The sequence below is a fragment of the Desarmillaria tabescens genome (assembly GCF_030435595.1).
Source record: "Desarmillaria tabescens strain CCBAS 213 chromosome Unknown EV420scaffold_21, whole genome shotgun sequence".
Lineage (NCBI taxonomy): Eukaryota > Fungi > Basidiomycota > Agaricomycetes > Agaricales > Physalacriaceae > Desarmillaria > Desarmillaria tabescens.
The window spans coordinates 553087-620886 of record NW_026848320.1 but is presented as its reverse complement, the minus strand read 5'-3'; the positions used below and the strand labels follow the sequence as shown (position 1 = coordinate 620886).

General features: G+C 46.0%; 18 protein-coding genes across 18 annotated transcripts; 8 read left to right on the top strand and 10 right to left on the bottom strand.

The window, feature by feature from the left end:
* Nucleotides 1-61: 61 nt before the first annotated feature.
* On the bottom strand, nucleotides 62-1255 carry EV420DRAFT_503257 (uncharacterized protein). The gene is made up of 4 exons (XM_060482401.1): nucleotides 1138-1255; nucleotides 1025-1078; nucleotides 297-974; nucleotides 62-245 (listed from the first exon to the last, which is right to left on the bottom strand). The coding sequence occupies exons 3-4, from the start codon at nucleotides 799-801 to the stop codon at nucleotides 154-156; spliced, it is 597 nt and encodes a 198-aa protein (XP_060329897.1). The 5' UTR covers nucleotides 802-974; nucleotides 1025-1078; nucleotides 1138-1255; the 3' UTR covers nucleotides 62-153.
* Nucleotides 1256-3622: 2367 nt separating this feature from the next.
* Nucleotides 3623-4847, top strand: EV420DRAFT_1748707 (uncharacterized protein; the record flags this gene model as incomplete). Its single annotated transcript, XM_060480258.1, has 5 exons — nucleotides 3623-3897; nucleotides 4125-4324; nucleotides 4408-4503; nucleotides 4555-4708; nucleotides 4747-4847. The coding sequence occupies exons 1-5, from the start codon at nucleotides 3813-3815 to the stop codon at nucleotides 4845-4847; spliced, it is 636 nt and encodes a 211-aa protein (XP_060329896.1). The 5' UTR covers nucleotides 3623-3812.
* Nucleotides 4848-4997: 150 nt separating this feature from the next.
* On the top strand, nucleotides 4998-5298 carry EV420DRAFT_1549123 (uncharacterized protein; the record flags this gene model as incomplete). Its single annotated transcript, XM_060473412.1, is given in 3 exon segments — nucleotides 4998-5087; nucleotides 5142-5236; nucleotides 5256-5298. Coding segments are annotated over 3 exon segments (228 nt in total), but the record flags the coding sequence as incomplete, so codon positions are not given.
* A 1719-nt stretch (nucleotides 5299-7017) lies between these two features.
* Nucleotides 7018-12338, bottom strand: EV420DRAFT_1549118 (P-loop containing nucleoside triphosphate hydrolase protein). The gene is made up of 23 exons (XM_060473411.1): nucleotides 11993-12338; nucleotides 11873-11945; nucleotides 11650-11818; nucleotides 11428-11601; nucleotides 11191-11374; nucleotides 10922-11136; nucleotides 10830-10868; nucleotides 10693-10776; nucleotides 9945-10646; nucleotides 9422-9892; nucleotides 9302-9371; nucleotides 9125-9252; nucleotides 9045-9073; nucleotides 8915-8992; nucleotides 8783-8858; nucleotides 8695-8735; nucleotides 8336-8644; nucleotides 7981-8285; nucleotides 7879-7927; nucleotides 7622-7830; nucleotides 7512-7594; nucleotides 7275-7458; nucleotides 7018-7221 (listed from the first exon to the last, which is right to left on the bottom strand). The coding sequence occupies exons 1-23, from the start codon at nucleotides 12178-12180 to the stop codon at nucleotides 7107-7109; spliced, it is 3975 nt and encodes a 1324-aa protein (XP_060329894.1). The 5' UTR covers nucleotides 12181-12338; the 3' UTR covers nucleotides 7018-7106.
* A 995-nt stretch (nucleotides 12339-13333) lies between these two features.
* On the top strand, nucleotides 13334-14032 carry EV420DRAFT_1549114 (uncharacterized protein). The gene has a single exon (XM_060473410.1). The coding sequence runs from the start codon at nucleotides 13434-13436 to the stop codon at nucleotides 13770-13772; it is 339 nt and encodes a 112-aa protein (XP_060329893.1). The 5' UTR covers nucleotides 13334-13433; the 3' UTR covers nucleotides 13773-14032.
* Nucleotides 14033-16959: 2927 nt separating this feature from the next.
* On the bottom strand, nucleotides 16960-17887 carry EV420DRAFT_1689092 (uncharacterized protein; the record flags this gene model as incomplete). The annotated part of the gene is made up of 2 exons (XM_060479322.1): nucleotides 17166-17887; nucleotides 16960-17112 (listed from the first exon to the last, which is right to left on the bottom strand). Exons 1-2 carry the CDS (start codon nucleotides 17826-17828, stop codon nucleotides 16960-16962), a joined length of 816 nt encoding a protein of 271 aa, XP_060329892.1. The 5' UTR covers nucleotides 17829-17887.
* Nucleotides 17888-18283: 396 nt separating this feature from the next.
* On the bottom strand, nucleotides 18284-20550 carry EV420DRAFT_503167 (uncharacterized protein). Its single transcript, XM_060482400.1, has 3 exons — nucleotides 20154-20550; nucleotides 20003-20098; nucleotides 18284-19948 (listed from the first exon to the last, which is right to left on the bottom strand). Exons 1-3 carry the CDS (start codon nucleotides 20268-20270, stop codon nucleotides 18344-18346), a joined length of 1818 nt encoding a protein of 605 aa, XP_060329891.1. The 5' UTR covers nucleotides 20271-20550; the 3' UTR covers nucleotides 18284-18343.
* Nucleotides 20551-22716: 2166 nt separating this feature from the next.
* Nucleotides 22717-23903, top strand: EV420DRAFT_1549107 (uncharacterized protein; the record flags this gene model as incomplete). Its single annotated transcript, XM_060473409.1, has 4 exons — nucleotides 22717-22899; nucleotides 22956-23220; nucleotides 23271-23763; nucleotides 23821-23903. Coding segments are annotated over exons 1-3 (923 nt in total), but the record flags the coding sequence as incomplete, so codon positions are not given.
* A 297-nt stretch (nucleotides 23904-24200) lies between these two features.
* EV420DRAFT_1621076 (uncharacterized protein) lies at nucleotides 24201-26185 on the top strand (the record flags this gene model as incomplete). Its single annotated transcript, XM_060475652.1, has 7 exons — nucleotides 24201-24374; nucleotides 24411-24557; nucleotides 24585-24722; nucleotides 24744-24983; nucleotides 25034-25186; nucleotides 25244-25413; nucleotides 25459-26185. 7 exons carry the CDS (start codon nucleotides 24201-24203, stop codon nucleotides 26183-26185), a joined length of 1749 nt encoding a protein of 582 aa, XP_060329889.1.
* A 5520-nt stretch (nucleotides 26186-31705) lies between these two features.
* On the top strand, nucleotides 31706-33106 carry EV420DRAFT_1309817 (uncharacterized protein; the record flags this gene model as incomplete). The annotated part of the gene is made up of 2 exons (XM_060468557.1): nucleotides 31706-32247; nucleotides 32329-33106. 2 exons carry the CDS (start codon nucleotides 31706-31708, stop codon nucleotides 33104-33106), a joined length of 1320 nt encoding a protein of 439 aa, XP_060329888.1.
* A 2472-nt stretch (nucleotides 33107-35578) lies between these two features.
* On the bottom strand, nucleotides 35579-38482 carry EV420DRAFT_1643914 (uncharacterized protein; the record flags this gene model as incomplete). Its single annotated transcript, XM_060477571.1, has 10 exons — nucleotides 35579-35907; nucleotides 35956-36253; nucleotides 36331-36700; nucleotides 36756-37044; nucleotides 37099-37278; nucleotides 37330-37627; nucleotides 37691-37724; nucleotides 37774-38091; nucleotides 38143-38351; nucleotides 38405-38482. The coding sequence occupies 10 exons, from the start codon at nucleotides 38480-38482 to the stop codon at nucleotides 35579-35581; spliced, it is 2403 nt and encodes an 800-aa protein (XP_060329887.1).
* Nucleotides 38483-39028: 546 nt separating this feature from the next.
* EV420DRAFT_1643913 (uncharacterized protein) lies at nucleotides 39029-39458 on the bottom strand (the record flags this gene model as incomplete). Its single annotated transcript, XM_060477570.1, has 2 exons — nucleotides 39029-39046; nucleotides 39096-39458. The coding sequence occupies 2 exons, from the start codon at nucleotides 39456-39458 to the stop codon at nucleotides 39029-39031; spliced, it is 381 nt and encodes a 126-aa protein (XP_060329886.1).
* Nucleotides 39459-39619: 161 nt separating this feature from the next.
* Nucleotides 39620-40242, bottom strand: EV420DRAFT_1643912 (uncharacterized protein; the record flags this gene model as incomplete). Its single annotated transcript, XM_060477569.1, has 2 exons — nucleotides 39620-39997; nucleotides 40051-40242. 2 exons carry the CDS (start codon nucleotides 40240-40242, stop codon nucleotides 39620-39622), a joined length of 570 nt encoding a protein of 189 aa, XP_060329885.1.
* Nucleotides 40243-45680: 5438 nt separating this feature from the next.
* EV420DRAFT_1480638 (uncharacterized protein) lies at nucleotides 45681-46514 on the bottom strand (the record flags this gene model as incomplete). Its single annotated transcript, XM_060469688.1, has 4 exons — nucleotides 45681-45804; nucleotides 45863-46133; nucleotides 46189-46386; nucleotides 46433-46514. The coding sequence occupies 4 exons, from the start codon at nucleotides 46512-46514 to the stop codon at nucleotides 45681-45683; spliced, it is 675 nt and encodes a 224-aa protein (XP_060329884.1).
* A 512-nt stretch (nucleotides 46515-47026) lies between these two features.
* Nucleotides 47027-48696, top strand: EV420DRAFT_1480637 (uncharacterized protein; the record flags this gene model as incomplete). Its single annotated transcript, XM_060469687.1, has 6 exons — nucleotides 47027-47089; nucleotides 47283-47473; nucleotides 47524-47638; nucleotides 47752-47815; nucleotides 47866-48363; nucleotides 48650-48696. The coding sequence occupies 6 exons, from the start codon at nucleotides 47027-47029 to the stop codon at nucleotides 48694-48696; spliced, it is 978 nt and encodes a 325-aa protein (XP_060329883.1).
* Nucleotides 48697-59862: 11166 nt separating this feature from the next.
* Nucleotides 59863-61942, top strand: EV420DRAFT_1271376 (uncharacterized protein; the record flags this gene model as incomplete). Its single annotated transcript, XM_060467635.1, has 10 exons — nucleotides 59863-60141; nucleotides 60192-60254; nucleotides 60312-60357; nucleotides 60439-60465; nucleotides 60517-60577; nucleotides 60638-60805; nucleotides 60854-61085; nucleotides 61147-61159; nucleotides 61216-61720; nucleotides 61780-61942. 10 exons carry the CDS (start codon nucleotides 59863-59865, stop codon nucleotides 61940-61942), a joined length of 1557 nt encoding a protein of 518 aa, XP_060329882.1.
* Nucleotides 61943-65566: 3624 nt separating this feature from the next.
* On the bottom strand, nucleotides 65567-66105 carry EV420DRAFT_1643906 (uncharacterized protein; the record flags this gene model as incomplete). The annotated part of the gene is made up of 2 exons (XM_060477568.1): nucleotides 65567-65927; nucleotides 65996-66105. The coding sequence occupies 2 exons, from the start codon at nucleotides 66103-66105 to the stop codon at nucleotides 65567-65569; spliced, it is 471 nt and encodes a 156-aa protein (XP_060329881.1).
* Nucleotides 66106-66115: 10 nt separating this feature from the next.
* On the bottom strand, nucleotides 66116-66379 carry EV420DRAFT_1234047 (uncharacterized protein; the record flags this gene model as incomplete). Its single annotated transcript, XM_060466563.1, has 1 exon — nucleotides 66116-66379. A coding segment is annotated over one exon (264 nt), but the record flags the coding sequence as incomplete, so codon positions are not given.
* Nucleotides 66380-67800: the final 1421 nt, after the last annotated feature.

Genomic DNA, 67800 nt, shown 5'->3' with positions numbered 1-67800 from the left:
TTCCTTTTGGTGATCATCCCGGTGAACCCTATTCCTCCGAGGTGTGGAAAACTCTAACCAGTACCCACCATCAACATCTGGGAATCGGTGTTGCTGATGATCAGATCACCGTACTACACTTTGACGACGAAAGATGGGTCATATGCCCCGGCGTTAAGGAAAACAGCTAGTTCGCGGATCCTGATCAAAGCCCAGCTTTTGATAGATCGACTGTTCGCCAGGACGGAGGCCATAGATTGCCATACCTACAACGAATGGATAAGCAAGTCATCTTATTGTAGAGATTTCAAGCATACCTTGGTAGCTTAGAACCCAAAGGTAAAGGATATCGCAGCACGCGTTAGCATGCAAACTTCCCTGGGCAAGTCCTTTCCTCAGCACGTCGGTACCAGTGGAAGTCATATTACTTTGAATGTGAACGCTTGTTGAGAGGTACAGCACCATGTGGCAATATGTGGAATGCGTTGCATGCGCACATATGCGCCTCGCTTCATTCTTGTATTGATACTCCGGTGTATTCATTCCCAATGCTGGTGAAGGAAGTTCTGTACGAAAGGCGTCACCTGGCGTTCGACAAAGCCCAATGATCATGAAATGGAAGGGAGGAATCGAAGTAGTCAGGAAATGATGAAGATGTCTCATGTTTGATGATAAGGACATCGGGTAAGTGAATGAGTAGAGGGTTCGAATCGCTTCTGTAGCCGTATCTCCAATTTTTGTTGCATAGGCGAGAAGGGGCGATACAAATAGCAACGCGATGCGGCATTCTACCCAGAACTCGCCGACGGCCATGCATTCCATTGGGGAAGAGGAACTGCACTTCTGTGTGTGCGTTTCACTGGACGACGGCTGCCGTGTTAGATGTACTCGCTGAGACGAAGCTGGTAATCCTAATCGAGTCGTAGACCGGCGAGAATATCGAGGTTCTTCACAGACTGAACGTTGATACCACTAGCCATCACCGCGGTCGTCCTCTACATCAAACGTAAGACTTTCAGGGATCCAGTCGTAACCATGGACATACCGACAACACTTGTTCTGCGACTGAAGTAAAATTCTCGCCTATCGGAGAATCGTACTGGGATATACAAGAAACAGATGAGAACAAAAAACAACCTTGAAGGAAGACGGACTGACATTGGGATCAATACGGATGCTAATCAGATTCAACATACGGAAACAGGAGAGCAGAGATCTCAATCTCTCATGAAAATTAACGATTTACCGTAAAGCTAATCGTGGCAATCCATTAACACGACATTGCGCATCTGTCACCGTAACTGCAGAACCCTCCAGATACGGCGAGAAGATGATGGGAAAAAAGTGGATATACCCAGTCATTTTTTACGAAAAATCCGATTAACAGAATACTACCATCGGGTCACAATTTAAAGCAGCGGATTAGGAGAATTCGCCTAATAAAGGCCTGTACAAATTAAGGTCAGCAGTAGTCGATGAGTTCCTCGTTAATTTTATACCTGGACATCCGAGTCGACAGAACGTGGGTCTTCTGAGAAATAGAACCCATTAGCATCCCTATTGCCGAAGAAGGACAATACCACGCACACATCAGATCATAGTTCGGCACGAAGTCCAGAATGATATCTAGACCAGGAATCAGTATGACGAGTATGTGAAGCAAGGAACATGGCGTACATGGTCAGTGGCGACAAATCTATGCAATGACTGCACTTGGACGACGCCCAGTTTAAGCATATATCATGCAGCTAATTCCTAGGAACCTTGTCAAGCCAATGTAGGTAGTCGAAATGTGATTAAAGTGCCTACGGAACTGCGCCAGGACGTAGCAAGTACTAGAACGCCATCCTGTAAATCCAAGATTGCGTTGATGACGGCAGTGCAAGCCGTTCCGGCAAATGCCGAGAGCCGCCGGCAAGCCGTGATTCGGTTGGTCCTTGTTGATTCCAGGCTGATGTCGTCTCTTTCCCCGTTACCCACCATGACCTTCGTATCGTGTTCACCGCTCTGTTCGCTTTCGACTAATTCCGACATTATCAATTTACTTCTGAAAGCATTCGAAACAACTAGTCGTTTTCGCGGTTACCATGAAGAGCTGCATATCACCGGGATTTCTGGCGGTGCGTTGAATTCTTCTACAGCATAGGTGAAACTAACATCCATAAATAGGCGTCGTCCTCTCGTTCAGTGATCACTCGCATGACTTCAACACTCCTGCTCAGTACAAGAATGCGCTTGCCGGACCATCCCCTGCTCGTGCAACCGAAGGATTAAGCTCATCGAGGGTAGGCCTTGATTGCCGTTTCCTGGTGATTTGCACTGAACGCTCTACGAAGATAACGGATGATCATCACTTATCATTATCTTGAAACGACCACGGATTCAGCTCTATGAGCTCTGGGTTTGGTGAGTACGGCCACGAGAAATTCGACACCAGAAGGAGCGCGGCCAAGCGCTATAGGGCCGGTTTCAGGAACAAGTTGCTATGGACTTCGGCAGGCTTTTGAATATCAGAACTTCTATGTGGCGTCAAGGGATGATCGATGAGGCCTTGAGGCCTTTAGGTGCGGAGCTGCGTATTCTCCCCTTCCCTATCAACTATTAATTAACAGACAAAATAGCCGACCTGTAACTGGACTTGCTGATGGTCTCAGGCACAAGGATTCCGCTTGGAGGCGGGAACGACGCAAACTCAGGACGAGCAGCGGCACTCAGACGTTCCACTCATCCTAGTTTCCTAACAACTTTCTTTTTCCCCAGATACGAGTAGATCCTTTGCTATATTTGTCCTAGCTATTGATTCAATTGATCGTGTTGCTACCTTTCACCCGTTTGACGAGACTGATGAAGACTACTGCCCAGGCATTAACCTGTACTCATCCATTCATCGAGCTGCTTTCAATCTCTGCGTGTCGCTCTCCACCTACGCCTTCGTAAGTGCCTGCAAGGTAAATGAGTCGAGAGTCGTTTTTGTCAGTATGCTTATCCTAATCTCTAGCTTATCGGTGACGCATCAAAAGTGGAGGGTGCGAGTATGACATATCTACCAAAAGAGCCGCAAACGTGATCGACTGATAGTGTTTCATGATGGAGAGGCTAAGTCCGACTTGACGCTGCCCACTGTGGCAGAGACGTTATGAGTCTTCGAGTCCTAGGATGACTGTCATTTCCTTCTGGCTTCTTACCCTTGTTTAGCAGGGTTATTCAGAACGATTAGCAAGTGAAGGCGACATTGAGGCAAGGTCATTGCAGGAGTGCATCATCCACATGCATGTACGTCGTCCATTGTTGTATAACGTTCTCTGACTGATCGCTTGTTCAGATCTACTTCTGATGTTCCGAACTATACATCTCTCTCGAGGTTATAGCGGAGACTTGTTCGTACAGCTCTGTTCTCTATTTCTTCACCTGTGCCTATACATATTAGAAGGTGAAGTAACTGCTGGGGCTAAACCAGGACCTTGCGATGAAGTTATGCACGCGTTGTTGCTGTACTGGCACTTATGGTTCACACGCATTCCAGTCTTTTGGTGACCATGCACGAAAATGTACCGATGCTGCTCTTCGTATCTGCTAGGAACAGGTTCTCGCAAACAGTCACCTGAATCGATGGATTTTCTCGTGAATTATATTTGTTGTAGCTCTGAGACTGACTCTTTTCTAAGACGGCTGGTTTTGACGCGCCTTAGAGGCATATAAACGACGTCAAGAAAGCTTTTCTTTCCCGGTTTCCTTTGATTACGCATGGTTTCAGGGCCATCCTTTTGACAAGGTACCGGATGTATGCATTTTCCTCGATTTTCCAGACATCCCGGTAATCATCCTATCTGTCCATGCCATCTGTTCTCCCTCGCCCAGAGTTCCTCCCGCATCCATCGACCCTCTCTTCTTTAGATGCAAATCCAGCAGCTCTGCGAAGTCATTTGTCCTAACGGTACCCCTCGGATTTCCTTCTCTATCAATGTACGAATCATTTCGATAAGAACAGTAACTCCGATGTCGTCGACAGCATGAGATATGATTCGACTCCACGCTGGTCGTTCAATCACAAGCTCTGCAGTACATGAGCAGTAAGCGTCGTTTTCCTTCCGTTAGCATATGTGATTTCAACGTTGGATCACCAGCATACGTTTATCTGCATACAGAAAATAATATCAATCAAAGCCAGAATATCAGAGGTGCGGGACAGTTCACCAGGACGGGCATTTCGGAAGGACAAGACAATATCCAAAAGACGAGAAGGCAATGTCGCGAGAGCTGTCAATATAAGGGCCGAGATTCCTATTTTAATATCAAACTCTCCGAGATTCCTATCAAGGACGATCCAAAAATACGGAAGCAGATGGTACGCCCATCCTTTTTCTCAATCAGACTCGTGGCTTACCATGTTCTGTCGAAGTCGGGAACATTTCATTCATAGGATCACAGGGGGACAGGAAAACAACGATCACAGCAAAAGCTGTTATCCGAGAAAGAGCTCCTGCCGTCACTGTTGATGGGAATCATGCTCGCAATGTAAACAACGTATGTCGTCTGGTCCTATGACTGATCACTTTCTGACCATCTTACGTGTAGAAACACGTTGCCATTGAGTGGAACTTGGTAGAGATAAATTCGAAGTATCAATCCTCCCATTTTGTCAGCACCAAGTGGGTGCCACTGATCTCCTCCTCAGCCATTAACTCTCTAAGAGAGATAACGCTCCCCATCCCTGGGGTATCCCTAAGAGGTATAAGAGTATATCTTATACGTGTATTCTTCTGCGAGGATACTCGGATATGATGGTCAAATACGGAGATCTGGGCACTCGCTGGAAGCGCTGGCATCAAAATAACGTCGAGTACATCTCTCGCGGGTCCTCAGGATGATTCCTCTAGGCTCGATATCAGGAGTTGGAATAGAAAAGAGGACAATAATGATATTTTCCCTGTACAAATAAGTCTGGCTTTGCGCACATTCTGAGCTTCGAGAATTGCGCGCTAACGGGGTGATAGCCTGATAATACGGAATCGGATAGTGCGATGATCCGGGCGAGGAGAATTCTGCGTTCGACCCTTGCGTGCGTGCGTTCAACTGCGTTTGAATGCGTTCAACTCGGATGCGTTTGCGTTCCTTCGATGCGTTCACATGCGTGACCCGATAATAGTTACTCTACCTTCAAGAATACTACTATCATGTGTATTTACATGGCGCACTTACCTACTTTTGATGTATTTCCTGGACATGTATTGGCAGCTTTCTATGACTTAGAAACAGTGTGAGACTATCTTGGAAAGCCATAAAGGCGTTGATTTTGTTGTAATATGTCTTAGAACATAATCCTCCTACTTCAGTATCATTTCGTGTTGAAATAGTTGTGAACCCTTGCATTTTTTGGACTTTTGGTAAACCAAAAAACTTGTGTGCACCTCTCGAATCGACGCAACTCACTTACGCAACTCAAAAATAAGTCACGCATGCGTTAATAAATCGAACGCGAGCGTCATTGTAATAAACGCACGCGTTGCCCAAACTAACGCATGCGTTCGAGACAAAACGCAAACGAGAACGCAAATGTGACGATGGTTGTGACGGCGTGTCACGTTTGCGTTAGGCTGTGTTGAACTCGAGTTGAACTGTGGTGGCTTCTCCCGTTGCACTTCATATGTGCTCGGCTACATTCTCCAAGCTTAAGAGAGATTCTCCAATGGATTCCTGCTGTATATATCTCAATATAATTTGCGGAAACCTACCAAGATTTAGCTGAGACGCCTTGAACTGGTTCTCTTTCCTCCGATCTGTTTATATTGCTCATACTATTTTCATACCTCTAACATAGTCCAATATCCATGGAAACCCTCGAGGCGTGTCTTCTGGAGGGAAATATCCACATGAGTGATCAGGTGGGTTCACACTTAGCCGGGGAGAGTGTCCTTCTACGGGCTGAGACCTTGTTCCCATCAAATTACGGTGCTGAGATCTTTTACGAGTACGTTATACTGTTACATTCCGCATATTTGATAGCTAAAGTACATAAAAGCATTATTACGCACGAACGCATCTTTGTCGAGTTCGCAGACGCAAACGCAAGCGTGACAAACGCATGCGTTTAAACGCAAACGCACGCACGCGAACGCGAACGCAGAATTCACCGTGCCCCGATGATCCCTGGGCACACGTAGGACGCATGGGTAAGGTGGTACGAAACATGCATTAAAAAATCCATCTGACGTCCTCAAGTTCTCAATGCTTGTGCTGCTGTATCTGTGTTATTCGACGTGTGCAGACATATATTATGAGAATTAAGCCTTGCGCTCAATGACTGTATGTGTCCACTTAGGGATATCTTTGGGCGTCTATCTTTTGACAGCACGGCTGATGGCAACACAGGGGCCGAACGTGGTGACTTCTTCGCCTTGCTTCCCACCAAGACAGCTTGACCGAAATTTCTTGGTACACCACGCTTTGTTATCAACGTACGTCAACTATGGGTGTATACCGTCATAGTAGGTCTTCTCATATTGTTTTCGACGCTTTATGTCCTCATTCTATCATGCCGAGCTAGATTTTTGGACGGGAATGTGGAAAAAGATCAGAAACTATGCTTCAGACATCAAAGAACCGCAGGTGAACGCGTAACGGCATGCGCAGAAGGGCGGGAAATAATGCATTATAGAAATACGAGAGTCTCCCCGAGATCACACTCTCTGCCTACGACGAGACCAGCCGAGCAGAAAGTGTTCCAGTACTGAAACAACGGACCTACACTGGTAGGGTATTACCATCGCCGGTGGCGGACACTTCTTGCACCCACCTAGGTGTCGATAGGATGTTGGACAAGGTCGGCGCCCCATCCTGCACTCCGGATAGCCTCCTATATAAAGCGTGCGAAGACTTTGTCACAGAAAATTGCGACTTTGGCACCGCATACGTTCATTTGCGCCCCCGTTACTTACCGTACCCGCAGTTTTCTTTTCTTTACCGTTTACCACCATGTCGACATACTAGGTATAAACGAGTTGCTCATTTTTCGTTCCTTCCCGTGCTCGAACTTCAACATGTACTAAGTATTACTAGATCGAAGCGATTAAGTCGTAATGGGTATCTAAATGTTCCGATATCATCTTACCAATACAGTTGCCATTACTTCAATCTCGCTTGCTCAAAGCCTGTAACTGAACGTATTCATAGTAGTCGCCCTTCCGGTTAATGAGCTGGTCATGCGTTCCAGACTCACTGACACGCCCTTCCTTGATGAAGTATCTATCCAAAAGGTGGTTAGACATGAGCCTCGAGAGCATATCTACTGCACTCACATGCGGTCAGCGTTCTGAATTGTCGATAATCGATGTGCAATAGCGACTGTTGTCCTGCCTTTTGCCGCTTGGTCAAGGGCGGCTTGTACAACCTTTTCTGAATTGGAATCGAGAGCTGATGTAGCTTCGTCCAGGAGGAGGACTTTAGGGTTACGAAGTAAAGCGCGGGCGATAGCGATACGTTCTGAATACAGAAACAATCAGTTAACTGTCTCTTTGTACAGGTAAGGTACTCACGTTTTTGGCCGCCCGAAAGCTGGGATCCTTTTCCACCGACTTCCGTGTCAAATCCACTACGACCACGTGTGAAAAATTTACTCCTACATAAAATAGCAGAATCAACTCACTCGGGAAGTCCTTGAATGAAGTCCAAGATGTTCGCGTCCCTACATGCAGCTTCGATTTCTTCTTGCGTGACTTCGTCCCATGGTTTGATAGCACCGAGAAGGATGTTAAAGCGTATCGTCCCCGCATAAAGGGTTGGCTCTTGAGAAACCAAAGCGATCTGTTTACGGTACTCCTGTACGTTGTACTCTTCGATTGGTATGCCGTCCATCTGGAGAATCAAGTAAGTAGGGTTGAATACAGACATGGGATTACCTACATAGATCTCGCCTGCCAACGGCTCGTAGAATCGTTCAATCAATTGGATGCTAAAGAATATTGATCAATACGATGGATTATCCAGACTAGGCGGAAGACATACACAGTACTCTTTCCACTGCCAGAGGCACCCACAAGTGCAATATATGTGCCTGGCTCCACTTGAAGTGTCAGCTCCCACAAAACACGGATACCAGGCCGAGTAGGATAACGGAAATGAACATTTTCCAAATGAATGTGTCCTTGAGCTTTGGCAGTATCAACCTTCTTGCCTTTGGTCGATTCGGAATCAATCTTTGGGACAGAGTCGAGCAATCGAAGGATATCACTGCCGGCGCCTTTCGCCGAGGAAACATCAGGTACAAAGGCAAAGACGTTTCCTGCTTGAATAGCACCGAACATGGTGGACTAAGTAATACATTAGCAAAATCTGACAGCGACGACATAGAGAAGCGTACCATGAGACCAACGAAGAAATCGAACGTGGAAAATTCCCGTCTTGACACTAGGGCTGCTCCGTACCAGAAGACCAAAGCAATGCAGAAGAAGATCGTGGACTGAGAAAACGCATACAACATATTGCTCCAGATAGCGGTCCTGTTAGATTTGCAAAGTGGCTCTTCCAGGCTCTCGGAGTATTGGTTGCAGCAGTCGTCTTCCCGAGTAAGGGATGCAACGGTTCGAATGGCACCAGCGGCTTCGCAGGCGAGTTGTGCGGAACTTTCATGAGCTTTCTTGTTTTTCTGATCTTTCAAGACAACGACACGCTATGGGGCCAATCAGCAACGGCGGGTGCCTTCTATGTAAACAGACTTACCAAGCGGATATACCCCATGGACACGAGAAGAGGCGTAACCGCTGCGATATGATCAGTATACAATTTCAAGGGTATCCATTGGACGTACCAATACCGACAAGGCCGACTTTCCAGATGAAAATTAAACCGAGAATGGAGCCCACGATCAGGGTCGAGATACTCTGCTGCACGATTCTGAGTGGGGAGTTAGCCAAATGTGCTTAATCTGAGAGATAGTCACTGACGCCGCGAGGGTAGCACCAGCCAAACCAAACACTTTTTGAGGGTTTTCACTAAGGTTCGATACCAAACCACCGGTCTAGAAAGAAGGTCATGATGGAGGTCCAGACACATTCTGCAGGAAGACTTACGCTGTGCTCGTCCCTATCGAAGTACTCAACTGCCCAAATCGTAAGACAACATTATACATCAAGAAAACAATTAAACTTACTGTCTTGTCTCAAGATAGCCTTGAAATTCAGAGACCTCAGTTTCGCCATCAACGCTGCGGCGGAAGACCGAAAGAGATAATTCTGCATGCCAATAGACAACGTAGAAATGATGGCTATGATGAAGAACCTAGACTCGAAGTCAGCGATGTCTATCAGAGTAAAGATGAAGCACTGACCAAAGGGCATTCCTGTCGCCAGAATGTCTGAGCTCTGAGCCAGTGAACGAGAAGCCGTGGATAGCCTTAGCTAGAGCACATGGTCAATGAACCATAAAAATGGGAGGGAAGACCACGAACCATATACGATACCAAAGGCCAGATATGCCATCCCCGTCATAGTAGCAAAGATCGTGCCGAGGAAGTACTTCCTCCATTGTGATCTGTTGATTTTTCCCATACGTTTGAAAAGGTAATACATGCTGTGTTCCGGCTCTTTGGTGTCCTTCTGTTCCTTCTTCTTCTGCTCCAGGATCTGGCTGGCAAGTGACTGACCGGTATTTCGTCTACCAAGAGGAACCTCCTCGTGGGCGGCCTTCTCCATGTCCTTGGGTTCATCATCTCTATCATCTGCATCAGCGGCAACGGCGGCTACTTCATCGCTTTCACGAAGCCTCTGAGCTTGGACGAGGCGCGCATAGGCGCCACCTTCTCTTTGAAGCAGTTCCTGGTGAGTTCCCTGTTCGATGACCAGTCCATCTCCCATGACGAATATGATGTCGGCGTCCTTGATCGTTGAGAGACGATGAGCGATGGTGATGGTTGTACGTCCTGAAAAAATTCATTTTCGTTTGAACAATGGTCAGAATTCTTTTCGACTTACCAGCCACGGCCTTTTCCAGGGCGTCCTGTACAATTCCCTCACTTTGAGTGTCCAAAGCACTAGTCGCCTCATCGAGAAGAAGAATGCGAGGATCTGATACAATGGCTCTGGCAATGGCAACACGTTGTTTCTGACCACCACTAAGCAGGAATCCTCGCTCGCCAACCATGGTATCATAGCCCAGATGCAGCTTGGTTATGAAGCCATCAGCGTTAGACTTGACACATGCTTCCTTGATCAGCGCGAACTTCTCCTCCTCGGAGGCATTTTCATACTTAGTTCCAATAAGTCCATGCTCAATGTTGCCTCTGATCGTGGTCGCAAATAGTGTTGGCTCCTGCGATACCAGTCCAATTTGCGAGCGAAGCCACCTGAGATTGAGAGACTTCAAATCCCGTCCGTCAAATTTCACGACACCAGATAAAGGATCATGGAATCGTTCTATCAGAGAAATCACTGTCGACTTTCCGGATCCTGAGGCACCGACAAGAGCGGCGATTTTACCCGCTTGGAAGGTGAGGCTGATCCCTTTCACGACCTGGATGTCGGGACGTGAAGGATAATTAAATTGAACGTCCTCGAGTGTGACTTCACCGAAAACGGTTTCTGGCTTTTCACCGCTAGGATCGGCCGAATCTATGTCTGGCACACGGTCGATGGTGGCATAAAGTTTGGCAGCCGCACCTTGTCCATGAGTGATGGCTAAAGAATATTAATATGAAGAAGCGTGTATAGACAGTCAATGTACCTTGCATTTCGGGTGCTAACAATACCAATGAGAAAAAACCAGTCAGGATCGCCATGAATACGTTGATGACAATACCAGCGTCGGCTACGGGCCCAAACATCAATACCGTTATTTAACTTTAACTGCTGCAGACGCACCATCTCCCCGCAAAATGAGGGTCGTACCGAATGAAAAGGCTGATAGAGAGGTAAGCAAAACGGGTAACGATAACGCCTGCTTTCATACGCACCTAAAGCATACGAGGAGTAGACGCAGAAAAAGAGGATCGAAAGACTTCCTCCGAGCCATATCGCGGACTTGACATCAACCACCTTCGACTTCTCGATGTGCTGATCGTACAAGCCCGACAGAATCCCCTGCGTGCCAAATGCCTGCACCGTTCGAATAGTGGAGATGACTTCTTCGGCGATACTTCCAGCGTTTGCAATATGCTTCAGGGAAAGCCTGGCGAAAATTTAATGCATGTCGAGTGATGCAATACAATGTTATTGGACGTACTGCATATATTTGGATATGGCCTTGTTCATAACTGCTCCCGTGATAGCAATGCAAGGCAACAAAGACGTCAAAGCAAGAGCAAGACGCCAACTCCGGATATAGGCCAATATAAAACCAGTAGCAAAGGCCGACAAGCAGGTCACCACGAGGGCAACCTTCTCGGACATGCCCTGTTGTACCAAGTCTGGCAAGCGTTCAGCGAAGATGTAAAGAGAAAGAGAACGCATAGAAGCTCACGGGTGTCGGTCTGTATCCGAGTAGCAACCTCTCCTGCTCCAACTTTGTCAAAAAATTGGATGTCCTGGCGTAAAACCGCTCGCAAATACCGCTCCCGAATACGTTTTGCGTTGATCTCAGCAGTGTAAACCCATACATACATGTAGAAATAGGTGCAGACGAACATGCTGATACCTTGAATGCTCAATTAACTAAAGAAATTGTAACTGAGGGGATACACACCTATGACAACTAGATAGAGCGCGTCCTTGCTAGCTACATGGCGGAACGATGCCGCGGCAGCAGGTAAATCGTTTATAGCTTGTTGATCGCCCTGGTCCGCTTGATTGACGACTGATTGGAATATAACGAATTCATTGGTAAGGTTTCCAAAAAGCAGTGTCATTAAAGGCTAGAAGAGGGGATGTTATGGTTTACACCGTGTATATGCGCATATAGGACACACCTGGGCCGCGCCTGCTGCTGCTGCTGCAACCAAAGCAATTGCATCGATGAGAAGTTCGAATTTCGTGGAGAACCTGCAAGTCTCAGCAGCAGTTAGGTAAAATGTAAATAAGATACACACCTGAAGAGCTCCGTGAAGGATACAGGAGGTGCTTCCGGCTCGGGGGGGACGACAGCGACCTCTGAGCCTTTCTCATCGGTGTCGACAGATTTGGTCAGCTTCTGGCGAGTGAACCAGCCAGCCTTCTTTGAGTCTGGGCCAGTGATAGTAAGCTTTTCGTTGGCAGTACTAAGTCGCGAGTTGGACATTTTAGTCAGGGCGAAGGCAAGGGTCAGAGCCTGAACACCCTTTATAGGATGGAAATAAAACGAAGGTGTACGTGATGTGATGTGGTCAGCAGCGAAGAATAGACGAGTCAGCCTGAGTCGTGCTTTTTGACTGGCTGTGCCGCGTGCAATGTTTGCACACCTGCTGTTAAAAATTATGGGGAATAGAGTCAAATGGCTTTATCGTATCTAGGGAACTTGACAAGGATCAGCCTACGTGGTCTCTCTGCTTGTCTTCCTGCTTTGCAGGGTGCCGGATTCATACGCGGATTTGCCGGCTTTTCTCAGACTCCTGTGCACGTTGATTCGATCTTTAGGCAGGCCGACCGGCGACGACAGTGGCGGCATCTCTATTTTTAACTCCAAGTTCTTCTGGGGCAGAAAAATAAATAAAGTCCTTGCCCTAGTCGAATAAATGTGAGCGACATCTAATGGAATGGCTGCAAGTCCTCAGCAAAGTCTCTTCGAGCAGCAACACCGTACTTGCTATACACTTGGCGTTACAGTTAGGCAGAAAAACAAAATTATGACTCATAGGTTACAACGTAATGTTTTCCGGCTGCGTAGTTGCCTTGATCCTGCAACTTAAAGTGGAAGTCAATCAGAAACGGAGGTATCCTGACTCATTGTTTTCCAAACCAATCCACATCTTCTAGACTTTTCTACCATCGATACTCCAAAAAGACTGGCCCTTGAGTTTGAAGCTAGCTTGAAGTTGCGCAGCGTAGTGCCTTCAGTGAAGCCAGTTAAATAAGTAAAAACTTGGCGTCAGTCTTCCATCATGGCGTCACCACTAGCCTCATCTCTGACATCGGGACATTTATTAAACACGTTGGGTATACGCGCCATCCACATTGCTACAGTGCAAATTCTGCAGACAAAACGTGTGTAAGCACCTCCATGTTCCAAACGGCTGGGAGGATGGGATTTGGAGGTATGCAGTCACGCAGAATGTTGGAGGCCCTTTGAACTGAGAAAAAAGCTACTGGTGTGGGATGCGCAGGTAAAATAGTTCAATCCATCATATATCTTGATTCTTGACCGTCGTCATTCGAATTTACCGTAAATTTACGCGGCGCCTCAAGTTCTGATCACGTGCAAATAATGAAAATGTCGATCATGACAACACTCTGACAGAAAACGTCCGAGTCTCATTTTCTACCTCAGTTACTGGCATCCATAACGGTCTCTCATTTTTAAGAAAGCAGGCTTTCTACACTGTCTTTAATATCATTATGTCCTGGAAACTGGGTAGGAGCAAGAAGTCTTCAGTCTACAATTTACTGGCTGAAGACGTCATGAATGCTCGTTCCATTACCCCCACTCCCGGAAATTCCGATGGCACTCCCAGCTCGAGTTCAAGGTCCGGTCTTCTTGCTATCCGTGTTCTATGGGCGGAAGGTCTAGCGCTTCCTCCTGGCATCGCCACTCCCGCGGCCGTCCAAAAGGCTCTGTCATCCCAGCAGGCAAAAGTTGCTTCATCTATTTCCCCATCTAGCGTTGAGCAAGGTCCTCGCATTCATCAATGGGGGAGAACTCTTCCATCATCTTCAAAGGGAACAGCGGTTCAATGAAGAACATTCTTGGTATGAGTGGATAAGAATAAGAACCAGAATGAGAGGAAGCACACTTACACAATCCAAGCGTTCCTAACATCCTCAGATACCCAAAAGCAGTGGCAGATGACACGAGAGAAGCTAGCTAGGTATGGTCCAGAATGTCGAAGCAAATGTAGGAGATGTGTATACCAGGTTCGGTATTATACCATGCCTAAGAAATCGTTACAGGGAACCTTCAACCTCGAGCTAAGCCGCACTAGTGATTGATCACAAAGAGAACGCGAATATCAAATTTGTGTCCATTCTGGGATTCCGGAAATCCGGGACACGTTTTACCGTGATTGCCGGTCCCTACCGTGAAAAGCCTACCCTGCCGGCGTCATCGATCTTCTCGGGTTGATGCGCACGTTCTCAGCTGTGCTAGGCTTGAAGCTGCATCTATCCTCTTTACCTCGGTCCTCTCCTTTACCTCACACCACGATTTCTCCCTGCCGACCGATGCCGACAGCGGCAGTCACCGATTTCATTGTTGGTGCTTGTTGATTTTAGTCGTCCTTGTCATCTCTTTCGCTACACGATGCTGTTCACGTTGGCTGATTCTGATAATTGCCTTCTCAGATTTACATCTGAGAACATTCAAACGGCTTCTGGCTTCGACGGTTAGCATGGATGGCGGCCTCATTATCACTGAGGTTTCTCGCGGTATAGCACAGGAGTATTGATGGTCATTTTATCTTGGGCATCTTTGGGTTGTATAGTGCGTTATATCCGTCTACAATTTCGGCGAAACTAATCTCTGTGAATAGGGAAATGAAACACTAACCGCACCTTTTATTGTCATCTCGATTCTCGTCCAGCAATCATTGGCGTGGCTCCGACTCGGGGACTCGGTGCAACGACGCGCCTGCTGGTACTTCCTCCAAGCATGTAGATCACAAGTGATACGTTCATTGAGGGTAAGCTTCAATTGCCGCTTCCCCATTATCTTCGCTCAACCCTCTGTAGGGGATATCCGACATGTCATCGCATAGCATACGTTCTAAAACGGTCATGGATTCAGGTTGACCAGGTCTTGATTTTGCGGCTGCGAGAAATTATGACAGCGGAAAGGGGCATCGCGAGGCACTATAGGTCGACTTCAGGAATCACGTCACTACGGGCTTCGGGGACAGTTTGAAAATCAGAACTTCTATGTGGCGTGAAGGGTTTTCGTGCGTATTCTTCCGTTCATCATTGTATATTGCCTGAAGTCCGGTGCAGTTGGGAGGTTTGCAACTGTACCGTGAGGGCCTTGCTTGCGGCATTAGGTCCAGACTCTGCCGGAAGGTGGGAAGGAACTCAAGGGACGTCGCGATACCCAGATACTTCAGACATCCCGGTTACCGAACGTCCTTCTCTATCTCGAGATATGGATAGATGCTTCGCTATCTTTCATGTAACTATCGACTAAATTGATCGTGTTTCTGCCTTTTCACCTATACGATGAGACTGATGAAGATTACCGCCGTGACAATGACATTCTAACCAGCATCCATCCATTTGCCAAGCAGCCTCCAATCTCCAGCTACCACCTCCGGCTGCTCCTCCGTAAGTGCTGTGGATCCAGACGAGATAGGTGCCTACCCTTTTCCTTTATCAGATACCTTGCTTTTATGGGAATCTCTTTCAGAGAACTACGTTTCCCGTCTCGTATCGTTTCAGGTCGTTCGAGGTCGACTCTCCAAGAGGTGGTCCTTCATACTTACTCCGTCGAAACGAGATGTAAAGCTGATATCTATATTCTTCCTAGCTAAACAACCATGGTGTGTCTTCATGATGAATGCGTACCTCGTCGAAACGAGATGTAAAGTTGATGTTTACATGTTCCTATTTAAACGATCACGGTGCATCTTCATTATGAATGCTTCAACATGTAACTGCCGTCTATCCGTGCCCATCATGTTCAACTGGTGCTGGTACGAGGTAAAGGTCTCGAGAGACCTTTTCGGTCGGTCTTCTCATCCTAATATCTAGCTTATCGGTCGCACGGAAAAGCACGAGCTGAAAGTATGACGTATCTACTACACCAACCGCAAGAGTCGATCGATTGATGGGGTATCATGAAAGAGAGGGTAAGTCCAAGTTTATGCAGCTCGCTGGGTTGATCTATTCAAAGTGTATTGAAGAGAAGTACTATGAATCTCTGAGCACGAGGGCAACTGTCATCTCCCTTCAGCTCCTTTACTCTCGTTTAACGAGGTTCCTAAGAATGAGCCGGACTAAAAATTAAAGGCCAGTTCGTTGCGGGAGCTCGTCACTAGCATGCATGTAGGTATCTTTATTGTTGTATATCGTCTTCAGACTGATCGCTTGTCTAGATAGACATTTGATATTCGCGGATGGATTATGCTCCGAGCAGTGCGTAATATATCTATTGTTCGGCGAATATACATGTTAATTATTCCATTTCTTAGACAACCTGTGCTATATTGACCCGAGGTCTTTTCGTGAAACGGAACGAGCACTTAAACTATGTACCTATCACCGGAATGCCGATGAGAATTACGATGTAGGTAATCTATGAATCCTCAGCTCCAAGATTTTACTTCCAGTTTGTACAGATGTCAGTTCCGCGAATCTAAGAGGAATTGACTCCTCTTCAGCTGCTTTGCAATAAAACCAATTAACAGAACTCTCCTTCCTCAGTCGCATTTGGCAGTCTATGATTTATACGCATGTTCTTTTCGGCGCTTTTTTCAAGTAAGTACCGAAGGTATGTGCATTTTCCTTGATTGTCCGAATGTCCTAATGATAATTCTATCAGTCTAGTCTCTGCCACCACTTCTCCTTCTTCCAGTTTAGATGCGAAGGAATGCCTCGGGCACACAAATGAGAGAAAGCACGTATGACTTAAACTGGGTTAGCCCTTCCTTCCAATGGCCTTTCCGATGAAAGGTAAGTCCTGAATCGTTCTAGTAAGACATCTGGCGCATCCATTTCTAGTAGGCGTAGCATCTCTCCGCCACGATTCGCGCTCTGACACATTTACCGCACAACGATCGTGATATACCCTCTGTTTCGCAGCATCATTTCTAACATATCTGCTAGCGATCGTCTCCAGTATATTAACGGTGCGTGAATTTGCGCCAGGGTGGACAAAACGCCTGCATGTACTATCATACAGAATTTCATACAAGTATTTTTGAATGACACAATTCTGGTCCTATGACAATGTTGGAATCATCTCGCCATCCTCGTCCAGAAAGCTTTCTGTCGTTTCCGTGAACCATTTGGCGGATTTATCCTTCCATATGAACCGGGGGGTCAAGCGTGTTTCGTAACTAATGATATCCAACCCAGATATGCATTCAACAAACTATGACCTACCTCGTCAGTCAAAAACCTGGTCTTAAAGGATGAAAGACCCACCCGATTCCTCACAGCCCAGCGAGCAATTCTCAACCCGGAATCTCCATGCTCTCGCTCGACTGCTCTGAGTGCCTTCTTTATTTTCTCCTTGTACAAATCTGACCAATCACAGTTGACTTCCCCGGTGATGGGACATACATCCTGAACGAGACACCAGTCATACTCGTTAAAGGAAACACAACCGCGAGTTAACGGAGACTCGTTTAACACTCCCTTCAGAATTCCCATCGAAGTACCAATATGCGACTCCGAGTCCCCATCAGAGCTCGACCCCTCTTCGGTTTCATCCTCATCCTGCTCGGAATCGCTCCTCCCTACATCCCAGTCGGAGCTCATGTCTTCCGCTTCAGCGTCTGTATATATGCGGGCAGCGTGTCTTCCGGGTAGATCAGTATATCGTCCCCAGAACCTCATTGTTACAAGCCATTCTAGCACTTCAACAACTTCGTTATTGTGTCTCCCCCTATCGACGTCTTGGGCCCAGGCATGCCGTTCGGCAACGGGAAGACATTCATTGTAAAACCAGGTGGGCGTGGCCGTTTTGATATTCTTCATACGCTGGGCGATAGTCCCGGAGGGGCGAGAATGGATTGATTTCGACTTTGGCATAGTTAGAGGAGATGTAGAGAGATGAAATGTCTTGGAAACGACAATGTGAAACATTGACGTTCGAACGAGGGCTTATATTCCGTAGGTGCTCCACATGGTTATCATCTCTATTTAAAGACTTCAATGTTGATCTTGATATGTGGTTTTGTTCGCAGCCGTTGGTTCATTTTCAAACCAAGATACTCTGATAAGCTTCCTCGTTGTACTGGATTGTTCAAGACACGAAATTGTTGGATGAGTCCGACGTTGTCCTTGCGCTGTACAACTGGATCGAGGACCTTGTCGACGAAACAGTTTCGTGTCATGGATCTGAGTTCTACGATGTCTCCGCATGCGATCGTCTTCTCTTCTAATTCCGATAAACCTTCTTTGTACCTACATGATCCGAAGGGTGCACTTGTTGTTACCTGTCTCTTGCTCATTGGCGTGATCCCAATATGTGATATTTGCCGTGATAGCACTTGTACTACAACCGACATCAAAAGTCCAACAGCTGATAAGTTAAGGGTCCTGGAAATAGATGCTGAATTTATCAAGATCACGAAGTACAGATGTATATACACGTAGATTTACGTTGAACCAAAAAACCTAGCATGAGCCTCCCCATCAACGAGACAATCCTTCCTATCCAACAAAAATTCGACGTTTATCCCTTCATCCTTGATCCGGAACAAATCACGGAATGGTGAATCTTGCGCAACAGGAAGAGGGGGCCGATGTTCAGCCCATGATGTGCCTAGTGATAGCCGCAACGTATCCAGATGTCTATCGCCATGTAATCTCGATAGGATCATGGCGTGAAATGGGACTGCGTCCTCCAGGATACCGCTGGGTGCCGTTTGGATCATCGTCTCTTGAATGTGAAGCTCCTTTAGACAGTTGGCTAACCCTTGTTCGAGAGTCAGCATATGAAAGACGTCTCTTGCCACAGATGCATTGACACAGATGTCAAGCCTTTGGATTGCGGGGGATCGTATGAGAATAGGGACGAGGAGCGCCTCAACAGAGATGGGTATGGAGAAAGTGAGAGTAGTTAAATTGCATTGAGAACGATCTACGAGCCTGATCGGACGAGCGTAATCCACGGATTCGAAAGGACTTGTTAGGATACCCGGCGTTGGCGGCTGGATATTCACTTGGACTTCCAACTGTTGAAGAGCTGGAAGGGTAACGTAGTCAAATGCGACCGGGTTTTTGGTGACATCGCGTGAATTTTCGATGTCAACAACAAGTGATAGTCGCTGTAGAGATGTGTGGGTCATTGGAGGGTAAGGAATTGGTGCCGCATTGGTGAGATTAGGAGGGGGTTTAACGGGTGTTACAGCGAACTCAGTTAGTCGCTCCGCCTGTTGTAACATGGAGAGGAGTTCCGCAGGATCATATGAATGAATGTGGAAGATGCGCAACTCGGTCATGTTTATCGGCACGGATGAAGAGTGAATATGTTCGAGCTTCGCTTCTTTGATGGGTGATGAAGAGAAGAGGTTGTTCACCACTGCATGACTGATCACTGGCTGGGATTCACCCAATAGGCAGAAACGAAGATTCGTCAATCGGGTAGCTGGCGTTGATGCTAGGTTCAGGAGACGGCATAATAAACGATCGGTGATTTCCAGATCCAAAGTTGACCAGCGCCCCGAATGCGATGCTAGACGGGTGAGAACATCCATCTTTACATCTTGGACGTGTCTTCGTATATGCAAGTGCAGGGGTAGGTTGCCGGAAAGAGAGATATAGGTTTCAATGAATAGCAGAGGGCGAAGACTGCAAGATCGGGAAATGTCGATGTTCGTCCATAAAGAGGGATATGAACGGGAAATGCTCCGCCAGGTCGAGCAAACTTCACCGAGAATCCAGGGAGCATCGAAGGGATGGGGAGCATCAGACGACGCAAGGGAGAATATATGAAGTAACGTCTCTCTCGGTAAACGACGGATCGGCGCTAGGAGGGCCTTGCAACCGCCGAGGTCCTTCAGGATTTGTTCGCGCCGGTCACGGATTCGTCCATAAAGGGACTCGATCTGCTGTAGCTCTTGATCAAGGTTGGCTACGTCGGTTAGGATGGAGGCTCGGGAGACGTCAAGTGACGAGAATCCAGATTGTAGTAGCTCGCTCGGATTGACGGAAGGAGTGTAAGGACGTATAGCGCTGAATCCGCATTTCGGGCAGGTATTCTGGAGATATGAACGTGTCAGATGATAGAAGAATGAGAATACACGAATCCGTACCGTGTCCATACTGATAAGGTAGCGGATATTTCCAGAGGGCGTACTAAACCTGCGAGCGGAACTAAGAGTAATCGGAAAGCCTGGCCTGAAATCGTTCTGGAGTGAGGAGTCAGTATTCATATTTAGATGAGCGAATTGACGTTACTCTCACCTTGGTGTAATTTTTTTTCTGAGTCAGATTCGGTGTTGGCAGTCGGAGAGATAGAAATGACCGCCACACGTCAGTCGGAGCCGGCAATGCTTCAACAACACGTGATGAAACTATCATAAAATCGACTTAAGCACCTGGTTGGCCGACGCCTTGTCCAGTAAAACCTCGACACTGAGCCTCTTTTAACACAGAACTTCTCAGTCGTTCCCTCCTGAATCTAGTAAGTTCAAGAGTCAGATTTTCAAGGGTTTCCTTTGCTGCTGTACATCCCTAGGGGGCTGCAACTCTCGAGTGGCATCTTGAAAAACAGTGCACTGATTGGAGTTTTTTGCCCGGACCCGGCAATATCATTGGTGTATAGTAGTGTCTACCACTGGATAGTAGTAGGCACTGGTAGATGTTGTCGTATGACGTATTCTAATTTCATATAAGGTACATCACTGATCGTGATTAGATAATGCTAGAATTTCATCTTTTTCTGGTACCTCACCCTGATCGACTATCGCACTGGATTTCACTGTCGTATACTATGTGCTACTATGTGTCGGTGTCGCGTCAGTTGTATCGGCCCGTCCGTCGGGATTATATTCTCCCGCTAATTTCCATTGCCTTCCACAATATTCTATGGTACCCCGCTGTGCCTGGTTTTTGGCAGCCCATCCGATTGAACCTCTGCGCCAAGTCAGTCGTATCAAATACCTGATTCCCCTGTTATCCCTCCAAGATCATGGAACCTCTGTCATTTAAAGGCAAGCTGTCGACAAACTGCAAGAAGCATAGCTTCCTTTGGCCGCTTTCTTGCCAACTTGGCCTTCGGAACCGCGCTGAGGACCAGACGAAGTTCACCAATAAGAATCTCGTTGCTGATATCATTGCTCATTTTCGACAGAACCCTGCACTTTTGGGGGATGTCCTCTACGAGAAACTACGCATCCCAGGGATGGACTCGATAGCTCAAGCGGTAGTCTGGCCGGGGTCCGGTTCGGTCCAGGTTCAGGCATATTTGCCTGAACCTCGAACCTGGACCTCGAGGTTCACCTGCCGCCCCCCCGAACCTCGAACCCGAACCTGAGGTGCAGGTCCAAAAGGTTCGGTCCAGGTTCGGTCCGGGTTCGAACCGGGTTCAGCAAAAAAAATTTATTACGTGCTGTAGACTGTGATATTCATACATGTGATACATGATTACTCTATGACCAAGTTTCCATCATCAAAGCATGGCCCGATTTCCATCTGTGCTTCGTTCTGTGCACTGATACGTCCATCCCAATAAGCTTCCTTCATGGTGCCGAACTTCTCTGCATCAAAATTGCGACAGCGAGGGTCAGAGTCTGTGCGACCTGCATATGAAAACATGCATTCTGAAGGCACAGAAGATCCTGGAATGGCAAAATAAATCTCAGTACTATGTATTAGATAGCAATCAGCAATTTAGCACGATATAACTTCTGAAAGCTTGACCTGAACTTTACCTGAATTTTTCGAGGTTCACGAGGTTCGGACCAGGTCCGAACCGGGTTCAGAATTTTCAAACAGGTCGAACCTCGAACCTGGACCCAGGTGGCTGTGCTGGACCTGAACCTGAACCGGACCTGGACCTGCAGGTTCGGTTCGGGTTCGGACCGGGTCCACACGGTCCTGAACCGGACCGCGGCCAGACTATCAAGCGGGCGACGTTGGGGAACCAAATCCAGCTAATGAGGCCAGCGCTGTTAATAGGGGTTCAAAGCGAGGCGAGGCAGGTTCAAGGTGCGAGTTTTATTTTATATAGGAGCGTTTTTCTGACTGGCTCTGCCAGTAACGCTCAAGGTACCAAAAAGACGAAGAAAAGCTCCGACAAGGACATAGAGGACGATTTGGCGGAGGAGGAAGAAAAAGGGTCCACGGCCACAGGGTGCGTTCACTGTAATTCAATCTCATCTCTGGCGTTTATCCTCCGCATTTTCAGAGTACTCAAAACGCTCCTTTTGTCAAAAATGCCAGTCGCACCCCCGGCAAGCCATGTTCGCCTAGGAAATACGACGACCAAGGGTGCTGAAGGGAAAGGTAAGTCGTATTTGACTTATAGCGAGACAAGAGATTATTAATTTACTGCGGCAGGTAAAGCTACAGTTGACGACTCCAGCTCCACATCCAGTCGAGCATCGTCGGTTAGCAAAGCAGAGCAGGATAGAGACTTAGAGATCTCCGACAATAGGACTGTCGGGGCCAATCAAGCGGTGGAGAACTCTGGGTCATACACTATCATGAAGACCATCCGAGAACCATACTGTACGTATTTCAAGGCTTTGTAAACCGTGTCCACACTTACAGTTCCATTTAGTGTCTGTTAACCTTGTTCCGGTCGACAGGAATGCGAATAAACTGCAAGAATCAGCATATGAGGTTGGCTTGTCGACGGAGAAGGTGAAAATATATTCACGTTCCAAGCCAGGCCAGGGTGGTCGACGATTCGCGGTGAAGTATTCAGAGATTCTTCCAGAGTTGGTTGCCACGTCTTCTCCAACAAAAGGTTCGTTTCACTGCCCTCTCGTTTTTCTCAATGGACTGACTTCATTGGTCAGAGCGAGGTGGTCGATTTATGAGACCAGGAATTGCGCAGCCAGATAGGTTGATGTACCTTGGACCCGTCGAAAGCTTTCAGAGCATGAATCCCCCACCAATTGTTCCACGCGCTGACTTTTGTGATGTGACAAAGCTTGGGGATGACGTGTGGGTTGCGGATATCTTTCAGGAGATAGACAACAAGGTGAGTTGACGGTTTTGTCTCACTTTTGTGGTAGAATGCGCTCACCATCATGATAGAGTTCCTCTACAAAGGTCAAAAACACTCTCCAGGCCGAGAACAAGCAAGACGCAGAGAAATCTGGCATCGACGAGGACGTTGTGAAATATATTCAAAACGACATCATGCAGCTTCCCACCGGATCGGAGGAGCACAGAATATTTACCTCACGGGCTGAGACAGCTCGTGCGGCGCTTATACGCTACAAGAGGTTTGAGGAGAACCTGGCAAAGCTTCCTGATGCTTGGAGCGCCGGAAAGGAGGGAAGTTTCAAGATTTCTAAAGGTATGCTGCATTCATGTACGTTTATTCAATTAATCTTAGACACAACTTAGATGATCCCCGATTCCCCGGCGTCACATTCACCGAAGGTGATTTACACCAGATATTTCACTTCAAGCCCGCCAACCACGGCAAGAACAAGAGACGATTCGGCAAACGCACCCATGAGCGCCATCCCGAAACCATTGGTGCCTGGTTCAAGGATCCAGACGGCGCTATGAACGATATATACGGCACTATGAAGTTATCAGAATTTGATGCTGAACTTCAACAGCTTGACGTAGCGAAGGACGCCGAAGTAGACAAGAAGAAGAGAGAGAGAAAGAGACTCTTTAAGGTGGAGAGGTCGGATCACTCGGGTGAGGAGAGTAAGAGCAGTCATCGAAGAGGCAAGGGTTCGTCGAAGGGCAAGCAGAAGCGGGCGAAGGCTAGTCCATCGGGTTCTTCGTCGGAAGAATCTTCTTCCGAGGAAGAGAAGCGCCCAAGGAAGAAAACCAAGCACGCTAAGGTTTCCTCCTCCAAGGCTTCGACGTCGAAGGCTAGTTGGTATGTGGACCTTGATTCTGATGATCTAGATGGTGATGAATCAATTTTTCATTGCAGAGATGATGATGCCTAGTTATTACATAGAGCGTAGTTATAACTAAATACATAGGTACCTGAGCGTAAATGAAATTCATCTTCCTATCTTGACCTTGAACCACATTGTGCATAGTATGCCCGGATCTGCCCAGAGCCTCGTTAATGCTCTATGCGTCTATTTCCCTCCAGGACTATCTATTGAAAATGTTGTGCTAGTGCTGGGCACATTCTTATCACTGTACCCTCTCGTGCGACTTCATAATAACCAGCGCCGTGATCTGAATCAGCGGCAATGGACAGCATGGATGACTGGATTGATTGCCATCCTTGCAAAAGCTTTCGACCCTCATGATATGGAGGGATGGATTGATGAAGAAGAAAAGTTTGTCCTTGCTCAAAACATGGCCAACGACGCAGATATCCTCTATGAATTCCTTGGTGTTGACATGACAAAGCCGCTTTCAGAGATCTTCTCTCAGCCTTCTCCCATCCTCATGACTGATCTACTGCGCTGTATTGTATGTCCCCATGGTACAGAATACACAACCCTACGCCGCAGAGAAGACATTCAAACAGTGTCTCTTCTCACTGCAAACTGAACCTGGACACAGGCATACCTTGCTGTCGCTGAATGCAAGGTCTGCCGCACACGGTATTATCCCGATCGCTACGTATACAAGGGGCCTACCCCAGGAAATCATCTTCAGAGGCTTCGCTGTGATACACAGTACCTTCGCATCTCGAAGCATGGAGTCTGGGTTGATAGATCTATCGCACTTGATCAGGAGGAGGTGATACTAAGCTTCCACTGCAGTTGGTCAAGTTTTTCAGACTGGACCAATAGGAGGATAAAGACCGGACGCAGTCTAACTTTCCGGCAATCGCAGCGCCTGTTCATCGAGCACTTCTCACGACATCTTCTGGTTGCGCATGGAATAAACGAGACATTCTCTTGTGCTGCCAATTCAAAGACCGATGTTCTGGTGTCAGCAGTGAGAGAAGAGATAGGGAGAGATGGTGGGATCGTTCCTGGTGCCATGGAACATGCGTGTATGGACTGCACCCACAAGAAGCGCTATCGGCAGGATTTGATTGACGAGGGAGCCGATTTTGGAGAGGAAGTTGGCTTGATTGCAGGTGAAGATGATGTTGAAGGACTTGAGGGCTCTAGCGAAGAGATCAACGTATGTTTATTCTGATCAAGATTTTGATTTCCATCTAATGATGCATGTAGAATACAGAGCCAGATCTGGAAAACGGTGACTCGGAAATTGACACTGTGGATCAACTTTATGCGCAAGTGCTTGCAGAGAATGAGTTGGCACCAGAAGGACCACGGGGATACTCACGTTTGGCTGTGATAGATGGCAAAACCATGCGTCACCGAGTATGTTGTAACCCAACCAATATGCATGAAGATTAATGTCTGACAGTTTTTATTTAGATTTGCGCAGTGCCAGGCTGTACGGGAGCCTTAACAAACTACAAGAAAGGGAGATTCTGTCGGGATCATGCTCTTGAAGGGCTTGATGATATTTGTGGAATTGTCTCCTGTGGACGGCCTGTATCACCCCTTGGTTCGCTAACTTGCGACAATCCTTCTCACCACACATGGTATGAGAAATACTGCAAATGATTCAAGCGCATGACATTCCCCAGGGTGCAGAGAGTCATACGAGCACAGCAGGCTCGTGCTATAGATTCCCTAATAGACTCATCGATGACTCCTGCGACCACTGGCAATGTCCCATTCCGAGTTGAGCTTCCAGAGCTCGAAGGTTTGGCTGGGAACAAGATTGTTCACACATTCCGAGCCAGAACCACATATTGTCTTCAGACAGTTCAATGGGCTTGCGGTACACCGATTGGATGGGGAAAGTGTTTTACAGCAGAAAGTCCTTCACAAGTCCTCACAATCATCGACAATATCTGGAAAGACCATTCACAGTACAAGCCGAACTTCATCGCTTACAATTCTTCTTGCAAGCTTCTCCGCCACATTGTCACACAGAATCCCTCGAATCCATGGATATCTTCAACCAAATTCATTGTGGATGCTTGGCATTACATTGGCCATAAGGCTACTGATTCACTTTGCTGGTTATGGTGTAATCCTGTGCCAAGGAATGGTGCTCAGCCAGACTTGGTGCTGGTTGAAAATGACAATGATGGACATCCTCATTTGACTCGTGCATTCAATACAGAAACGGCAGAACAGTTCAACGCCTGGTTAAATGGATTCGAGGCACAGCTGTGTCAGATGTCTAATGTGAACTATGACTTCTTTATTCATGCTCTGATGTTGCTATATAAGGAGGATATTGGTCGGAGAATAGAGAAGAAAGAAAGAGAATTGGATGAGCAGTTCTGGGAGGATGTTCTGTAGATGTAGAAGATCTCCCAAACTGAATATGACCATGTAATACAGCAACAGGCAACTGCTGTGTTCAGAACTCATTTGGATAATATAAGGGCTTATATACTGGATATCTACCAAGTTATTGAATACATATGAAGACATAGATAAGTATTTCATCATAAAATATTAATGAAGTGTTCAGTTATAGGCAGAAGGCCTGAAGAAACTTGCGGAAGTTATCAGCACAGCCATACATTTGCGGGGATCATGCATGACTACTTCTATATGTATAGAGACTATCTCAGTGTGTTCTTTATACTATTTCAGTACTCAAGAAATTGTTTACCAAGTATGGGAGTATAAATTATATCCTACAGGCTGCATGTATAGATTTACACTGTATCCATATGGGACAGGGACAGTACCCCACAGGAGGATATAGTATTCTCTAATAGTTTACAGTGAGTTTGTGCTTATCATGAGTGTGAATGTATACTGTATGACAGGAGTTAACACGAGATTTCTGGTGAATGATACTGGATATTCACTATTCACCACTGTAGACTATCATATCCCACTATAGAGGAGTGTTATTTCTCAGTATTATCTTTGTGAATTACAGTGATGTACAGTAGAAATCCCTGGTATACAGTAGAATAATAGTAGAAATATCACATATTCAATAGTGGATGACAGTGTAAGATAGTAGCTTGTGCGGAGGAAACAGATGAGTATTCCACTATACAACACTGTATTCTGCAATATTTCTACTATGCAATGGTGTTATATTGTGTATGTATGTCATATTTTCCCCTCAAAAAACTTCGCTCTGAGAAGGAATGTTTGATATAATTGTATCATAGATTACAGCGTTAGATAGTAGATCAAAACATCTGACAATAATGTATGACACTGGAAAGTAGTGGACAGGGCACCTTTGCACAGTGCGGGCTAAATACTGACTGATTGACAGTCGTAGAAGTCGTGCCGACATAAGCCGATATTAGCCGATATCGGGGAAGTCCGATTCTGTTGTTGGTCTTTGTTGATTCTAGCCGCCCATTCTGTGTCTCCCTCCTACCACCACGACCACCTACCCTGCTTGGTTACTTCGCGATTCTCCTTGCCTGACCTGATTCCAGCCAATAACGAGGTCTTTGATGAGCTTTCCTCAAGGCATTCGGAACAGGTACTCTGACCGTTGGGATGAACCGTTAAGCGGCCGTATCAATACGAGGTGTCAGGCAGTATTTTGGTCATTTTATCCTCGATAGCTGGGTTGTATGGTGCCTTGAATCCCTTTACAACACAAGTGAAGCTGATCTCATTAAATAGGGAAATTCATTACCGGCCACATCCATGATCATCGCATCTCGGTTCCCGTTCAGCGCTTCTGCAAGCACAGTTGTGACTTCAAGGCTGCAGCTCAGCATAGGGACGCGCCTACGAGTCCTTTCCCAGCGTGTGTAACGCAAGGAATATGCCCATTGTGGACAAGCTTTTATTGCCGTTCCCCCTGCCATCTTGGCTTAATCCTTCACGAAGGTATCCGGCGTCCATCACTTTTATTGCTCTTATGTGCATTCTCAGAAGGTTATGCATCTGGTTTGACCACCTTTGAGGCTTGCGGCAGCAAGATATATCGACACCGGAAGGAGCGTGGCCGGGCGCTCCAGGTCGACTACCTAAATCACGTCATTGCGGCCTTCGGTAACCGTTTGAAGATCAGAACTTTTATGTGGCGTCAGTGGACGAAGGTGCGCACTCCTCTGTTCACTATCGTGTATTGCCTAAATTCTCTGCAGATTTTGCGGCACCTGCAGGTGGAACACGAGGCAGGCGTCGTCCTAATGTTACGAAGTGCAGGGACTCTGCTTGTTGGTGGGAACGATGCTGTGAATTCAAGGCAAACTTCAATACTTAGATATTCTGGATATTCTAGTCTCCGAACGTCGGCCCTCCTTGCCAGACATGACCTGGCCCTTCGCTGTCTTTCATGTACTTATCGACTAATCGATTGCGTTTCTGCCTTTCACCCATTTGATCAGACTGATGAAGCTCACTGCCTTGACAATACACCCTGACTTTTGATCCGCATTCATCTATCCACCGAGCCTCCTTCACTTATCGCCCTCCTCCTACACCTCAGGCGTTCCTGGTTACCTGAGCTTCCCAGATCCCCAACTTTGTGAACCCGCATTGAGTCATCCAACTTGACGGACAGACGATCTTGGTACGGCCTATTGCGAACTTATACAGGTTATGCCTGGTGCCCTTTTATTTTTATGTCTTTTCGTAGCATATCCTGATCCTTCTCAGAATACATCAATCATTGTTCAACGAACGAAGGATCCAATTTCTTTACGCCGACGATAGTACTATCCTACCGCCAACGAGTCCGATAGTATTCTCCACAGAAGTCCTACGGTACTTGCACGTGCTGACTCTATCGAAGCCTCTACCATATTCCGTGCAACTGTCTTCCGTTTATTCCAGCTTCATGCATCTACCCTCTGTTCTCACGTCAGCACCGTCCGATCCTGTATATATGCTAGCAGGCCTGTCGAACCCGACAATGTTGGAGCAGTAACCCACGACACAAGCTCATCCTGTATCGATTTAGACCGTATGCACAGATACAGCCACAATCCAGCCTTTCCCGTCATTTATGTGTGGTTTTGGTACGAGGTAATGGTTTCGAGAAATCCTTTTTGTACTTATCCTAATCTTTAGGTTACCGGTGATACGACAAAACAGATACCGCGGGAGATGATCAATTGAGATTGATGGTATTTCGTGATGGACAGAGTGAGTCCGAACTTACGCTGCTCGCTGCGGTGGAAAAGTAAAGTCAGTGTCATTGCAGGCGGTCGTCACCAGGATGTATGTACGCACCTTCATTGCTGCATACCGTCCTCTGACTGACCACTGGTCTAGATCAACTTCTGATGTTCGTCCCGGGAATATGCTGCAAAGCGTGTGCGATATGACACAAACAGACGTGCTAATGATTCCAATCCTCAGAAACCACATGTTATATCGACTCGAGGTCTGGTTATGAAACTGACCAAAGCGCTAAAACTACCTACGTACGACTGGAACGCCGACTGGAACTAAAATGTAAGTAATCCGTGAATCCTCTGCTACAGGCATTCATCTAATTCGTACAGATGTGAGCTGCACGAATCTATAAGGAATCGACTCATCATCAACTCCTCTACAGTATGACTCAGAAGTACGTTTCTGCTTACCAAATAGCGCAGGATCCTGAGACGAGTCAAGTACCCCGGTCCACGACGGGAACTCAGTATCACTGATGAAGCGCCTGTACTATTCGCGGGCTCTGAACTATAGATTTCTTTTCGAGGTTGTAACGGAGGCTGTTCTTGCAGTCCTGCTCCATATCTCGCCGCTGATGCCTATGTATATGTAAGGTCAAGGAATCCCTGGGGATAAACCAGGATTTTGTGATCAAGTTATATGCGGGCTAGTGGTTTTCGTGCCTGGTAGGTTGGGGATATCGGTGGACTTGTCCGTGAAGTACCGAGCCTTCTGAGACCTGCGAATTCCTGCGGTTCACGGCCAGTATTGTTTTTTTTTTTTCTTTTTCTGAAACGGTAACCAGTTGCTGTAACTGCATATACATTATCTGTTGCAGATCTGAGACTGATTTGTATCCAAGACGACTGGATTCTACGCGTCTTAGAATCACATGAAGCTTCGACTGTACATGGTTTCAACCTGTGCTCTTCTTTCGGCGCCATCCTTTTGCCTGAGTACCAAAAATATACGCATTTTTTTTTTCAATTGTCCAGACGCCCAGGTACCAGTTCTATGGGTCTATACTACCTTTCTTCTCCGCCTCACTCAGAGATCCGTTGATCCTCCCATCTTTCCCTGCGAATCCAGTACCTCTATGAAGGTTCTTATCCCCCTTCGGCGTGCTAACGTAACACGTTGTCTCAGGTTTCCTTCTCTATCAGCTCACTAATCGATTTGATAGAATGATGATATGAACTACACGACATATGATTCGACTGGTCAATTCAGTCACAAGCTACAGTAAACGAGCATTAAGCGTCACTTTCATTCCACTGGCATATGTTAGCTTAGCGTTTTCCAGCATACATTGATCTGTGTAAGAGATCCAGTTCTTCCATTAAAACGCAGAATCTTAACGTTGCAGGCTGGTTCACCGGAACGTGGATTTCAGAAGGACAAAACGGCATCGAGAGTCAAAAGCGACCCTTCAAGAGCCACATGTGCTGCCAAGGATAAAGGATCCCGCGACGTGGAAGGGCAGCAATATTTCCATATCAAGAATGATCCAGGAACAGTAGGGTTACGGTACCCGTATAAATCGTCTCGTAATTCCGTAAATACGGGTGCAGTGCATATCCCTAGTCAATACTTTAAGCAAGCTCGCGTTCCCTCGTAGGTTGGTTATCCTTACGAAGCCTAGGACTCGAGGCTGTACGCGTGTTTCTCTGCGAAGATAGTACTCGGATGTGATATTCAAATACAGGAATTAGGACAAGGAACGGAATTGTCGATGTAAAAATAGCATCGAGCACATATATATAGCGAGTCCGCAGCATGATTCGTCTTGTTTCAATCTCACGGATTGAAGCATAAAAAAGGTTAATGATGAAACATTTTCAGGGCAACTATGTTTGGCTTTTTGTACACTTGGAGCTTGGAGGCTTACAAGATCATGGGCCGATAGCCTGAGGCTATAGGTTGGAATGATGCGATCACCCTTGGCATGTGGAAGAAGTATTCACAGGTTCCGTGGTATGAAACTAGCATTGAGCCCCACATCCGATATCTGTATGTGTTCACTTGGGGATATCTTATGGCGTCTATCTTTCTTTGGCGCAACTGATAGCAACGCAATGGTCTGAGCGTGCACAGTTGTTCCACCTTACTTCTTACAACGAGGACAGCAAGACTTAAACTTGTTGACACAACTGTATCTTGCTACGTCAACATACTCCGGCAATGCCTGGATTGATTCACTCTTGTATGTCTGGTTTTATTGCTTTCAATGTTTCATATCCTCACGCTGTCATGCCTAAGTAGCTCGCGGACAATGGAACGGAAAGTGGCACAGGACCGACCGCTGTGCTCTAGACGACGGAACGCGGCAGGTAAGCATGCAATAGCATGCGCGGAAGGTCATGGAATAATGCTTTATAGAAACACGATAGTCTCCCCGAGATCACTATCTCTGCCTACGATGGGACCGGCCGAACAGAAAGCATTCCAGTGCTGAAGCAACGGACCTACACTGGGAGGATATTACCATCCGCTATCGCTAACACTCCCTGTGCCGACCTAGGTGTAGATGGGATGTTGGAGAAGCTCAACGTCCCGGTCTGCACTCCGGACAGCCACCTATATAAGGTGTGCACAGACTTCGTCACAGAAAATTGCGACCTTGGTACTGCCTACGCTCATTTGCGCCCTCATCTGTATGACTTCGACACTGTCAGACATATCTCTTATATTACGAAATCACGAGAGGACGACGAGATGCGACGAACTATGCTTGTCGAGAAAAATATCTTGGACGGGGATGTACCTCCTCGGCGCGTCTGGGATCTGCATGCTAATCGGGTTGTGCCATGGTGGGTTGCCCGAAAATGCCCATGGCCGATTTCGCATGCATGGGTGGATGATAAAGATCTCAAGAGAGAGATGTCACCCATTAATGGATATCAATGGCCCGTACCAATGCCGAAAGATGCAGATCTCAATCTCATCAGGATCGAGATGCTGAACTTCGGCGCTGAGTATATCTGGTTGGATGTTTTGTGTTTGAGGCAGAAGGGTGAGGGCAGCGACCCACGCGATAACCCAAGCAAAGAGGAGTGGGAACGTAGGGAGCTTCTGCGTCGCGAGGAGTGGAAAGTCGATTTGCCAACGATCGGGTGGGTGTATCACAACGCCGAGAAGGTGGTATACTACTTCAGTGGGCTAGGTCTGCCGCTAAGTTTCAAGCCTGGCGACTTCGAGAATGATCGGTGTTGGTTTAATCGGGGGTGGACACTACAGGAAACTAGAGATAATCTGCTCATTGCAGGGGAGTCCCATCACCACGCCAGGTTCGTGACGAAGAAGGCGCGAAAGTGGTCCAAGTTCCGCAATCAGTTTAGACGACTGTGGAGAGCACGAAAGCTTAGCGATGACGGGTTCATGACAGGGCACATGCAGAAGCTGTTCGAAAAAAAATTGGCATCTTTGCGGCAAATGCGGAGAGAAGAATCGATATTTCGCATCCTGTCGCAAATGCAAAAACGGAAATCAACCAATCCTGTGGATAAAGTCGCAGGGTTGGTATACCTGTTCTACTCCCAGTACATCCCAATCTACGATGCCGACCAGTCCGAGGAGGACGCCTGGACAGAACTCGTTAGCATCGCGCAGGATTGGTTTCGTGCAGATTTATTCTTCCTGTACCCTGAACCTGGGAACGGAAAGAAGTTCTGGCATCCGTCATGGGAGCAGGTAATGACGGAAGTGCTTCCCAAGTCGTCGCTCAATAAAGTTCTTTATAATATAAAGATTAATCGGACGAAGAAAGGAGGAGACAAGTACCTCGGTCTTCGTATCGACTCATGCAGAGTGCGGGGATTGGTAGACGAACCATCTCCAGAGATACCTCGATGCGGAAAGCTGGACATCACTTCTCACCTCGGGAGAAAGCACACCTTCGACGTTGTTGCCAACCATGCATACCCGATACCCGATGGCAAGTATACGCTTATAGGCACTGCCAAACATGGCTCTACGATGGAAGGTGTTATCTGGGTCGTCGGGAAAGAAGATGGGGTTAGGAAGAAGAAGTTCAGAAAAGTGTCGGTGTTGAGTATGGCGAACAAACGAGAAGAAGACAAGCTTTGGAAGCTCGACGTTCACAGGTACACTAAAACACCTCTTCTCTGACTTTGACGCAAGTCAAACGGTGGTGGGACAAAGTCGAGATCGAGGTCCGGCCTTTGATGGACCAGTCGTTCGCCAGGATGCCATACCTACAACGATCGGATGAGCAAGTCTTCTTATTAGAGAGGGTTTACGCATAGTTCAGTAGACTATGGGATAAAAGAACCTTTTGCGGCGATTCTTACTCAACTTTATGTTATCCGATGGGAATTAGCTGAGAACTTAAGGCAAGGATATCGTAACACACATTAGCATGCAAACAATGCTGAGCCAGTCCTTTACTCAGCGCCTCGCTACCTGTGGAACCCGTGTTGCTTTGAGTGTGAACGCTTGTTGGCAGGTAAAGTGCAATGCAGCAATATGCCGAAGGAACGTAATGCATAAGAACATGTGCACCTCGCCTCGTTCTTTTCTCGATCATCCCTTGTGCTCATTCTCATGGACATTCTTTAAGGAGAGCATCACCCGGTCTTTGACGAAGCCCAACAAGCATGAAAGGAGGAAGGGAGGAATAGATGAACAAGAGAGGTAGTCAGGAAATGAAGAGATGTCTTGTGATTGATGGTGAGGACGTCGGGGAAGCCAAATGAGTAGAGGGCTGAAATGTATCGGAGAGTTGCCTCTGCAGTTGAATCTCAAACTTGGACTGCATAGGCGAGAAGAGGTGGAACACATGACGACGCGATATTGCCAGTTACTTAGCACTCGGTACACTATGCGTTCCGTCGAGGTAAAAGTCCTGCACTTTTGAGTGCATTTCGCTAGATGACGCCTCTTGCGTTAGGTGTACTCGCTGGGAATATGTCACCAATCAAAAAAAAGTTGCAGCCTAGCGACAAAAATCGAGGTCCTTTACAGAGTGAGCGATAGCATCATTAGCCGTCGGCAGTATTCTATATCAAGCATTAGACTTCTGGGAATACAACGATATTCTTGCAAGTACCGGAAACACCAACCTTGCACTTGGGTCTTATCCTTGGCTACCGGAGTCATATCGTGCCTTAGAAGAGACGGGCGAGAGACGAAGCAATCTTGAAGGACGAATCGCTCACAAGCAAAAGCTTCCATCCATATATAGCATCCCTACTCCCGCAGTAACGGAATGCCGTAGAGCAGCGTGGCCTAGGATTAGGGTCAGTAAACTCTTTGAAAAGGGATAATGCAAGGAAGAGTCAACGTACGAGAAACAGGTGAGGTAATAAACCGTTGCAAAACTTGAAGGTTGTACGTAAATAGTCTCTGCCATCTATCGAGACATCGCACCGGATCTGTCACCATAGCGGGCTGCAGAACCATCTGAGACGACAAGAAAACGATCTCAAGTAGCGAGACTTAATGATTCCAAGTGAGTTATGGGTCGGATCGACAAAACAACAAAGAACAGCCGCATTTCTCCTTGCTCCTGGTTCTCCATAGAAGGGACTTTTCTATCGACACACGTAAAGATAAGCAATGAACTCGGTAGAGTGAGAATACAATCAGCCCTTGTTGCGGTAAAGCTGGTATTGATGACATCGAACAACTTGCGCCTGTGACGGGAGTCAGGATATAGAGAAAACGGTGGGTGGTACGAAACTCACGGTCACCATTGGCTGCAACAGAATTCCTCGGGGAGCTTATCCATGACAACACTAAATGCTTGATGGAACACCTGACAGTCGCGCGCATCAGCGGGGAAAGTAGGAGGCAGTCGTTCAGAAAGGGTCGATGGAACGACAGTCAACATACCACGAGGGAAGATACGTCGCGCCCAATTTGTACGCAGAAGCTGGTATTCAAAGTTAAAAGGCGTTGAGTAAACTTTCTGATAAAAGATATACCCATATATTCTCGTATCTTGTACGGCGAACTCCAGAGGCAGCATTCTTGCCTAACATGCTTTGTATTAAGAAAAGCAGACACCTGTAAATGGTCCACTAATTAATTATTAGCTGCAGTCACTGTCAGCTCCTAATCTAATATTACCTTACAATCATAGTGAGCTCTAATTGATTAAAAGCCTGCAGTTACAATGCCAATTTGGCAGGGGGTCGATATGCCACCTCCCTGAGTACAGACGCCCATCACTGTGGGCGACTGAGTAATGGCTCCCGTCGCTGTGGGCGACAGCGACCAAGAGAGACCCTGGCGCGCTCCTTCCAACTTGGATCGGACTATCCTATTCATGTGTCGGAAGGTGTTCCTTGATATCGGCTTGGTGACCTAGGCTTCTTTCTATGATTTGAACGTTGAACGTTGATGTGTCATGGTATGATCCCCCCTTCTATCTGTGACGTCTCCTGTCATTTTCTTTCGTGTTTTCCCCTGCATGTTGTCTTCCGCCATGATTTCTTCCGCTCTTATGTTTTATTCTTCCATACTCATGTTTTTCCACTCTTATGTTTCAATCATGTCTTTTCCATTTTCTTTCCCATCTGTATGTCTGCGATATAGCAATTTATTGCCCAACAAATAAAATATCTGCTACCAAAAATACTATAAAACATTGTCATTAGTCTCTTTGGGCCTCGGACGCGTACGACGCCCACGATTTGACTTCGGCACAATACCGGTCTCAAGCCACGTAGGCACATTCTTCCACCGTTCTATACAATGTTCCCGCATTCGAACTCGCATGTCAGCCTGACGCAGAGCGTACGCACATTCTCCCTCAGAAATATCCTCTCTCGTGTCCCGCTCCAACCAAGTTCTAGCCTCCCATGCAAAAAACGCTTTGACGTGCTTCATCTCCTCCAACACCAACACCACTTCCTCCCGCCAGCGATGTGCTCGAGCTCTTGTCTTGCACCATTCTATTCGGAGAGCTGCAGTGCTTCTTAGAGTAATAACTGAAACAGACATTGATTACGTACCTTCCGCTGTTTCTTCTGCATCGGTTTCATGTCGATGCACCCTCCAGATCCATGTCATTGCACGACGTCCTTCCGTTTGTCCGGGTGCGATGTCCTCCAGAGCACGAACATCCCCTGGTTCGAGTATGCGTAGTTGTCGATCCCACCCAGCTTTTCCCCCGTTAATTGCAGATGCGAGGGTTCCCAGATCCGCCCAGAGTGTACGATATCTTGCCGCAGCAGCATCAATGTTTGCCACCACACTCTTGATCGTCGCTATCGCTCGTGTGTTCATTGCCTGACCGGTAATGTTCCTGTCCTTGAATTTATAGATATGCGATCGGTATATAAGTAGGCGGCGCAGTGTTGCTAGGCATTCATATGCTTCCGCCTCACGCAGTCGGAACTCATAGTCCAAAAGTTTGCCATTGCAGGGAATACGGCCGACTGTAGCTCTCGGAAGAAACAGGGGAAGGTCGACGGCCTCAAGAGCTTCCTCCAGCGGGACGGAACTGGTCGATGCTTCTTCCGCGGTTTTCGTCCTCCACCCGTGGCTGCCCGTTCTTCTGCTGCTGCTGCTTTAGTGGCCAGTTGGTTTTTGGTCCACTCAGCTCGCAGAACGACTACAGCGGGCATATATACCTGCTGAACCTCAAACCAGGCCTCGAGACGGCGGCGGACCCGGTTTAAGCCTTCTGTCACCTTCGCACGTTCCTGGTCCATTGAGTGCGGACCAAGCCCTGCATATGCATGCTTCAAACGCAATCTATAATTAATTCCACCATAAGAAAATCAATCTGGTGAACCGTGAAAACACTCACTGATCAGACTCTAATTCAACACCCTGCAGAATCATCGTACTAGGCCCAATCTCGTGTCGTACCCTGAAGATCTCGTCATCTTTATCTGTTGCATCTTCGGCCATCGCGGATTCGTCTTCATGCATGTTTGTCGTATCGTCACCGTGGTGTGTGTTTTCCGCTCTCGTATTACCACTCTTCGCTGGTGCACCTCTGGTTTCCTTGCTTTTTGCCTCCCGTGCAACGATCTTTGCCATTTCAGCCGCTTCTTCTTTGGCAAGGGTGAGCCGAACCTTATTGGTCGTTAATTCTAAAGACGGCATCAGTAATATCTCCCAGACACTATTATGTTTAATGTACTTACGAGCTACAGTGGTCTCAAATGGATTTATTGAGCCAACTGGATCCTTTTCCCATGCTTCTATGGCTATCATCCATTTCTCCACATCCTGTGTTGGCAGTGTCGCTGTGAACTCAGCATACACGGCACTGTGGAGCACCCAGGCAGGAATGGCTTCTTGGATACCTGTCAGAAGGATGGTGCCTGGGAGAATGCATCAGGGCGAAGCTAGTGCGAACATCAAGACGGACTGACTCATCGAAGCTGTCTTGCGGTAGTTGTAATCACCGATATGATCATCCAAGGTGTCCAGGTACCCACCCGGACCCATGACCTTCAAGCTGGCTGCGAGTGGGTTTAGACGACTCCAGCCTCGCTCTGGAGCCTCACCGTCAGTCTCCCCCACGTATGGTGTTTTGTAAAATGAAAACTTGGTGTGGCAACTAAGTATATGTGCCAGCAAATGAAATTTCGGGATCAGATACACGAAGTCACTTGGGGATTGTTTCGGCGTCATCGAGGGAGGATAGATAGCAATACGTTCCCACAACTTCTTGGACCATTGGCAATTGATGTCATATGAGACGACGATTCACCGAGGCGTTGGGTGTTGTACACGTGAACAAAAGATGTAGTCGATACGAACTTGCCTATGAAATGGCTATGAGTATATGACATTATTTCAGAAACGAGGCTTACTCTTCTCCGTGATCTAGAATTGTGACTGCGCTAGGACCTTTGCAGTCATGCCATGCACAATTGACAGTGGCAACGCCACTTGTTGCCAATGCAGCTCCTCGTTTGGTCGTAGCGAGTTTCACGGCTTGATGGTCACAGCAATCACTCGGATCGTAGGGTATGCGCTTGCCATACTCAGCAACATGGTTGCGGAAATCTTCCTGTCGGACTATGAATCCGGCACCATTGAGTAGGCTAGGATCCCGATTGGAATTGGAGATGACCAGTCGGACCAGTCGAAAGTTGGCATCAATAGCGACGTATAGTGTGTACTTCCACCTAACCAGCATGTGAGTAAGGGATTTTATAGAATGCAACCAAGACACTAACGGATCCTCTGTATCATTTTCCCAGCCTTCGTCGAGATTTATTCCGGGCCAGGGACAAGCAGGACATTTTACAGCCAATGTGCCCGGTGGAATAGGAAGTTCTCCCAGTTTGCACCCTTTCATATCTCGTGGGGACCTATCAAGCTTGCGTTTGAGGAGCTTGATATGACGCCATTCTTGAACCATGCACATAAAAGCCTGGAAGCGGTCCTGAAGTCTTTCAATGAGCAGGCATAAAGTGATGGATGGCGACGGTGACTTACGGGAGGTAACTGTGTACCAGTATTATCGGTGAGGCGGACCAAAGTGTGGTAGAATTCATACCCAGACACCTTGGACATGAAAGATAGCAGGTGAAATACCTCGAGCGTTCGGAAGGTTGTGGCCATCTGGGGTTCAACGACTGTGGAAGGGAATAGCCGGGACCATAGAAGTTGCCGCCAGCATGCAACGGATTGCGTGCAGCTACAATAGTCGACATGGATTGTCTGTATACCATCCAGATCGATGATATGGAGTCGTCCAGGGTGTGGAGTTGGACAGTGCCGATTACCATCATGCCCAAGGGGATATACTAAGCCTAGGGTGGCGAGAGTAGTTTGTTTAAAATAAGTACCAGTCCATTCCTGTAAACCAGTCGTGAGTTGGATTTTTCGAAGACAGATACAGATGGTTAGTTTTACTTGGATACGATGTAAGGGATTGCTTATATGCAGGTTCACTGTACACTCGGCACAGTATAGACATCCCTCATTGCATGAGCCACAGTGATAGAGAGTGGCGTCATCCACAGATTTATCGCAGCGCAAACAGACCTTCAATATGTCCCCCGGAGTCTCATGTCGAAACATTTCCTCCATGAAGTCCCATATCAATGGCAGCCAGTCTCATAGGTATGGGTCATCCTGTACAGAAATGTGAGTGTGCCCTGATCCCCTGCTTAGACTTACCAACCTGTTGAATTGTTGCGTCCTCGGTGCTGCCTCGTGGATCCATGCTGCCATCCTCCTCCATGTCAGAGTGATCAGAGTTTTCCTCTTCAAGTGCAGGTCCATCCAGCCATGACAAATCGGCGCCTGCCCATTCGTCAAGCACAGGATCATGTCGAGATGGGGCATGAGGTTTCTGTGGACTGGCTGGAGCGTTATGGTAAGTGGTGGTCGTATGGGGGTGGGACCCAGTGGCAGTCGTGTAGACATTGAAATCAGTATGCCGGTGGGTAACATGTGAGGGTGCGGAGGGATTGTCCAACTCATCCAACTCATCTTTGTCATAGTAAGCATCCGCATGGACTTTCAGTCTCTTGATCTTCACCATTGAGACTTTCGGGAGACCCAGAAATAACACACATTATTCCTGCTGAAGCCAAGCAGAACCAAACATCACTGAGGAAAATAAAGCTAAAAAACATATTTGTCATGTAGAGCATAGAAGACTACAAAATAAAACTGCAACCCCCGGAACATCTCAGTAGTATCCTAAACATCATCTTGCAGCTCCCTATAACCCGTCGCCTCCACCCACGTGTCCACATCAACTCTCTCCCATTCCGACACATTGTTGAGTCCATTAGCCTGCATCGCTAAGCACCAGGCGAAAACCCTGGTTTTGGCTCGTAGCTGTAGCTGCCTCGCTACTTGTTTCCTCCTTACGAGGTGTCTATCATCGTAGTCCACCTCTGCGGCATTGATATCCGAGGCAATAACACATAGGGAGTCGCTGCTGGCAGAGCTGGATTCGGAGCTGTCTTCACAGTCAGACGATGATTCGTTACTACTGGAAGAGTCACGGTAGGAAGCGGCAAGGTCGTCCTTGGCTTGTTGACCTCCAAAGGCGTCCATCCAGTTTTCAATTCGCTGAACGAACATCCATTGAGTTTTTAATATGTAAGGAAACAGTAGCCACGTACCTTATAGCAGTTGTAATAGCTGTGGTTATACTCCTTCTGCCAGGGATGAGTAAATGACTCGGGATATAACCTCACCCACATGGCTATGAACCACGTCCAAAACCTTTCCGTGTTTTCATTCAGGATGGCACGCTCGTATGTGTCCTGGTGTTGTGCCAACGTTTGCTGCATTCGCTCATCAAACAAGTGCATGGGCGATCATGTCTTGAAACATAGGTCAGTACGCTCTAGGCATGGTAGGGATTGCAATATGTACTGGACGTGCAGATAAACCCCAAGGGTTGCGACCATCATCAGACATCCTATGGAGGTATAGCTCAACAGAGGGATTCAGAAGGTGGACAGGCGTGGCATGGATTCCAATTTGGGTATTCGTAAGGCCACGAGTTCACCAAGAAGGCCGTGGTGGTACACAATTCCACGGATTTCATACATAAGGCCATGTTACTGATGTAAGTATGCAAGAGTACCCTCGCGAAATGCACTACAAAGTTCGTCAGCTCCAGACAACGCTGAGCAGAGCAGGTCTTGCAACAAATCGACAACTTTCTGTATCTCTGCAAGCACCTGCGTAGCCTCCTTCCACAAGTCTGTACACCCTGCCTGCCGGTAAACATGGGTGGCTATTACGTCACAGCGACTGTAAAGTTTATTAAATGGCTTCAACATGTCGCTGAGCATAGCCATAGGGTCGCCATTTTGAGGGTCGGTAGCCTTGGCGAAAGCACAGGCCACAAGGGCTGAGGGGGAACTGTTTTCCAGTCTTGTGGCCAGTTTGGCACGTACCCGCTGTAGAGCGCCTGTCCACTCTTCCATAGTCGCTGATCTTTTGTGTGTATCCCTGTGAGAAATGTTAAATAAGACAGCAAATGTGTAACAGCAATGGCAAGGACGAAAAAAGAAACTGTGGGACCAGCATGTGCGCGTGCATGCTGAGGTTGAGTGTGTACAACATGGTGAGAGGAACGTTCTGCATTTCCATTGCGTTCAGCATACCGCTTGCGTCCTTTCTGACAGAGGGTGTCACGATTTCTGGTCGAAAAAAAAAGCAAGCTCAGTTATTCGAAGGTGCTGATCGATGAAACATAGAAGGCGCACCTCTCATAATAAGCCTGCTGAGAGAGAGCATGCACATAGGCTCTCTCTTCGCCATTGCTGTACTTGCATGGGTGTCCTTGCTGTCGACGAACTGGAGCAATGTGAGGCCATATAGCCAATATTGTGTACAATTGCCCTGTAAGCACAGGAATTAAATTGTATACAATCCTGTGAGGCCTGAGTTGTATACTTACATGACTTCTGATATGTAATGGCCTAAATCCGCATTTTCTCAAATATTAGGCATATTTCCCATCAGGATGGGCTAGATTTTTCTGTGGGACCTTTCATAAAAATCTATAATTAGCCTGTGAAGTCAGCCCATCAATATCTGGCCGAAAACGGCTGGATGCGACCAAATGAAAATGGATGTAGTGGCAGTGCCGAATTTTTGATGGCATCATAGGGGCTATTTTCCGGTCAGAATAGGATTTAGGCTGGTTTCTGGGTGCTCGGCAGGTCAGGTCATGGTCCTGTAATATTCACAAACCTAAATAACATAAAATAGAACCTACTGATGAGGTATAGGGGCTCTGGAGAGTATGTAATATAGGTATTTTCGCAAAAAATGGCTGCAATATTTGCTTTTTTGGGGGTTTTTAGGGTGATACATGCATTGGATCGACCGGGGGACTTCACCAATGAATTTCCTGACCTTGAAAACCCCCAAACGATCCCTCTATAGCACTTGTGGCACATTTTATTACCAGGATTAGACGAGCATATTGGATTTTTAGGGTGCAGCATGCTTTGGATTGCTTTGAAAACTATACCAGTCGATTGGTACACTATAAAAACCTTAGAATACATTGTCTTCTATAATATTTGACCTGTATAATACTGTAAAAAAGTGGGGATTGGGGTGCACATATGGTTTATTTTGTTTTCTGTGCTTCGGATGAGTCTGGGACCATCACCAATAGATTCCTTGACATTTAAAACCCTAAAACGACTATAGGAACCTTTTATTGGGTTCCATAAACAATGGTAATAACAATATTACAGTTTAGGAGGAGCACATATGGAAAATCACTTTTCTGTACCTCGGAATACTTCGGAACTTCTACCAGTGTATTTCTTGACCTCGAAAACCCTCGGATAACACCAGGATTTAAAGAAAACCTACAAAAATACATGTTAAAAAAGAGTAATAGGGGATGGAGGAGATATACCTTGTATTACGCATTTCTAGTGGTTGGAGAAGGTATTCCTGTTATATGAGAGACGATATGTATTGTATAATCATTTGTACAAATTCCCACATTCATCCGAAATGTATTGGAAGAGATATAAGTAAATCATTCTGCAAATGATGAGGAGCACATCCCCAATTTCAATATTCTGATCATTCTATGGCTTGGGGAATGTCAGAATCGGATTCCCTGACCCAAAAAATGGTAGGATCACCAATCATCTATGGTCATTTTATCAAGAAAACATCTGGTGGTAAGAACAAATCAGACTGCAGCAATTGTCAAGGAAAGTCCATATTGTACTTCGGAGTGTTGACACTTCACATCCCATGGATGATTGGTGATCCTACCATTTTTTGGGTCAGGGAATCCGATTCTGACATTCCCCAAGCCATAGAATGATCAGAATATTGAAATTGGGGATGTGCTCCTCATCATTTGCAGAATGATTTACTTATATCTCTTCCAATACATTTCGGATGAATGTGGGAATTTGTACAAATGATTATACAATACATATCGTCTCTCATATAACAGGAATACCTTCTCCAACCACTAGAAATGCGTAATACAAGGTATATCTCCTCCATCCCCTATTACTCTTTTTTAACATGTATTTTTGTAGGTTTTCTTTAAATCCTGGTGTTATCCGAGGGTTTTCGAGGTCAAGAAATACACTGGTAGAAGTTCCGAAGTATTCCGAGGTACAGAAAAGTGATTTTCCATATGTGCTCCTCCTAAACTGTAATATTGTTATTACCATTGTTTATGGAACCCAATAAAAGGTTCCTATAGTCGTTTTAGGGTTTTAAATGTCAAGGAATCTATTGGTGATGGTCCCAGACTCATCCGAAGCACAGAAAACAAAATAAACCATATGTGCACCCCAATCCCCACTTTTTTACAGTATTATACAGGTCAAATATTATAGAAGACAATGTATTCTAAGGTTTTTATAGTGTACCAATCGACTGGTATAGTTTTCAAAGCAATCCAAAGCATGCTGCACCCTAAAAATCCAATATGCTCGTCTAATCCTGGTAATAAAATGTGCCACAAGTGCTATAGAGGGATCGTTTGGGGGTTTTCAAGGTCAGGAAATTCATTGGTGAAGTCCCCCGGTCGATCCAATGCATGTATCACCCTAAAAACCCCCAAAAAAGCAAATATTGCAGCCATTTTTTGCGAAAATACCTATATTACATACTCTCCAGAGCCCCTATACCTCATCAGTAGGTTCTATTTTATGTTATTTAGGTTTGTGAATATTACAGGACCATGACCTGACCTGCCGAGCACCCAGAAACCAGCCTAAATCCTATTCTGACCGGAAAATAGCCCCTATGATGCCATCAAAAATTCGGCACTGCCACTACATCCATTTTCATTTGGTCGCATCCAGCCGTTTTCGGCCAGATATTGATGGGCTGACTTCACAGGCTAATTATAGATTTTTATGAAAGGTCCCACAGAAAAATCTAGCCCATCCTGATGGGAAATATGCCTAATATTTGAGAAAATGCGGATTTTGATTGGATCCAGGCTTTCATACATGTGTATACTTATCAGGCCTGCAGGCCTCACAGAATTGTGTACAATCTAATTCCTGAGCCTAGAGGAAATTGTATACACAACTGGCCTTATGAGGTGGCAATGTCTAAAGCTATGACAGGCATGCTTGAAGTGAGGGCAGGTTGTGGGAGAGAGCATTGCACTCACCAGTGGATTCGCTCTCGATGACTTTAGGAGGTGAAATATCACCCACAGGCTCATCTGCGATGTTCATCGAGTGAGGGTGTAAGAAAGTGACAGTGGCATGAAGGTGGCCTGACTACCCAAGTAAGGAAGGAGGCGTATTTCTGAAATGGAGGCAATATACTGATGAAAAATCATTACAGTGGTGAAAGTCGTTTGGTAAGATGCAAAAGGAGTGGGAATGAGAAGAACAAAGTTAACGTATTCAGGAGAAGCCGGTTTTCCAGGAAGTATTGAATATGGTAGAGCGCAGATGAGCCGAGTCGATGATGGCTACATTGATGCTAGCGTTACAGGGTAAGAATGTAGTGCCCTTACCTGATGATATTAAACTGATAAAAATTCATTTAGGCTTTTCCATGAGCTGTAGATGCCAGGAAGTGCTCAGTATTGAATGGTAGACTCATGCAGACACTTCAAAGGTCTCCATTGAATTTTTAGAGTCAGGGATAACTTCATGACGCCTTGTCGCTGTCTCGAACGTTGCGCAAGTATGTCCGGCTAATTGGGCCAGTCTGCCGAATTGCCTGCCGGTGTTTCGTATTGGACTCAGGGTTGTTCAAGGGCAGAAATCAAGTACGCATTATGGCTATGAGACTTATACTACAGACGCGCTTTGTATGTGATACACTTGGGAATATGACTGTTGGCCCAAATCCTCTCAACAGTCTCTGCATCCATGTTGGTGTATGGGTGTGGGTGTGGGCTGACTGCCAAATGAAACTTGATTTTGCGAGCATACTCCTGAAGACTGGGGGGCAAGCACCATGCGAGTTTGGGGAGGTCTCTGATGGGCAATGTCAGCGAGTATTACTTCAAATATGGGTGCCGAGCATACCGATCAGCTTGAATCTTGAGCTGAGGCTGCCGTAAAAGGACCAACGCTTTAGCGGTTTTACTGAAACAAAAAGTTAAGTGAGGAAACGATAGCGGAAAGGGATAGTTACAGCATATACTCGTCGACATCGGATTTTCCCATTGTTTAGGACTGGCTCTCTTTACCAATGAGGCATGGTGATGAGGTGTTTACCAACTGTACAGTTTCTCGGTATTACTCAAGGGCAAACCTTAATCTCGCACCAACCTTCAATTCCACAGCATTACTTAAGCAACTGTACAGTTTCACAGGCAAACCCAAAACTCAACTTTATTGTTCACTGGACAAAAAGACTGTGCATTGTTGAAATACCAAATGCGCCGCGCTTCCGATGGCCACCCCTCCTTTCCATAGTATATTTTCTAAATTTAGCATTAGTATATAAAGTAGGATACCTTGTAATCGAGCCCCTCGTGCGTTTGCGAGGGTTCCCTGCTAATCCTGGAGTCCCGCTTATCTGAGCTGAACAGCGTACTCCAACATGCATCACATGATAGGGATGGTATAACAGTATATTGCAGTAACTCTCTAACTAAAAGTAACTACATTAATTTTTTTTGGCTTTTTGTAAGTACATAGTGAGTCTGCAAATAGCTATTTTTAAGGACAGTGGGGAGAGCGACACAACAGAGCAACTGCGATATAACATGACGTAGATAACATGAGATAAAAGAAACACCAAGAGATTAGGGGAGGGCGTCAGCACCTCAAAGGACTCGGACCTTGCCTTCGGTGAGGGCATTAGCAAAGGCCTCCTCTGCATCAGCCTGGGACCGGTACTTCTTATGGCATGCATGAGCGACACCAGAGACAAGGGGCTGGACCTTTTCCCTGAAAAAAATATGAGCATGAGGGTAAAACATACATACGTGGTAGGAAAAAAACTGACCAGCTCGTAAAAATGCCGACCTCATGGCCAGCGGTCACCACATAGTAGGCTTTGCCGGTTTGACTGACTGCGGGGTTGAATGCCCTGCAATTTGAACAATGGAAACCACTGTGGACTTGGGCAGGTGGAGGGCGAACGCTGGACTCAGCGACAGAAGACTCTGCCACGACCGCAACCGCAGTCGCAGTCGCAGGCTGCATCGTGGCAGGGAGAGGTAGCCTGGTGAAAGGCGAATGCAAGATGAAGGGGGCTCCAGATCCAACAGGACGAGCTACGAAATTTTGGAATTAATACAGGAATCTAAAGATGGGGATTGGGGAACATACCATTGACAGTCGCAGCAGTCACGCTACAACCGGACGGTGCTGGTGTGGGAGGGGCAGGAGCAGGAGACGTGGCAGGAGCAGAGGCCGCTACCTCAGAGGAGGGAGCAGACGCAGTACCATCGTCACTGGCTGGGACGGTGGTGCTGGTGCTGGCTCTGTTGGAGGAGGGCGTCGTGGACATCGCAGCAGTATCAGAACCTGAGAAATCATTAGCAGTGATGGTTGGGAAAGAGAGGCAACGTACCCGTTGTCAGGTTCAGGGCATTGAGGGCCTGTAACAGGGCCACGAGCGCTTTGGGAGAGAGATTGAGTTGCTGTTGGGTCATAACGGAAGCAGTAAAGGACAGATGGGGAAATGAGCTGATAGGAGGGGATGATGGGTGATAGAGATCAAGGGATGAAAAGCATCCATGTGCCAAGATGGACACTTTAATACTCCTGTGGAACCTATTTGTCCCTGCTTGCACAAGAAATGCATCGGAGATGAATCTTTAAGACTGCCTGAACGTCAGCATTGTAAATGCCGTGCTGCAACTGTACAGTTTAGCGGATATAACCACATATGGAGGGATGGAATGTGGGCAGGCTTAGTCATAAAACTTGGCAAAAAAGGTACAGTTATGAAATTTGATGTGAACAAAACTAATCACATTTGATATAGATGGCATGCATATCAAAGCCTAAATTACCCAGCGAGGCACGGAAAAAGCCCGGACCAAAACCGTGGGCAAATGAGGCACAGCTGGCCAAGCTAGAGGAAGGCATCCCCAGGTATCGCAATGCTCAAGCAAAAAAACCTAAACGAAACACCATTAGTACCTGGCTCTGAGACAAGTTTATGCTGGGGTGGTGGGACACATTTCCCTTGAAAGAAGGAAAGTCGGCCGATGAGGAGCAAGAGGTAAGGGTGGCATCAACGTTAATGAGATCACAATGATAACCTTTCGCAGCATATCTGACAGTGGTTCCAGAATCACGGGTCAATGAACAAGGTTACAAGAGGTGTTCGTGTGCGGGACATCTTCCCTAGAAACTCAAGAGCGCTTAAGGCCAAAGAATTGTACTCGCGGAAGTATTATCAAACATGAGTTAAGCACCTCGTCGAAGACAAGAAGGAAGAGGGTAGTAGTCGGGGGGAGATATTGAATTTGGTGAAAGCGACGACCAAGGAGGTCTTTGTGCAGGAATCAGAGGAGATTCAAGAGGAAATTCTGACAGAGGTGAAAAATCAGCCTGACGTCAAACCTACTGTCAATGAGGAAAAGACCCCCAAGATGTTTGCCGCGTATGTCGTCTTCCGCTTCCATAGAATACGTACTCTGACATAGCCCTCAGTGCCCTCAAATCAGCGCCAGGTCAAATCAAGGAGTTCTTGAATATCGTTGCAGAGGCAACCGGCTGTGCCCTGCTTTGTATTCTGGGAGGTCCGGATCCTTGGGAAGGCAGTAAAGTTTGTTCATATGGGTGAGCATCTCATCGTTCACCTCGCCAGCTTCGCCAGATACTCATAACCACTTGAGGTTCCATGCCAGCGAAGATCAACATGGGTGAACATTTGGTCAGGCTTTCCTGAAATTCAGGGAAACCTACCTTCAACCGTTTACATGTTTTGTCAGACAGGCTTATCGTACGTCAAATAATACAAATTCTGATTGATGGCACTGACAGTAGTTACAGCCCCCGAAGTCCGCATGGCAAGAGCTCTGACAGACTTCACACCACCAGCAGAAGTCCCCGCAGGTGTCGAAAAGAGAGATGCGTCGGTCAATGTGGATGAAGATGTTACACCCAGGGATGGGGAGACGGAGATTACAGATGGTTTGGATAAAGACATCACAGCCGGGAGCAGGAAAGAGCCAGAAGAACTAGGGCCGAGTGGAACCGAATTGGCTGATGAGGTGGGTGGCAGGTTACGTGACAAAGATGAGCCTCGTGGGGAAGAAGTCGACCCGCCAACCACAAACACGATGCCAGAGTCCCAACCAGAGCACGAGCACGACAGGGAACCTAACCAGTCGGCCCCCAACCCCTCCATTTGCTCAAGTCCGGCCCAACCTCAGTCTCCTCAGGCTAACTGGGTCAATGATGTCGAACAGCCTACTCAGGAGTCACAACCTGATTCGACTTCTACCGCTGCTAACACCGAACCGATCAACGGTGATGTGCTCGGTAACGGTGAGTGACAAAAGGCTAGCGAATGGATATGAACACCACAACACCAAAACCCTCTACTACTCTACACTAATCACCAATATTATTGAGTTCGGGTGTTTCGAGTACGATAGAAGCACTCTGCAGACTTCAACAAATCAGGGAAAGGTTGTTTAAAGATGTATATTTGGTACTAGTGAGCTACACAAGATGTAATACTCGCACTAGCAGGGTTTTAAGACACGATTGGATGAATAGTGACTTGTGTTGAGCAACTGCGCTCGGTCTAACTCTGATACTTTGAAACTAGTGGCACTCTGGGCCAAATACTGGGTCTCACAAGCAGTCTACACTTGACTAGCGGCACCCTAGGCTCGACTAGTGGCACTCTTGGCCTAAGAACAAATACTTTAACTCCGAGACAATACTTTAACTAACTTCGAAATGCTCTGAGTCACTCCAAGATGGAATAGTAACTTTAAGACACTTCAATTCATTCAATACTATAGGTGACTAAGCAACTAGTAGACACTTCGTCGAGGTTAAGCACAAAAGCCTTTAATTGGGGCACTAGAATACGGACTAGTAGGTCACAATCGCAGGGATGGCTTGCCTGCCTGCGAGGCTGCCCCTTCTACTACTTATATACTACAGAGACAGGTACAGAATAAAATATAAATAGATTCTTTAGGGGTAATATTGGTAAGGATATCTTGGCTAGTCACGAATTATGGTGAATAATCACGCAATAGTCAGCCTAGCCTGTTCTTTCTGTCGGATAGCGGGTCGAGGGACTCCGCTATTGGGTCGTTTCCGCACCCTTTGCCCAGGGGTGCTCCACTAGTGACACAGCTATACGAATAGTCGGGTAACCGTGCCTGTAGCAACTGCTCGATCGTGATCGGGGCGCAGCCCGGCTATACTAGTGCCGATTGTATGAGATCTGTATCACACTAGCCGGATCTGGGCTAAGGGTTATGCCTTTACTGGTTCATTTCTAAGTCCTTTTCAGAAGTGCTCACATGACTAGTCATCCTGACTTAGGCGTTCATGCCCAGATCGGTCCACTAGCGACTGAATAGTCGAGATCTGTGTGGGTTCTTACTTCTTGTTTGGGCACTAGCAGCTGTATTCTTTACTAGTGACTGTATTTTACTAAGTCATACTAGCTTTGGAGGTGCTAGTCCGGTCGGCTGGTAGGGCTGACCCACTAGTGGTATCATTCCTAAGTCCTGACTCGACTAGTAGCATGCTAACTTGACTATCAGTCCGAAGTCTCAACTATAGCCCTTGATATATGACTAGTATAGGATAGACCTGCAACAGTATTGTTATAAAATCACAAAATCTAGGTGTGAACGCGTAGACGGCATATCAACGGTGACAGGTCAAAAAACATGGGAGAGCAACAGAAGACGGTGAAGCCACGTCGCGAGGCAAAGCGTCATACCGTGGATGCTACTTTGGCTGGTAATCATGAGAAGAGAGCATGTACTGGCCCTGCACCGAAGGAGATCCTGACATTGGCGGAGCGGGCCAAGCATACAGATGGGAGTCATCACCTGTCACCACGAGTGCGGAAGGGTAAGAAGTCTGCATAGTTCAGTAGGACTCGTAATAGATGATGAATATACCTTTGCTCTCCCATAGAGACATTGTGAACGTAGAACTAAGTTTGAGATGGATGTCCTCGGGGACTTGGGTGCAGATGCTTCACATGGAGATTGAGTGGACATGATGGTCTTATGTACGCGCAAGGCGTGGAAGTGAGAAAGTGAGCGAGGATGACTCTGAGAGACTGGCAGACTGAAAAACTCACTGAAAAACTCGCTATGTCAATAAAGTGACATGCTACACATTTCATTCACTCTTGTTGAGGGTGTCAGATTTGTACATTGTTGATTTGCATGCTGAGATACAATAATGTGTAGGGTCTGAAAAGAATTCAGAGGGGAATACAGGCAGAAAGGAAAACATACCGACAGAAACAAGCAAAACATATGGAGGAAGTGAGAAAACATAAGGGAGGGAAAGATGGGAGATGTCATGAGGGGATCACGGAAGACATATGAAGCTGCCACGGAATATGGGAAGCTCTTTGACAGATGCACAAAAATAGTACTCACATCATTGGAAATTGATTCACAGGGAAAGAATCCAACGATAAGGAACAAATCAAGGAGATCTATTTTTGCACAATTGTGTGTGATCAAGGATGCTAAAAATATAATCTGCAGTACTGATTCTTTGGAAACAACATTCAGAGATTGGCTACGGATCAGTCTCTGATTTCAAGAAACCATTTTTGGTGTGGATGGGGAGCATGAGGGCGCAAGCTAGCACCTGCCACCGCCCAGCCAGCGCAAGGCCAGTCAGTCCTTGTAGAGATGTTAATTGATTAGTAGTTTACTCTCATGGCAGGTATTATTATATTACCAGTGGACTGCTATCACAGTCTGTTTATTAATTGGTAGGGCATTAGAGCCTGAAGCAGAAAAAGTCGTGACCACCTCAATGATTGTCTCTGAATATTCAGTGGAGAGACTCAGGTTCAGACAGGGTCAAAAAATCTTTATTTTCCCTTGTTAGAACCTCGAAGAAAGTCTAAAACAAGTCCGTACCAGGGCTGGTTGGTAGTACCTGTCTCCTAAATCCGGACCGTGCTATGGACTAAAAATGTTAAATGAGAAAAATCCAAGGGTCATGCGTATCCTTGCCTATGAGAGAAGAATAAAACCATCTGGAATGTGCATGCCTAAGAAAAGATCCTAGAATAAAGGAAACGCACATACTCAGTATCCAGAGCAAAGTCATCAGTAGCATGACTACAATTGGCGAGGATTAAAAGCAATATATGGTAGCAGCTAGGTATATGCGGGTCAGAATGTGTCGACAGAAACGTAGGGAACTGGGCCTACCAAGTTGGAGAATGCACGATATGGAGGAAATTTTGGCAGAGCTTCTGGAGCACAGTAAGGTAGAGGCCATCCCTTTTCAGCACATGTTATGTAAGCAAAGCACGCCAACTTCTTCAACCGACATCTCCTCCATCACATCGGGCTGCTGACTCAAAATACTTCCAGAGGATGATAGAAAGATGTATGGAGATGGTTTCCCTGGAGTTACTTTGTTGATAATTGTGTCAATGAAAGACTAGTAGTCATTTTAATCAGAAATTTTTGAGGGCATTTTTTGAATGTCTAAAAGTCATTTCCCAGCAGTTCGGAGCAATATCAAAAATTTCACCCGGAACATTTTGTCCAGTCACGTGATTGAAACACATCATTATAATGACATCATTGATGTAACACGCAGTGCCATGTTAGTGCTATTAGGTGCTGTAATCCATCTTTTCAGTTGATTGAGATCTTCATATTTTTAAAACAACATATATTGCTGTACAAAGTGCTAACATGATGACAGGAAATGAGATGAAGCTGTTTTTATTCAGAAAATGTCATGATGCGAATTCAGATTCCCAAATTTGTCCTCACATGATGTGATGACTAATGATTATATAATGGTGCTGGAAAGAGACGGCCTCTACCTTAACAGTTGAATGCGTCTAAAATTGATGCTGAGATGGGTATCAGCTGGATCCAGACATTCCACAGCCTCGTCACTGCATGTAAGGAAAGAGTACAACCTGACAACAGGGCGGCATTCACAATTGCATAGCTCGGCATAAATTGGAGGGTTGCAAGATGTCGTTGTCGCTACAGATCCCTGAGGATATACAGGAGTAAAAAGAGCAATCCAAAAAATGATAGAGAAACTCATGGGCTTCACAGTTCGATGTCACGGTGGTTGTAGAAAGCAACAAGAAAGCAAGAATACTCAGTTGCACTGGGCCATACAGATGCATGAGAAATCAGGCCTTCTTTTGGACGTTTTGCCGACTCGCTGGTGATCACACATTCGCAACTTGGTCCCAACATTCATGATGCCCAACCAATGAGACTACTCACTGTTGTAGGCACGGATGCAATTCCTGTCGATATATCAAGACCAGTTCATCATGGGTTCTGACTTCGTCTTTCCAAGTTCCCTTTGTAGGCACTTGTTATGGATCTCATGTATTTTTCAGTCTGTACATGAGTCAACACATGCCTACTCTTGGCCTTCTCGGTCTTGACCTCAGCTTACTGATACTTTCTACTATTTTCTCTTACTTTCTCTGTTCTTCTTGCTGATACTAGAATACTACGGAATATTGTAGAATTATAATGACTCAATGCCTTACTAGTAGCATATAATATTGTCTTTACCGTTGTATTAGGACCTCTTAAGCTAATTTTACTCATCTTCAAACGTCCACTTAATTGTGTGATCTAAGCTCTCTGATCGGTTACACCTAGCGCTTGCCAATCAATTGCTTTCAACTACACCTAGCGCTTTTCGGAGACCCAGTCAGTTACACCTAGCACTTGCTGACGCCCTCGTTAAATATGCCTAGTGCTTGTTAGCACCCTTACGGATCCCTCTTGGTGGTTGGAACTCGGCTCTTGGACATCCTCGCTCACAACTTGGGTTTTACTCGAGTATTCAGTAACTCGTGTATTAGCTCAAATACCCTGATTCTTAACAGCACTTTCCTGAAGGTATGCATTCCTTTCTGTCCATTCTTCTCTCCTTGAACGAACAGTATCCGCTAGGAGAATACTTTTCCTAATTGCGAATTGAAGCTTCTGGATGGAGCAATCTTCATCCATCTCCCGCTACCTGTTCAGAAAGATGGTGACTTAAGACAATGACACTAAAGTAATTCCAATTCCTCGTGGTCTTTGATTATCGCAACTTCTGATGTAGTTGTCTTTTCGGTTAGGAAACCCACTGGTGTGGCGTGTGTATTCCATTCACTCAAGCTATCTTTCAGTTATTTGCAGTGTAAAAAATATCATATTTTCTATGGAATGTCTCACAGTATGTTGCTGTCAGAAGTACTTCGGCACCTCTCAGAAGCTTATTCACTTATTTAGGACCCACTTAATTCGACCCTCAGATGATATGGATAAACGCTCTACTATCTCGATATGGTGCATGTCTTCCGCCTTTCATCAACACAGAAGTATCATTTCTTTATAATTGAGGCTTGGTATCTCGTCCTCATGATCATTGCTCCGAGGTCCAGCTTTCTGTTCCCCAAGTTCAACGGAACCATGGGACATCCAGTTGGAAGTGTGCAATTGCTACTGGAGCTCTACGCATTCTGCTAGTCAAGTGGCTAGTCATCTTTTTGATATGGCCACCGACCGATCCGCACAAGCGACGTCAGGTGAATCTCTTTCCATCGCACTGCTGGGTTGTGGCGACATGTCCCTCCACTAGCTCTCAAAAATCAAAGGGTTCTGTGTGGACCACGATGGCACTCGACATTATCTTTGCCAATCCGTGCTGAATGTGGTATGTACCTTTGGAAATATCTTTCTGTCTACGATCCCTGACGCTGCTTTAACGTCTGTGCACTATCCTCCTTCTCGTACTCGACCAAAGACTGGTGTGTGCAACATTGCATGCAGCCATCTTTCACAGATGCTAGCAACGGTTATGCTGTAGCTGAAATTTAGCACAGGTCCACAATAGCACCACCAAGGATGTGAGATACTCGACGAAAGAAATCTTCATGAACGTCGAACATTGCAAGGTTGCCGGAGGGAAGACAGCATACATAATGCTCAGCTATAACAACCTGCGACGGCAACATAACAAGAAGTCGTAAACATTATCTCGTTTATAGGTTTAGATGATAAGTATGCGTCAAAAATAATCCATCTGGGTTCTTATTTCCCTCTTTAGCTTTTCAGAGATAGTTGTGGCAGCTTGTATCCGGGAAGGACATCACAGTACTAAGAATGCTATACTAACAGACCGGAAAGGTTAATGTTCCCATATTTTTAAATGGCCACCACTGAGCGTCGCACGAAACTACTTCTTGTGTTAATTATGCAAGTGATGCTCACGGTTTATTGGCACATCGAAACTATCTTCTCGAAGGAAGGGACTTGACACCAGTGTAATAGCTGTCTATATTGATCATATAAGGGAGCGTAAGGCAGCGCTTTATGCTAGTTGAATGGCGATGTACAATTGAATACAGTTTTTGGTATGGTTCAGATCTCAGGTGAAGGTTCGAGGAATTGTGTTGTATGTATCTGATTTAATCTATACGCTCCTTATCAGAAGCTAACGTCTCTTAGCATCATACTGGGTTCCTGAATGAACAGTTTAGTCTTGTCAGGAAATATGACAATTGTCCTTAGCTATGCAATGACATTGAGTAATTGCAGCAATGTTGATTCCCACAAGGTGTCGCAGTCCTTTGTCACCGGAGATACGAATGGCGCTCCCTTTTCTAAGGAAGCAATTCTTAACTTCCTTGGGCCAGTACAATTTGATCACTGCTGAACAAAACCACGAGAAACCTATGGACTAAAAAAACATTCAAGATAATTGAAAACGCTACAAAACGAAAAAAAGTACACGCCACTGAATAAGCATATAATCTGGTGACAGGACTTCAAACATAACCATCGGAGTCAGTATATGTTTGTACTGCATGCCTTCTCACTGGGGTATAACTGTGATATGAAGAGATCACTGCACGTTCGAGGAAGTGGAGAAAGCAAAAAGGAAATTACAGTCCTAGGCATACAAAATGTCAAGGTGGCTGCGGATGACTTGAGGCTACAAAGCTGCGAAGATAATATGAGTGTCTTCGCATGGAAATGAAAATTGGGTATAGCTTACCCTTGAAGATATACATCTTGTCTGGAAGCGTTGTCTGAAAGGGAAAGATTGCCATGGGAGTCTGGAACTCCATAGCTGATAATGCGCTGCAAATTAGGAAAAAGAAAATCTTTCATCCTAGCATTGGATAGAGGTGGTGTCACGACAGGGGGTGGCAAAATTAAATAACTTAGAAAGTTGAAGAGGGGAAGTGGCTAATGAGATGGCCGACAATAAATTGTTTCAGCAATACTCGGGCTGGCTTTAGCATGTGCATATGACTCTCGAGGTCGGTAGGAGTAGTTTACTTCTATTTACCTGAGCTGTATCAGCGGAGATGGCCAATCAATCCAGTTTTCCAGTTTTCTCGGAAGTCGGTCCGCATTGTTGACATCCATTATCATCTTGCTTTAAGTTTCTTTTTCCCTGCAGAGCCTTCCTCATGCGCAATATTTTGTATTTTCACACCGGAAGCTCACACTTCTTCCCCCATACTGATAATTCTGGTTTCGCTCCATATCCGTTCGTTAGCAGATGTGAAACAGGCTATATTGCCTTGGTAATGCCAGGAACAGGCTGTGAGACTCCTTTGTCATGTTAGTACTCTGCTTATTGGGAGAAGCGAGGGATGCTGGTACCACGAAGTATCATTTTGTCAGAAATCGCTATGTACAGTGTTCGAAGCATGATACGAGGATTGAAGATGTCAATGGCAAGGAAAATAATTTTCGGGGTATCTTGACAGTATTAAAAGGTCCCTAATGCTGTTTTCTAAGCTAGAAGGATTGTGGAATACGATGTGGGCTTGGGCACGTCTGAGCAAGCATCCCGACTATGTCCCGAGGTAGCATGAGAGATTCAGACCGAATTTGGACCTTGAGAACTCACGGCCGATCATTCTCATTTCCTTGATGATAACCACTACGGCCATCACAGCCGCAAAGATGAAAGCATTATGTGGACTCCCCAGCGCCTGATATCTCATATTCTTCTCTGTAGTGTCCATAACACTTTCAGCTACTTTGTACCCTAGCCCAAGTGCAAGCGAAACTCAGTACGTGCATCTTGCAGTTATTTGAAAGTTTTGCCTCAACTCAACTTTTCTGTATCGTCTCACAGCTATACTCTCGGTAAAAAAGGACCGGGATTCCCACATGTGTCTCTGTTGCCAGGTGATACTGGCACTTTCATACTTGTGAAACCAACGTTGAAGCAACAGCACAGTGGTAAGCCGTTTGTCGCTGTTACCTTCTCCGAAGATCACTTATCAGTATATTTCAGGAGCCCATTGAAACTCAGCAGGGTCAGCTGAGTTGCATACATGCTAACTGTGGTGCATTTACGCTGCTTTACATCCATACCGGAAGCTCATTTTTGTGCTATGAAAACCAGGTAACATGAAATCAAATGGGAATTAGTCATTCAACAGTCAGTGGGGGATCAATCATTCGTCATAGACCTGACACTCATTTTCACCAAAGCATTCAATACATTCATGTTCTTCCTCTAAGGACGAGGTGTATCTCATCCTTCAGGGGCAAGGGCATTGTGGCATATCCCTCTTGAAGGCGAAAAGACAGATGGCTTTCTTCAGCTTTCAACTGTGATACGTGTGTAAAGATAGAAGCAACCTGGTTTGACAGTCAGCTGCAGCCCTGGAATATACCAATAGACGACGCACGAATGGCATGCCGGTGGCAAAGGGTATTTGAAAGCAGCAAGCAATTTGATATTCAATTATCCTTCCTGATGACGAACCGCTGCCACCCTTGAAGACGATTATGGGAGTTTTCTGTGATACGCACCCTCCTGGGTTTAGAACTGCCTGCATTGGCTATAAATCCTACCATACCGGAAAGGTCAATGTTTCGTCTGCCTATTCATTGCAGCAGACTATTGCCTTTGGCATCTATACAATTGAGGCTCACAGCTTACTGGGGCATCGACCTATTTTCTTGGATAACATTATCTGTCACCAGTGTAACTCTTGTTTACAAGGATATCAGAAGCATTGGTTGGACTTTTATCTGCAATCGAAGTCTATTTTGCATACGTTTCTTCTCATAGCGCTGTTATAATACTCATCTCAGGCTTAACTGAAGGAGACCATGCTCATCTCCCGGGATCACCTGAACTTGACCCAAGAAAGGTTCGAGGATTCATGCTACATATATCTGATCGCCATGTTCATGCAAGATCAGAAGCTAACGTCTTGTAGATATGGTTCTAATGTCAGCACAAATTCTAATCTGCCTTGGTATCAAGTATACAGGCACATAATTAGCTCATCAGGGATGTTGGCAGAACCATCCTCCTCGTGGTCACATGGAGCTACTTGTAGCTCAATACCTCTCTTCAAATGATATTCACTTCGCAGAGGATAATAGTACGGATTATTATTGGAGGTGAATGCATCTACATGCTACCGTCTGCGCTACGGCCTACTCACCATCATTTAGCTATATTTTTTCTGCTTCTATCTCCACTGTATGCATCGCCTTCAAGAAAATAATTACGTTAAATCTTTGCGACCTGCTTTGTCTGAAGGATAGCTTCCACAGAGAATATCAACAGCTAATGATGTATGGAGAGTGATAATGCTGACTACGGCAAACCTGTGCTGGGAGATAGAGCTCTCCTTTGACATATCCTGCACCCGAACTCAGGAAATTGCTATACATGATCAGCTCGATGCTGAAAGGTCACGTGATCTGGATATTATCGATGAGGTCTCCTTGATGCGACCGACGTCGACATCTTGGGCTTCCGCAGAGGCAGATCGGAAAGTGTTGAGTCCACTACTCGTTGAAATCATCACCCTTATTCCTAATGGGTCCCCGATTTAACAACCTTCCAACTGAATTGTGGAGCTATCTCATGTTAAAGGAGGTCTGGATCTGAGCTGGTGATAACAGCACACAGATCTTGGTGCCTTGGCACAAGTCTTCCCGAATCTCAAACTTCCGGTGATGCAGAATTTATTTTAAGATTCTGGCCCTTCGCTGACCCATTTTTCCAGATAATCATCCTAACCCCATGACTTCGACCTCATGATTGTTGAAAATCTTGGCCATATTGATGTGGGCTATCCGGAGATTTTTCATGTCGATTTCTTGTCAGCCGGTGATGTTTCCTTGCCTTGAAAAACTGGGACTCCGATTGGACTCGAATTTGGCCAGAGGTATATTCTCGTCATCACAACTCCAATATCTATGTTAATTTGATGAAGGTATTACATTTCCCGTCCATGTGGACATAAATATTTCAGTGCGTTGGAAGGGAAGTCATGATGGAGAGATCGTATGGAGAGAATTCCACAGTGTACGTGCTAATCCTGAGGTGTACGTGCATATGTTAAACTTCCTGAGAAGATCCAGAAGTTCACGAGAGAGATATCTACTCTAGTAGATCTAGAGATGAACACTTTGTTACTGTTGTAACAATCTCTTACCTTAATCTAACCCATCAAAAGATGCTTTCGACAACCTACCCCTGCATCATCCTTCTCATGTATACGAATGTCACGGGGGAGCTTTGTCACCATCACAGGACCATAGTTCCTTCAGGAACTAAATTATCAATTGAAAGGTGTCCATTCTTTTGCGAAGCTCTCCTCAGCCGCTCATTTCATTTATGGACAAGTCGAAGGCAAGCAGGAGACCTTTATCAGGTCCTGAAACGCATTGTCTCCCTGTTCCTGATCATTCCTGTACGTGCCCCCGCTCTTTGACTGCTTCAGTCTGTGTTTGACCTAAAATCCGGTGCGATTATAAGCTTAAACCGGATTTATCGATGATACACCTAATCCTGTTGTTCCCTTTGAACCCGGCTCTTATCCAATTGGTGTGGGGCGAGAATTCCTTTCTAGTTCGATCAAGATGATGCTATGTCCATCGCCAGATTCAGCACTTCGAACTCCTCTGAATCTCTTACTCAACTGTACAGTTCAAGAATAACACTATGCTTGCTATCTTATGAAGGAATGGCAGCAGGTTCAGATGGATACAGGTGACTTAAACCTGATTGTGGAAAGCTAATACGCACTGAACATCATTCTTCACAGGTAACATCTGGCATTTATATGAATTGCCTTCAGCCGCAAATCGTCTTATGGGGCAACATAGACTACCAATGCGTGGTCGATGTTATGGAGACCGTTTTACATGGAGCTGTGTGAGCAGGTTCAATTTTGCGGTGCAGTCGCAGGATGAGTAGCGGGACGTTGGTATATTGTTTGCCTCTGTGCGTATCACACTGAATAACAAGCAAAATACAGCTCACCGCCGATGCTCGACATCTCAAACATGTCGAGAGCGGGTCAACCGACGATGTTGCTCATCACAATGGAATCCCTTTTTCATGTTGACCATGTGCACCAGCAGTTGTAGAAAGACCACTTTTAACGATGATCACCCAGTAGAGTGGGCGATGGATGCCCAATGTCAATGGGATAAAGTGGAGATACAATTGCTTTTCTGAACTTACATGCCTCTTTGAGTATCAGCATTTAAATGTTACAAGGCCCTGCCCAGAGAACTCTTGCAGCAGTGTTCTCACCGAGTACCCCTCCGATGGATTATACCATCAGTTCCATTGTTCTCCCATGCATGCCAGCAAGCTTGATAACCCAAACGTCAAGCTGTGGATTCATCTGTTCCTGAAGATTTCCCCTCTGCTGTATTGCACCGCCCTTTTGATCTCTTCAATTATGATACTGTTCCAGCACTTAACATTCTTCATAAATGTCCTGGCTGTTCTGATGAAGACCTCCCAATATTTCCCTCACTCTATTCACTCATGACCACTCTGGATATTCCTGACGCGTACGCCCCTCATCATGAGTGCATATCAACATCAACGTCCATCACAGAAACTGCAGTTGATCCAGAAGAAACTGTTGAACCTTCTGTCCCCAAAGACTTTCCAACAACGATTCCTCCACAGCACGATTCATGTACTTTGGTTCTCTGCTTTGACGGTACTGGGGACCAGTTCCATGCTGATAATTCAAATATCGTACAACTCTGTTCATTGCTGAGAAAAGATGACCGCTCACAGCAAATGGTTTATTATCAGGTACTTTCTGAACAACGACTCTGTACTCAGCTAATTAATGCACGTTTAAGGCAGGAATTGGTACCTACACACCGACTCAAATTCCCGGCCTTCTCACATTGAAAGTATACAAGGTGTGAAGCATCCGTTTCCTTCCCTTGTTTCAAGGGCTGATCCTTGTATCGTGGTAGACCATTGATTTAATGATAGTGTGTAGTCTGGATGTTCATATCATGGGTATGCCAATCTGCCATACGTGTTAATTTCCCCTTTTACCAATGCTTCGTGGACAGATGGTTATCAATGCTTCATGGACAGATGGTTATCAATTCTTAATGCAAAATTGTGCGTCTCTGTTCATCATTAATCTCGAGCCGGTACTGACTATATTTTTAGATCATGCTGGTGACCGCATATGTATCTTTGGCTTCTCACGTGGTGTGTACACTGCTAGAAGGTAAGGAAAACCAATCACTGTTTCATATTCCATATCAGTCTGCTGACTCTACATGGCCAGTCTCGCAGGGATGATTCACAAAGTAGGCCTGCTTGCACCAGATAATTGGCAACAAATTCCCTTTGCATACAAGATGTACACCCGGAAGGATCCTGTTGGTTGGAACCAATCCAAGGCTTTCAAAAAAGCGTTTTGCATGGATGTTCCAATCGAGTTCATAGGGGTATGGTGCATACTGGCATGGGCCTTTCTTGTGCAAGTGCTTATGAACAACAGGGACACCATTGATTCTGTAGGGCTCATTCCTAAACAATTACCCTTTACAGTCTCCAATACAATTATTCGGACCTTCCACCACACAGTCTCATTGGATGAGCATCGAGCAAAGTTCAAAGCAAACTTATGGCATTGGATGATGCACAGAGAGATGGAGCTGGCAATGGAGTCTGGGATTGAATGGCATCCGGATAATGGGAGGTCAACTGATGTTGAGGAAGTATGGTTTGCAGTGAGTTTTCTGCCTGAAAAGGGACCTATATGCCTCATTGAATTGTCTCCCTGTTGCTAAGGGATGTCATTGCGGTATCTATCTTCATTCCATCACCAATGAATATCGGCAGCTAACTGTTTTGCAACAGATGTAGGGGGAGGTTCCATGAAGAACTCAATGCGCTATTCTTTGGCACGAATTACATTGCAATGGATGATTCGAGAGTGCTTCAAAGTGGAAACAGGAATCATGTTCGATTCTGATCACCTCAGAGAAATAGGCATCGATCCTGCAACCTTGTATCCTTCCGTTAAGCCACGACCACAAGCACTGTCAGTGAGGTCTGCTATGATACAAAACGAACCAAAGAATAAACCACTCTTCAAGAGGATCCTATCTACATTCTGGCGCCACCCTCTAACACTGCCTGATGCTCCTGACAAGCATCAAACCCTAGCTCCTGAAGCTCCGAGTGTTTCAATGAATGATGAACAGTGCCTGCCAATCGGGACAGAGGAGGAGGAGGAACTTCGCAATGCACTGTCTCCCATATATGACCAGCTCAAACGTTCGAAGTTTTGGTGGATTCTCGAGTTACTGCCGATAGAATTCATACAACAGATGGTGAATGACAAGTGGGTCAGGGTGTCCTGGTCTCGGTACGTGCCGGGGTTTTCATGTTTCGTTATGTAGCTGAATGGTGTTTTCATAGCATAAACCTTGGCCGGCCTCGAGAGATCCCAAATTCATCCAGTAGAGTTAAAGTCCACCGCAGTGTTCGAATGCGGATGGAGGCTGTACATGAGCATAACATCGGAAATAAGTATGAACCGAAGGCTCATTTCAAAAATCCAATATGGATAGATGACGATTAATCTTCGTAGGTGGACAAAGGAGTTGAAGCCGGGTTTTTTTATCTTACTTTCTCTCATTGATGATCCCCACGACTAATGGATTATTTATGGACTATGTAGATATGTCATTTCTTATGTTCTGTTTACCTATGCTTTATGGACTACTATGTATGCGCCATTTTCGGCCTTTTCATTTCTTAACCTTTGATTGTTACCTTAATGTCATGCCTTTATTTCTTCGTACTCTGGATAATATGCACCAATCATGTTCTGTTCTGGGGTTGAAAACTCTTGATGTACATGGCTGGCTCAAGTTGTGTTTATTCCTTGGGTCATGGAACAATTGTGCTGGAGGGACGGAGGCTCAGGAATCATTTCATCTTGGTGAGCGACATGTCCTTGCTATCCAGCTCGCTGGAGCACTTCAGTATTGCAGTTGGTTAATCGCACTGATTCCAAATCCTGTAGAAAGTACACAGTACATTTATTCAAAATAATGATGCTAGAGAACTTTCCTGATCACAACGTTAAGCAAGGGACCATCCTTTTCTATTTCCCTCAGTTAATGGAATTGGGTGAAGATAATGCAAGGGGTTTGAGGCGAGTCATGCAGCAACCAGTCCTCCAGGAATTCGAGTCTATAATCTGTGGAAAATTTTAGTATGTCATAACATAGATAAAGAGATGAAAAAGTCATTACTTTCCTTGTTCAATATCAACGCCCGAAGGCATCAACGGAAAGCAGTCGCTCCTCAGAAACAGCCTCTCTGTTGTGAAGGATGAGGCCATCAGCAACTGCTTCATCAAGCCATGCACTGTGGCCCGGGTTGTTATGCCACACCATGTACCGCCCAACGACCACTTGTCCAAATCCCACCTGGACCTCCTTTAGCCTCGTACAAGTCAGTCGATCACCTGGTTGATGATCATCACATCCAAATTTCGTTACTGAGCATGACCTGACCATCTCGACAAACCGTTGAAAAATTCAGTTGTCAATATCCGTAATGGGTAGCTCGAGAATCTCGAGGCATGGGAGTATACTTGGATTGGGAATATTAGGATGTCCATGGTATGTCAATAAGATGTACAAACTTGCAGGTACATCTTTGATTCATAAAATGAGATGACGGAGATTGAGGAACGAGCGCAGAAAGTCGTAGATAGAAAGTGTACTTTGCTCGATTTTGAGGTGGCTGGTAAGCTCTAGGGTGGTGACAGTGTGTCAGTGATGTGCTCAGTAATGGGCAGCATGCAAATGAAACAAGCGTCTAGATCGTCAATCTAGATACTAAATCACACACACACACACACACTATCACCAATGTATATAAGTTCGAGGGTGAGTATGATAGAAGCACTCGTGATGTACTTAGATTTAGATAATCTAGTGGGGTTTTGTCTGAAAACAACTTCAATTCTTCTTTCGATGTGTTTTACACAAAGTACACTAGTCCGCAATAGCGGGGTTTTATGAACTTGTTTTGCAAGGTATAGTTGAGCAAGTTATACTCATTTTGACGTTGTCTAGAAGAGCTTCTAGCGGACACTTCAAATAATCAAACAACCAAAGACTCCGAGGTCTACAAAGAGTGTGAAATCACTCTACAAAGAATGCACAGGTTCTGACTTCAAGTACGAGACTTGCAAAGAGTACACAAACTCTGGAGTTCCTTGAACTCGACGATTGTTTAAACTTAAAGCGTTCTAGGGCTTATTTTACTTCAACTAGATGAGGTCTTTTGACTTAAAGTTGACTCAGCACATCTAGATCGCTAATCTCGGAGAGAGAGAGCATGAGGCCTTTGTCCACAGAGCAGTTCAATTAACTAGCAAGGCACAAACATGGGGACAGCTCTACTTCCTACTTAACTCTTCTAGATTACTGTAGTCGCCCTTATGGGTTGACTTTGGTAACTTAATTCACTTCAGTCGAGAATATGCAATAAAACCAGTGATTGATTAGGTAGCTATACAGGCTACTAGCACAAACATGGGGGGAATGCTTTCCTGCCATTATGCGTCTAGTTGCTGCTAATTTATACGATTCGTGTTCTAGGTATAGGAGGCCGTATCTACAGTAATTATGGTACGAGCTTTGGAATTAATACAAACGGTGAGTCACTATCCTACAAGTATCGTGCCATTCCGTAGTTTCTATTCAGTTTGACACGACTGCGCCAGGTTATTCTGTCACTGAGGAGTGCCCTACTAGTCTGTGGGTGCTCCTTCTTCCATCTGCAAGGCTTGCCACACACCGTATGTATTGAATACTGCGGTATGCGCAGGATCTCGAGGATGTAACCACCGATTGCGATTGACTGCAGGTCCGAGATTGTATTCTGTTGATCACTGTGTGATCAAGGTCGGTCATCTCGGTACCCAATGCAGCTATTCATTCTTCCAAGGTTATTCCTTTCCTAGCCTGAGTTGATCTCGAAAGCTGATCTGTTTCTCGACTTAGCAATTTTTCCTGACAGGTTCTTTCTACTCGTCGAGGCGACAAGGCATCTAGTTCATTCCATTCTTCAACTTCTTGGTTTTTATACTCCATACAGACGAGTCCCCAAGATTTGACTGTAATAGTCTTGTTTAGGTAGGGCTTAGCTTGGCGTGTTGATGGCTGGTAGAATTGACTCTTCGAGATGTCATTTCTAAGTCTGTTCTGTACTGCCATGCTTTCATTCTTTATGTAGTATTTAGCTACCAGCGTGAAGCCTCCACTGTAGCTCTCTGTACCGCTTGTAGATTGCATAAACTGATGTAAAATCGCAAAATCTATGGGTAGCCTGATACCAGGCATATCATTGGTTGGACTCGGAGATGATAGGTAAATCATAGCCTTGCACGTAATTGTCAAAATGGAAATGGAGATAACTCAGGGAAGGCAGGTCGAGAGCTGAGAAGAGACACCCCAATGCCTGGGGCCCATTAACATGTTGATGCATATGAAGAGAGGTTACTGAGTCCAGAGTTTGGTACAGGTTGGGGGGAATGCGACTTGGACCACGTGCAGTCCAATGCCTATATAGCTCCCGGGGAAATGAATCCACATAGCAATGGAGGGAGAGATCCATCACGTTTGGGACAAGTGCCAATGTCATGGATATTGGGTATCCACTGATTCGGTGCATGAGTCAACACATGCCCGAACTCGGCCTTCTCGGTCCTAGTAGTGACTCACTCGTACTTTCTCTTACTTTCTCTATTCTTCGTATTGATACTAGAATATTATGGAACATTATAGAATAATAATGACTCTAATCTTTCCTTAGTATATAAACTCATAGGTAACATTGTATTAGAAGGCTTTTACCAATCTACTACTTTAAGGACACCTTCACTGCGTGAACCCTCAGTTATGCCTAGCGCTTGCTGAACAACTCGTTGGATATGCCTAGTGCTTTCCAATACCAACCTGAAGGTTACGCTTAGCACTTGCCTTCACCCTCAGCCTGTAATAGCTTCGCGCTTACAGGCTTTCTATATTGGTAATTGCTCCATGCTTACCGGCCACTTCTCTCAGTAATTGCTTGGCGCTTACTGATTTCCTATATTTCGCAAACCGGACCACTCAGGTCTCCTCATGAACCCTCACCAGAATCCATTATATTCCCTAACGACGTACATCATTCCTAATTACTCTTACCTCACTTTGATCACCACTCCTCGCCTTGTGCTCGCATCTCTGGATTTCAGCAGATCCATAACAGCCAAAGACGCGAGGACCTCCTTGTGATCCACCCTTGAGGAGAATATTTTGACATGATTCGGTGGGAAAACGAAAAAGTTACACGCATTATGAAGATCCTCACAGCGGACCTCTCGTAATTGGGGAGCTATGGAAAATACTGATATAGCTTCAGTAAGGGCAACAATTCCGCTAAAATTAGGGTGATCATTGACCGACAGCTGCAGGAACTGGAGACGGTCAAGGAATCTATGACATGTGACAATTTGATGATATGCAGAGAGGGGAAGCAGAAGGGAGAGCTCAACCCAAGCACTGGATGTGGAGAGAAGAGGTGGAATCAAAGCGATTTGGGAAAATTTACTGCCACCATAGATGCATACGTGAAGGGGAACCTGATGGGCTCTTTGGAGATAAATGCAGAGAAGATATGAGCTCTGAGCATTATCGTGATTAGCGTAGGGAGCGCCAGGATGATGTTCTTCAGTGACATAGTGGTTAGCCAAGTTAACAGATACACAACGCCATAAAAGAGGCGCTTGAATGGTTACACGTCGCCAGCGTTGGCATACTTGAGATAATGACAATGGTGCAACATCATGATGCAAAACACAACGAGTTTGTCCCCCATGTAATGCCTCCACAACTTCATTGACACAATGATAAAATATCTCCAATAGCACGTCCTTGGGGAGAGAGCAGGGAGAATGGGTGATAAATCTAGCATCATTTAGTGCATCGGACGCATATGACTGCTGTGAGATTAGGTCATTTAGGAATGCCTATGCTGCCTCGATCCTCTCTCTGAGACTAATGATATTTTGCGGTGCCTCAGCGACGGTCCTTTGAAGTTCGGACAGCTCCTGTGGCAATGGCATCTCGTTGGATTGGAGGAGCTGTGCTATCTGGAATGATCTGGGATTGTAACGAGGAAGGAATGGTATCAGGGGGATGGGAGCTCCCTGAGATGGGGTCGACATCTGAAATTTTACATGAATGGAAATAAGAATGTCGATTTCTGGACATGAGAAAGGAGAAACTGTTGAGATAAGCAGTAATTCTCCAGCCGCTCACCCGGATATAGCAGGGAACCCTCACAAACAGGCGAGGGTCATCGTTGTTCGTCTACCTATTTATCTACATGCCGTGTACACTAATAGAAGCAATATGATGTAATAAGGAAAGCCGAGGAGGAGAACAGATGAACAGTGCTTCCTACTGAAGATCCCAACATCGACTGCACCATGATGCACGACACTTGACATTCCAACACACCCCCACAAGTTTGTGCATCAATCCCAAGAAAAGAAAAGAAAAATGAGAGGAGAAAACATACAATGTACACCCCCGGAAGGTGAACACCATGGTGGGAAAGAGTAACCTAGAAAGTGACATCGGAGTCACTCTCATAAGCCAACCCGGCGAAGTCCGCCGCCACAGTCTTCCCCTTTTTTGACTTCTGCCACTTCACCCTCTCCTCACAATCCGCCTTCAAATGCCCGGCCTTATTGCAGAAAAAGCAAGTGAGCTTGACTTGACTGTTTCCCTTCAGGCCCCTGGATGCCTTGCCACCGTGAAAGGTGACCGCCGCAACTTCATCATCATCACCTATCCCATCCTTATCCTTCTCCAAATGTTCAGGAGCAAGCGACGCTTGGCGCATTTCTTTGTCCAGCAAGTGAATAATCACGTTCGAGAGTGTGAGCTGGTCGGGAGAGGTCGCATCAAAGTTGATAATGACATTTTCGTAGGAAGGGGGGAGTCCCATGGTGAGCGTGAGGATTAAGTCTTGGTCGCTGATGTCGATACCGGCTAGTTCCATCGCCTTCACCATTTGCCTGATCTTCCCAACCCAAGCCTCCATGCCCTGGCCCTCAAGCATCTTTGCCATCAAGAACTTCCTTCGCAAGGACAAGCTCATTGCAAAGCCCTGTGCATGATGCACAGTCTGCAAGTTCCCCCAGATCTCCTGTGGGTCCTTCGAGTCCATGTGTGCCAGCTGCCTGACATCCACCCTCAAAATCATCTCAGCCCTTGCCTCTGCCATCTTCTGCTTATCACGTGCCTTCAACTTCATATTATGGTTTTACCCCTATTTTCTTTATCTTATCTTATCCTTATCCATCGGAACCCCGGACCTACCTATCTTATCTCTTGGACCCACAATACTCCACCAGCACACTCTTTA

What these genes read in the sequence shown, in the direction of transcription:
- EV420DRAFT_503257 (XM_060482401.1), bottom strand. Translation starts at nt 801, where the DNA reads ATGGAATGCATGGCCGTCGGCGAGTTCTGGGTAGAATGCCGCATCGCG. An exon ending in TTGGGTTCTAAGCTACCAAG is followed by an intron (nt 246 to 296) that starts GTATGCTTGAAA and finishes CATTCGTTGTAG; the next exon opens with GTATGGCAATCTATGGCCTC.
- EV420DRAFT_1549118 (XM_060473411.1), bottom strand. Translation starts at nt 12,180, where the DNA reads ATGTCCAACTCGCGACTTAGTACTGCCAACGAAAAGCTTACTATCACT. An exon ending in GTTAGCACCCGAAATGCAAG is followed by an intron (nt 10,647 to 10,692) that starts GTACATTGACTG and finishes AATATTCTTTAG; the next exon opens with CCATCACTCATGGACAAGGT. An exon ending in ATTTCTTCGTTGGTCTCATG is followed by an intron (nt 8,286 to 8,335) that starts GTACGCTTCTCT and finishes TGTATTACTTAG; the next exon opens with TCCACCATGTTCGGTGCTAT.
- EV420DRAFT_1549114 (XM_060473410.1), top strand. Translation starts at nt 13,434, where the DNA reads ATGTCCTGGAAACTGGGTAGGAGCAAGAAGTCTTCAGTCTACAATTTA.
- EV420DRAFT_503167 (XM_060482400.1), bottom strand. Translation starts at nt 20,270, where the DNA reads ATGATAGTTTCATCACGTGTTGTTGAAGCATTGCCGGCTCCGACTGAC. An exon ending in AGAAAAAAAATTACACCAAG is followed by an intron (nt 20,099 to 20,153) that starts GTGAGAGTAACG and finishes TCCTCACTCCAG; the next exon opens with AACGATTTCAGGCCAGGCTT. An exon ending in ACCTTATCAGTATGGACACG is followed by an intron (nt 19,949 to 20,002) that starts GTACGGATTCGT and finishes TCATATCTCCAG; the next exon opens with AATACCTGCCCGAAATGCGG.